General features: G+C 44.1%; 1 protein-coding gene across 1 annotated transcript; it reads left to right on the top strand.

Moving 5' to 3' along the window:
- Positions 1-24,457: 24,457 nt before the first annotated feature.
- gabrr2a (gamma-aminobutyric acid type A receptor subunit rho2a) lies at positions 24,458-55,434 on the top strand. Its single transcript, XM_037125096.1, has 9 exons — positions 24,458-24,763; positions 27,332-27,438; positions 40,713-40,780; positions 42,155-42,378; positions 45,892-45,974; positions 48,814-48,954; positions 49,817-49,969; positions 51,201-51,409; positions 52,068-55,434. Exons 1-9 carry the CDS (start codon positions 24,642-24,644, stop codon positions 52,401-52,403), a joined length of 1,443 nt encoding a protein of 480 aa, XP_036980991.1. The 5' UTR covers positions 24,458-24,641; the 3' UTR covers positions 52,404-55,434.
- The last annotated feature ends 6,847 nt before the right edge of the window (positions 55,435-62,281 follow it).

The raw sequence follows: 62,281 nt of genomic DNA on the forward strand, positions 1-62,281 counted from the left end.
GCCACAGACACAGTTGCATCTTTCTGCAGCTCTATATGCTGTACGGTTTTTTTGCATACAGTCTACAGTCCACACATATAGATTTGGTTTGAAAAGAGTCCAGCTGGTGGTCAGAGTTTATCCATCATTACACTCTTGTGTAATATAAGTACAGTGTAAGACGATGTGTTGATAATCTCTCCACAGATTTTCTGCACAGATTCATATTCTTTTCCATTCAGATCACAAAGCTCCTTAGTTTGCCATTTTTAGCACCTTCCAGCCTCCCGCTGTGCCGGGCCCGGCTCCATCAGGCCCGTCATCTTACCACAGATTAAAAAGGCCTCGCTGTGGTGAAGTCATCAGCGGATGTTCGGAAACGTGGATCAAGACCAACGTACTGTGCGAGGTCCACACATGCAGGGTTTAACTGGCAACATCTCTGAATTCCACATATACCTTTTTTCAGCGTTGACTGACATTGAGGTTGACACAGACATTTATTGTCCACACAGGATTACTGCAAGGGCCACTATCGGGTCTAGATGTTATCGAGTTGAATATGTCCACAGTTGCTGAACAGATGAGAAAAAAAATGGCATGTCAAAGTGTCCTTGAGCAAGATATTGAATCCCAAACTGCTCCTGATGTGCAGTTGGCACCTTGCATGGCAGCCTCTGTCATCACTGTGTTAATGGGTGAATGTGACAAGTGTTGTGAAGCACTTTGAGCCGTCAGTAGACTGAAGAAATGTGAGGCTTCAGGGCTCAAGTTCACAATAATGCAGAAGTAATGTTGCAGAATGGTTGTTTGAATGACATAACCACAATATGAAAGATCACATTTGTGACTCACGTAGTTTAAACTGGCCATAGACCTTTGTAAATACTGATGTCACAGTGTGATGTCTGTAGAAAGCAGAGCGATCTGGTCCATATAAGTTTCACATTCACTGTGTCTTCCAGCATGTGGTGGCTAGTCATGAAATATGAATGTTGAGTTACGGCACCAGCAATTGCTGGAGCCAGTCCCAGCTGTCTGGGCGAGAGCAGGGTGCTCCCCTGGACAAGTCGCCAGCTCATCACAGGATGATGGCCTTCACTGCCTTCACTGCTGGCAGGGGCTGCCATGCCAGGTGTTAATTGCACATCAGGAAGTTGGGGTTCAGGATCTTGCTCAAGGACACTTTGACATGCAGCTTAGCTCAGCCCCAGGGGAGCTGGGATTTGAACCAACAATCACTAGCCAACCTGCTCTACCCGCTGAGCTACAGCCACCCCCTCTGTTTAAAGTACATTTTCTTATTAAGGTTACATAACCTTGACTCTGGGCCAAAAACTTTAGACCCAAACATGCTCTGCTGGGGGGAAGACCTTTGAATGACCAATTCATCCACCCACCCCCACCCCCACCCACAGACTCAGACTTCTCTCACTCTTTGTACTGCTGCGCTTGAGGAAGGCCTCCACAAATGATGATAGAGGGTCACTGCAGTGTGGTACTTAGAAGTGTAGGGCCACTGACCAGGCTGCTGCATTAGACATGTTGGAGTGAGATCAAGCAGCCACAGGACAGAGGTTACTGCTCTGCTCCACCAGTGGAGTGGGAATTGCTGTCAGTATGGATACGAGACAAACAGGGTCAAAAAGACCAACAACTGACGACTGTGAGGAGGCAGACAAAATGAACAATCCGTCTTAATGTGTGGTAGATATGTCAGAAACAGCTGCTCAGTCAGCGCTCAGTTGCCCACCACTCTGCATCTGTCTGTGTGAACAGTGAGGTTCAGCCTCACTCAGCTCCACACCATGGCTCTGCACTTCCCCAGATTTAACCCAAGTCATAGTCTGCAGTGGTTTCATACTGAAAACGTGAAATATATCCTCTAAGCAGTGAGTTGAGTGTGCTGCTGATAAACACTGTTCTCACACAATGTAGTGTGCAAAGCAAATGAAGGAGCTGCGAACAGCTAAAAGAAACTGGCAGTGACGTGCTTCAGGCAGCCCAGCCTACATACAAACAGAAACAGAAAACATGTAAATCTAGAGGGGATGTCCACTGACAGCTACTTGGACAGTAAACCAATAAACAAAAGCCTCTTCTGGGATAATCAAATTGAAATGTGCTCCTACAAGCTCCAGAATGAGCATTTTCACAGTGAGTGTGAGCGCCACCTGGTGCCATTCCCCACCAAAAGGGCGTCGTCACACCTTGACTGGCCGAGAGGGGAACGGCCAAAGCTGCTTCCACTCCTCCATCAGGAGTCAGTCTCCACCCTGCACACAGCGGATCTGAACCCACTGCAGTCAGTCCAGAGAGATTCTGAAAGTCAGCATGTTCATTTCTTTGAAACTGACACCAGAGACAGTAATAATAAAAACAAACAAATAAATGTGACTCATTACTACAACTCTGCACTGACTCTCCCTCAGCACCAGTCAGGACTCTGAGAAGACAGACTTACATTTAGCAGACTTCTGTCCAAAGAGACTAACAGTAATTTACACATTCATACACTGATGGCAGTGGCTGCCATGCAAGATGCCAAGCAGCACATCAGGAGCAGTTTGGGGTTCAGTATCTTTCCCCAAACAGGGGAATCGTTCCTTCTGATAAGGCTGACACTAGCCCTGAGCCATATTTCCTGAGTCAGAATTAACTTGGCCATGAGTGCAAAAACATGTGAGTTTGTGAGGGGTTGTACTGAAATGTTCCCCGTGTTAATGTTTAATGCTGGGCAACCTGCCTGAAGCAATGACCTGAGTACATGCAACCAGATCTCACCGCGTAGTGAAGGCAGGTGAGAGGTGTCGTTTACCTTGATGACATATTTTCACCTATTTGGTCCCTCTGCTTCAAACTGTCAGAATGAGCTCTGTGTGACAGATGTGTGGCGACGGGGTTTTAGAGCCTCTGAGAGCAGCAGAACAGCACTGACTTAAGACTTGAAACTCATCTTTTCTTCCCAGACCATGAGATGAGAAAGGGACTGTGAGAGCCAGTGTTGCTTGTGTCTAATATTCTGTTCCTGTTAGAAAGTGAAAAGGAGAGTTTGAAACAAGTCTCTAGTACAGATAATATACTTTTTACAGTGTAATACCAGTAAAATGTATCAGTGACCGTCCTCCTGATGAACAAAGTCCTGATTGGTAGCTGACTGAAGTTTATTCATCCAAATTTATAGACAACTTGTTCTATAAATAGTTTTAATACTTCCATGATCATAAACGTTGATCTGATGATTAACCAGGGGGACGTCCTGCAAATAGTTTTCTAATAACTCATAAATAAAGACGCTGGATCCACCCACATTAAAGGTTTGGGGTCAGCTCTGCCTCCACCAGGTCTGAGATACAGAACATTCGTCTGGCTGAACAGATACAGACACACATCACGGTGGGCCTGATCATCCCTGGTTCTCACTTCATTTGTATTTCCATCTGCAGCGACAATACACAGCAGAAATGCGGCTGATTGAGACTGTGGGAGTGTTCAGTCTGAAGCATCAGTGGATGAAAGGGATGATGAGAGGTGGGTAGGAAGGTCGTGAGGTTAAAGCATGAGAGGCTCTAGCCTTTGTCTCGTGCATTAGATTCCCTTTTCTGTCCTCAAGATAAATAAGTACCAGGGTCGAATGGTTTAACATAAGGAAGACAACTAAGCCGTTTATCTCAATCAGCTGTCATTTCATTCAACATTCACCATCCAATCACATCAGAGACCCACCCACCCAGTCACTTCAGCTGACAGGAAGGCTACTCCTGAGGCGTGCTTCCTCGTTAACAATGGGAACAATATGGCTTCCATAAAGCACTCTGACAGGTCAGGGCTTTGATTCCATTCCTACAAAATAAAACTCATTCGCACACTTACAGCTGTCACTGTCTTTGTACAAGAAAACAATCTCAGTAGCACCGTTTGTCTTAGGCAGACGATATTCAAACGATGAATTAAATAAAGAAACCAAGAAAACTGTGTGGGAGATAATCTCCTCCTGTCTTTAGAAAAATCTCTTAGCGCACAGGGAGCTGGGGCGTCCTCACACACTCTGTTCTTGTCTTTTTGACCAGATGCACACTGTTGCCATGGTTTTTAGACTGCAGCACTCACCGGTCTGAGGAAACTGACGGGCTGTTTTAACATAGTTTGTTTTCTTTTGTTCCTGCTAAGTGCGACGCTCTCCTTGTGTGTATTCTAAACAAACTTTGGAAAGTAAAATCATCACTTCATGTGACTTTGACTGACAATTACCCAATTAGGGAACAGGTTCCATCTAAGAGCATAAATACTGCCATCAACCCAGCTCAACACTGAGCTACTTTCCTGCAGTTGGTTCATTATTAACCAGCGATATGTACTAACATGTGTGATAACTGTTGAAATTGACATTTTTAACACTGCCTGACTCACGGCTAATCAAAAATGGGCAAAAAGGTGGAGCGCGGGTGGAGCTGACGCTAGCCAAGTTACTTAAACAAGCCCAACTAGCAGGTTTGTGCTTAGCAAAGTTACCCTCACCAGATGCCCATTTCTTTCTGTCATCCTGCCGTCTTTCCCTCCATCCCCTCCCTGTGCGCTGATGAAGCACTGTGACGTCACACTTCTGCTCCTTTTCAGCCGTCAAATCAGAGAGCTGCAGTGGATCTGATCTCCTCTGAGGCTCGTTATGGCAGCGACAGTGGAGATAAATGCAGTTTTTAATCCCAAAAGTATCAAAAACTAAAACTGTGTTCTCTTCGGCTCCTGCTGTTTCCCTCCAGATCCCTCTCCAGCTCCAGCAGCCGTCTGGCGGTCAGCGCTAACAGAGCTGCTGGGTAATTCAAACACCGGCCTCTGTCCCTCCACTCTGTTCTGCTAGTCCACTTAACTGCACACAGAAACATGTGAATTATCCAAAAGGCAAAATCACCACCAATACAGCCTAGAGATCAAGTGACTGAAAAACAGCTGAGGTGAAGCCAAGCAGACAGCTCGTGAGTGCCTGTCACTCAAAGAGGCCACGCCCCCTAATTGTGCATCATCTTAGTGAGCCATATAAAAATGTTCCCTATACACTACTCAAGGGCTTGGACATTAGCTGCAGAGACATACTGTTGTACTGCATGATTATTTCTGCCGTAGGGTTGGGCATTTCAGCGCGGGCTCTTATTGCGATTTTGGAGCCTCAGCTATCCATTCGCAGAACCGCTGCAGTACTGCTACAGAACCGCTGCCGGGCTTCAAATCTCAGACTCCGAGATCGCTGCTTGATTATGATAATTACAATACAGCCATGCTAGCTGCTCTGTGTAATTGTACCGAGGCACAGCGGCGCTTTAACCCACATGTTTAATTTGCACACTGGGCTGCCCTCGTATTAGCAGCGTTAGCTACAAAGGGGCAGATAAGTCAAGCAACAGCTGTGTTCATGTGGCTCCCATCAGGACTCTCTTCTGCCGGGGCTGCAGAGCTGAGAGGAGGAGAGCAACCTTTGTTCCCACGGCCTAAACTCACATCCACCCCCGAGCCCACACTGTAGTAACCTGTTGATGGTCACCACGTATCTCACTTCCTCCCACTCGATTGCATTTGCACATTTGCACGAACTTGCTGCTGCCTCTCAATGCACAACCCAACCAGCTTTATTCCTGTTTGGGCAAAGCAGCATTGAGGCAGGTTGGGTTGTGCATGTAAATACTGTTGAATGTCTTATTTCAGTTTATTAGTTAGTTTAGTCTAACTGACTTGCATGTCTGCGTAACTAACATGCTGTGTTGTGTACCTGACGTGCTGAATGTTTGTGTCTGTGAACAGCTACTCCACATGCCTTCAGAAAGACAAATGAAGTATTTCTTATTTTAACTGAATTGAAAACGTGGCTGAATGTTATAAATAACACCTTAATAAGGAGAATGCTAAACACTGTTTGTCATGCTTCTGCTGTCACCTGGTCAGTAAAGCAATCAGCCTTTGATACATTCTTTGCTTGTATCATGTCGAGCAGTGCTTTTTTTTCATGTCCTATATGTGTCATCGGTCCATGTCCATGAAGGCTCCATTTATCTGGCTATGTGCTAAAAAAAGGCACCAAAGAAGTTTCCTGATTATCTCAAACTATTTCCCCACAGATGCAGGAACACCTTAACGGTCTTATATAGATGTCCCGAGAGGCCGAGCGGATCTATGTTGCTATTCAATCCTCTTATTTTGCAGCAGAGTCACTTCCAAACCTGGAGCCTCTCAGGTTTAGACTGCGTGATTGGTTTCCGTCTTTATTATTGCTCTGCTGCTCCGAGACCGCCGTCTGTCTATTCCAATTTCCACTTTTAACATCCAAACACATGCTCAGTTGGAGAAGAGGAGATTTTTCTTCAGCACGTCACTATCATGTCAACTGCAAGTTTAAGTGAGCCGCAACTCAATATAGTTTGATCCTTTACTTTATATATGAAACAAGTGCTTTTTTATATTTTCACAGTTTTTTTCACTAAACTACTCAGCTGCAAGCAGGAGAAGGTCGGCCATGTTGTTCTTTTAATGCAGCAGGTGTCTGCAGGTCAAACTCTTATACTTCATAATGAAACAGCAGCGCTAACTGGGGAACTGAATCTGTCTGGACAAAGAAATGTGCTTTTTACTTGGCTGAACAAAAACAGAACATTTAAGAGTTTTAGTGAAATTGTACAAAACAGCATAGAGACATTCTGAGGCCCACTGCTTACAACTAGTGGAGATCAGAAGAAGCAGCGGAATAATGTGAATGGAATAAAACTCTGCTGCTGGGACCTGTCTGTCACTGACTGAGGCATCCATCTATCCACAGCCTGAAGACAGTCCAGAGGGCACAGAGAGATGTTTACCTCTCACTTCACCTCCTCACAGTGCGCCATTTAACAAAAGGTGTTTTCTGCCCTTAAACAGAGTTTGCCTGTCTTGCAGTTTCTTCTTTGGGGATTTTAAATAATGTGAAAGGAGGTATCCTTAATGATGAACAAATAGAGCCAACCCAGCTCTGAAGTTCAGTTAAGATCTTTGGAGCTTTAAAACATTTTTTTCAGTTGATTGTCTTGGTTTAATCTGGTCTCAGGGCTGTCATCATCCTGCTTTCCAAAAGCGGTAGGCAGCAGCTGTGATAAACTCGTTGTACACTTCTGCACCAAATACAGCAGAAAGACAATGTATCTGCTGAGCATAGTGGAGCGTTTAGCAGCTAAAGAACTAGAGTTAGAATAGCAGCAACTAATCGTAGTGAGTCTGTCACAACTAATGGAGGTTGTATCTTCTCAATGTGCAATTACAAGAGATAAAGAATGGGAAACATAACGTTCACCATTTGATAAGCGACTTTGAACTACAGTATGTTCAGGTACGGCTGTTCTGGCTTTTTTCGGCTCTCGTTCTTTTGTTAAGTGTTTGAATAGCTTCACAGCCAAATCAATGGAACATTGAAAAGGTCTTCAAAAGAAATTGGGAGTTTTTCTCTGAAAACTGAAGACACAGAGATATGGATGCCAAGGTTGCTGCTCTTTGTCTTGTCCTACACTCTGACCGTAGGCGAAGTATCACACTGTACCGAATCCTGCTGCAGCGCCAAATCTCCCCTTCACTCAGGAGGGGACCTGTGTATGTCTGGCCTCCATCACTGTCAGTACAGCGTTTGTGACGGGATGGCACAAAGGGAGGAGAAGGGGATGTGTTCCCTCAAAGAAACAGTCTAGGGTGTACACCATCCAGTATTTGAAATGACAGTAGATGCAACACACAGAAGACACACTTTAAAATAGATACAATACATGTTTGCACTCTCTGATATATCTTCATATTCCCCTGAAATTAAACCTGATTTACCTCCAGTAAAATGTAGTGATAAACAAAGGGAGGAGGAAGACTATGAATAGGCAATAACTGAACAATATGTAGACACTCAACAAACCAGTGAACAGGGAGAGCCATGTGTGATCTCCTGAGTGCGAGGGAGAGAAATCAGGAGACGGGCTCAGATTATTCCTGATCACTGTTTAATCCATATACAGCACTATGAGTACTGGCGGGCAGGGCGGAGAGGCTGACTCTTGTATACATTTTCATTTCATTCATTGATCACAGGACAGGCTGGTACTGTGCTGCCGAGCTTGCATCATATCATAGGTTCAAATTGTTTTGATATTTCAATTTTGTGAGATAATGAAAGACTTTTTGCTATTTATTGATATGTGACATCAATCAGATGGTATGGCGACATGGTTTGACTCCTAATTCTTCAAATGCAAAGCTTCTAACTATGTACCGACCCCTCTAGTGTCAGTTTTGCACATGAAGGGCTAGGCTCAACATCTATGAAACACCCAGTTAGACTTTCAAAAGAAAGAATGAAATAATTGCAGATGAAGGGTTCACACACTATGACTCACTGTCAGTTTCAAACTTTTCAAAGTCATGGTTTGGTTAAATTTAGGCAGAACCATTAGTTGGTCAGGTTTAGTAAAACCCTCTGGCTCCCCTTTGGCTTAAAATAACAACTTTCATAATGTCATAATGTTAATTACATAAATGATGTAAGGAACGTCAAGTTATGTGAGTGATGTACATAAGTTATGTCATTTAAACATGTACGTTCACTTAATAATGGACAAACAACTCATGTCTACTGTAGAAAGAGTGAAAATGTGAGTCATTGTAGGCCGCAAGTGACACTGTTTCTCAAACCTGACCATCATCTACAAACATGAATTAAAAATGTGCAGGAGTTTTCACTTATACACTTATTTCATAAGTTTACGGCAGAATTTTGGGAGCATGCCCAGATGTTCAATATGTCATGACATGAATTTGAATGAAGGAATCCACAGTTTTTTCTTCAGCGGTTGTGGAAAGATCTGAGAAAATAATCAGCCTGGCACTGCTCGCCCAATCATCACCAGAGGGAATATGGTAATGTCCCATCACTAACACAGTTAGTATCAGAAACCACCCACTAATCCACCTAATCTGCCAAAAAAAAGAAGAGACCAGAATTTTTCTTAAAACCTTGCTGGATATTTCTTTATGCCGTGTTTTATCTAAAAAGCCAATTTCAGTGCAGATGCACCTCAAGATGCTAATGCATAAATCATCGGAGGCAGTTCCACTGTAGAAGACGGAGAATCCAATACTAATACAAATGTTTGCACTATTGCACTCTGTCATGAACAGCATGAATGCAGGTGCAGATCGTATCTTGGCAGATACATGGTGGGTGTACATGGATTCTGCGGTCTGCTACAGGGGCTGGCTCTTAAATAAACTACAACACAAACTGCAGCGAAGTTCTAATTTTACCCGCACTTTCTCCCTGCTGGAAAAAAAAAAAAAAACAACTTTCTACATAAGAGCCAATTCTGGGGCGTGTTGGGAGGAAAAGCAGGAAATCTCTAACCGGAGGGAAGGTGGGTGGAATGAAGAAGGAAATGACAGCCCTTCATCACAACTGTTGGACTTCATTAAAGGTTGCTGACTAATGATGTCTAACACAGTGCTGCTCTAGCTTCCACAGAACTCATCCCAGATACCCAAGAGGAACCCAGAGAGCCGACCTCCAGCTGTGATGTGGAGAGGTTCTGGTCACAGTGCTCTGATCAGCACATGAAAGCAGCCACACGGCCTGTTCACGCTCGGCTGAGTGGTGTTGGGCTGCCGCGTGGACCCTGGAGCACTCACACAGCCTGCTGAGTGTGTTATCATCTCTATGATATGCACTAATGTGGCCAGGTGAAGCAGTGCTCTGACATTTGCTGGCCAGGACAATTCATTATTTTCAAGTACTTATATAGCACTTTTAACCCTAAATCCAAGTTACAAAGTGCTTTACATCACGACAGTATCAACGAACAATGAAAACTGTCCCAGGTTTCTTACTGAAATATTACTGTCTAGGTGACTGTATCTAATGATAACTGTAGTTAGATGTTGTCCTATATATTGCATGAAGTGTATTTGGTAAGATTCTCAGGTTGTGTGTCTCTGTAGGTGTTAAGTGCAGCACAATGTTCAACACTATGTTCAGCATCATGTTGCCCGTGTGTCTGTCTACTGCTGGCTCTAAGAGTTATCGCTGAAAGCTGCTTCCTGCTGCCGCCGATGACAGCGAGCAAAAATGTGAAGTTGAGCTTAACAATAAGCATGAAACTCATAACGAGGCTCAGGTCACACTGTTTTCACACTGTCATTATAACATGATGGAATATGAATAATAGACGCTGTCACCGAAAGAAGACACAGCAGGCAATTTCGCTGTACTGAACTTTTGCCTTTTTGTCCGACTATCTCCAGCGATGTGATTTCAGTATTTCGTTCTGCAGGCTGAAGCCCGGCCAACAGGAGCCGGAATGGATCCGTGCAAACGCCTGCAAAATTTAAAGACTCTACATGTAGACCGAAGCTGCATTAAAAACACATGGTGCACGACTTTGATCTCTTCTTTACCAGAGGATGTCACTGAAAAATGCATATCAGGATTCATAAGACACAGCTATGAACAGATGCTGTTGCTGATATGTATGTGTGATATAACATGCCAATGAACTGTGGATTAAAGTTATTGTAGTGCTAAAGACTCACACTGATCTATGTAGTCCATTGGAGCGCAGACTTATTTCGTGCCAGGCTCAGTGTACCTTATAGATCAAGAAAACATTTTCTACCCTTTTCTGTTGCTCTTCTCAGATTTTGGTGTAATCCTTTGACTTGATATAAATCCTGAAACCCATGAGGGAAAGGGAACATATTAGCATTGAAAGCATCCTTCTCTCGGGCTTTAGGAGGTCTGTTTCCGTTTCATAATTAATAATGTGTTTTATTTTACATAACAGGCGATAAGTAGCTCAACTGCTGAAGATAAAATTACACTAATTAACTCTCTCAGAAGCTCCGTCCGAGTGTCGTTGTGGTCGGCTGTAGTTTCAGAACATGTGGGAGATAAAGTGCGTATTGAATCAGCGTTGGTTTTTTTTACACTAAGTGACTCTTCTCTTGAAAATGGAGCATAATGAAAAGAATTTGACTCTCCGCGGAGAAAGCCTCAGGACACTCATTCCTTGCTGATTGCAGATTTTGCAAGTCTAATGCCACAGTAAGTCACTATGGCAACTAAATATTGTCTCACCCTGAGGTCCTGTTGTTGCATTTCTTCGCTTGACCCCATACATCCTTTGTCTTTTCTGCTACGTGGTCATCTGCAACACGTCTCCCCGTTCTCTTTCGGTAGAATAATGATTGCTGTGTGCATTTGTTAGGATACTTAATAAAGAGGTTATTGGTGCGGGGGGGGGGGCTGCAGGCATGAGGCCTGACAAACACATAAGAGTGGCTGGTGTTCCCAGCTTCCAGTGAGCTGTTCTCCAGCCTGCTGTGTGTAGCACTCCCTCTGTATTTCAAGTACTATTCTCTCCACAGCCTAAAACCCCATACAGGCTGTCAGTCTGCTCTGAAAAAAAAAACCCTTCTTTCTTCAAAGATCTTTGCCAGGCAGAAGGTCTTTGAAGAAGGTCCCTGTATTAAAATTATCAATATTAAAATTTCCACGCAAGCATCGACAGTGTGCGGGAGCCTTTGTCCTACTTCTCTCTTACCTCCACCGCTGTTTTACTCACATGTATTTGTCTCAGTCCTCTCCCCAGACGCGCTTGTTGATATTGGAGAATTCTGCCAAACCCAGGTTATGTTCAAGTTTTTTATTTTTCTTCTTTGGTAAGGTAAGTTGAAGGTTGTTTATTTGTAAGGCATTGTTTAATAGTTCATTGAAGCTCAGGTGGGATGAGTCATCCAGCGATCACGTGTTTGGCTCTTCCTCCACACATGAACAACAGGCGATTAACCCCGGTCGCATTTCCGGTAGACAAGTTTTTTGTTTTTTTTTCCTTTGTGTGTCACGTTCATCATCAACCAACGTGCCACAAAAACAGGGAGCAGCAGAAGGCAGCAGATCATATCCCGCGGCAGAATACTTTCAGAGGATGATAAAATCAATAATATCTAGATTTTTAGATTTTCCATGAAGTGATTCTCTTTCTGATCCCTGCTGAGAGCTGCACGTGCTCAGTCCCACTCAGAACTGTTATGACATTTGATATGCAAAAGGTCAGAGGTCAAATGCACTGTGACATCATGATGTAATGAAGGCGAGAAGAGGCTGTCAGAGTTGGAGTATAAACCTGAGAGATACTGGGCTGTATTATCTTTTAGCTAGCCAGTGTTTCTGTGGGGAGTCACAGTGGTCTCTGTTTCAGCTGCTGGCTGATTCCCCTACTGAGTTTTTCACCACATTCCAGGGACATCACCGACCCTATCATAGACTGCCCGCCTCTCCTGGGCGCACCGCTCTGCCCGGCGTGCCTCAGTTGAGTGACATGTTTAATTTGGACGACCACGGACCATCGTGAGTCACGAGTATCTGTCCACTCTCTCAGATCGGGGGTCTGTTGTGTTTCTCCACTTTGCACAGAGCGCTGCAGCCGAGCTCTCACGCGCTACATAGCTCCAGCTCGTGTCTGACGTGTACTTTCATGCTTTCGATTTGTTTAAGCTCTTGATGTTTAAAAGTGCTTAGTCTTAAACCTTAATACAGCTCTGTAATTTAAAACACTTTGGCCATGAGTTATTTATTGTGCAACGTGCAGAGGTCAGCCTGACTGATGTGTTACATGATGGAGATAAAGGAAAACTTATGAGCCATTTGCATCAAAGGCAAAGCTGATGTGCTTAGTGTGTACTGTAAGACAAGTGCCGCCGCGACTCATCCGAGTACTTGCAAAAGGCAGAATGTCAGCATAAGTTGCAGCTGTTCATGTAACTCCACTTTGACATTATGTTATGCAATTCTAATGTAACTCTCCGTTCACTCAGACTTTAACAGTACATCTGCTGCAGTATGTGAACGCAGATTTAGCTTCTGAATCTGTCTGAGAGCAGTCAAACAGAACTTCCTTTACTAAGAACGAGTGTGTGCGCGTGTGTGTTGACGACCACACTGCACCGAGGGAAGCTGGCTTGTGCCTCATTGCTCCCTCTCTTCCGATGAAACGGCAGGGTGTCAAAATCCACGCAGCGTTGATGTGAAATCAAAACCGGCTCATCATCCTGCACGCTGCGCCGAGGTGCCACACAGTATTTCCAGTCGGTGAGAGGTCGTGAAATGACCACTTAATAGTGACTCAGAGGTCCAGTGTGTAAGAAATACTGACAAATGCTGACGCTTTGGGACTGTGGCTTGGGTCGGGTGCCCATCCCAATGCATCAGTGTTAGACGAGTTTGGAGAGCGACTCAAAAATCAGCCTGTGACTGCAGGGTTGCCCTCTGCAGTCACCCGCAATGGGGCTGTTACACTAAAAAAGTCATGAGTTACACATTACTTCATACTTGCTGGTGTAGTGGCAAATAATCTGGGTCACGATCATGCCTATAAATAGATTTGGGAATGTCCCATGCAGTCCCAAATGATGCTCTAATAATGAGTTTTGAGCCTGATAAAAGACCCATGTTTGATTCACCCTTTATGATAACAATATTCAAATGAATGAGCAACAGGTGCAGCCACAGCTCACCAAAGGTCACAGATAGGGGCCTGGATGAGATATTTTGTAGGCTTTTACATAATACACTCAAAAATGAAAATAGTCAATGACAGTCTTGTGCAATCAAGACGAAGGGGGGTGGTCCAAGAGGGCGTCAGTGACCTTGACCCCAGGTATAAAAGTGGGTGATCCGGGTAGATTTCTCTGTTGCCCCGGGGTACCTCATGGATTTATAACTTCTTCTCTTGGAATAAACACCTTTTTGGACTGAAGACTTGCTGCCTCGCCTCTGATTTGGACTTAGTCTCTGAGCTGGTTCTCCTCTGATTGGGACTTTGAGCGGATTACCAAGGTCACATAGTGGAATAATTTAACGGATACGGAAGGTAGTCTCCCACAACACTGGTTGAGAGGAAAACTTCAACGTTACATATAGACACAGATCAGCTCACATCGCTTCCCTAATATGGACATGCACAGGATCTTCCTTTGATTCTTCCTTACAGCATTGATTTGGTTTTTAAGGTCACCGCTCTATTCAGTTTTCAGTTTCAACATTTATTTCAGCGCTGATGTCAATGTCTGACTTGAGTGTCTGGATTCGTAAAGATGAACAGATCAATGGTTTCATGCCCTGAAAATGGTCGTTTACATTTTCAAATTCTAAAAGGTTATTAGATGATGCTATGAATATTCGTTTAGAAGATGAAGGTTGTTTCACAGCTGACTCCTGGAACGTTTTTACACTGGTCACAAAAACAGAGAAAAAAAAATAAGGATGACAGAATTCATCAAAAAGCAGCTTTTACGATTCAACAATGAACAAGAAAATATAGAAATTCAGTTTGTTACAAGTTCAATTGCTCTAATCTGTCCCGAGGGAACCCTCTTCTCTATCTCCGGTCTCCGAGTCTCCTATGGTATCAGTCAGGTGATTGTCTGTGTGTGTGTGTGATACTTATGATGACTTGTTTCGTGCAATGTCACCACTCAGTTCTGAGAAAACAGCCAAAGTGAATGAACACAGTGAGAGCAGAGACAACACAGAGACGGCTCTGCTCTGCTCTGCTCTGCTCTGCGGCATCTTTTTCTTAATTTGAGCCTACTGGTGGACAAAATGTCTGTGTAAACAATGAGTGACACAGCACATGGTCAATCATGTATGAGTATATTGTAACATGATGTACAAGGTGCTCATTAAGTCAGACTAAGCCCTGAATGTTGGACCCTAACATAAGCTGGACTTTCACATTATATTGTCTTCTTCTGATGTAATCAACTGTAGGTGATGCTCACAGGCTCAGGTAATTCATGAGCAGACAGCATCTGGGAAAGCTATGATTAGTTGCTGTTATTCTAACACACTCATTGATCATTCAGTATATAATTAACATTGTTACTGAATGGAGCGTCATTCAGCTGCACATATTGTGGTCTGCCACACAGATAATTACACGTCCAGTTTGTCATCATGAAAGCTTTCAGGATTGGAGCGAGCAGACTGCTGTGGATCGTATTGAATGCACTTGAAAAAAACAAAACAAAAATGAGAGCGCTGGCAGCACTCTCCCAGACAGAAACAGCGCCGCTGGTAAGCCACGCCGATGGCAAGCCACGCCGATGGCGTCCTCCAACCAATATCAGTTTGATGGTGGGCAACTTGAAAAGGCTCCAAGTGCACATTACCTTGTCCAATCTCCCCACTTCAGCAGCCAGTCCTGAAAATCATGTATGGTCAGGACAACGGGTGCGCACACTACTCTGTACACCAAGTCATCTGTGACTTTCATATAAATCTGTAACAACAACATGTGTGTCCACAACAGAAACCTCAGTTCATGTTCCAGATGTTCACTGCTTCTTACACCAGAGCGCCAGAAAAAGCCCCTGAACGAGTCAGCAAGGGTTTGTTCTGTTTAAATTGGTTGTAATTATCATGTCATTATCATCTAAAGCATGTAACGCTGAAAACACAGTGTTTGACTGCTGGCGACACTGCAAACTGACATTTCGTCAAAAAATGTCGTTGTCATTGTTGTTGTCCGCCATGTTCCACCATGCTTCATCTCAGACGTGTCTGGCCCAGTTGCACACATGGCCAATCACAGCCAGATGTTGTTCTTCCAGCCAAATGAAGGGACGTTAGCACACACTCCTCCCTCCCACCACCACCAGAGTATGGCGCTCTCTGCATACTGTCCCACCCCATTACAGCAACCATGCTTTTATTTTCACTGATGTTGGTTGTGAGGCTCTCTGTACAGTGAGTCCTCAGGCTCCCCAATAAAATCTGTGATTTCTGACCGACTGTAGTTAAAGTCATTTGTATGGCTGGCTGTAGCACAGGAGGTAGTCTATTAATTAGAAGGTCGCTGGTTTGAATCCCTCCCAGCTGCCTGTCGAAGTGTCCTAAAGCAAGATACTGAACCCCAAATTGCTGTGTGTGTGTGAATGGTTGAATTTGACAGGTCTTGTAAGCAGCTTTGAGTGATCAAAAGACTGGAAAAGTGCTATAGAAGTCCATTTACCATATGTTATATGGTTATAATCATGGCTATATGTTTGATTAAAGGGTATCTGAAAATTAAACTAATAAAAAAGAAAAATCAAATCCCGAATCTGAATCAAAACAGTGGCACATCCACGGCTGCCCTCTGAGAACTGATGAGTCAGTCAGAGTCAAAGACTCATTACAAGACTATTACAGAAACAGTATAATACATAGAGGCTTATAAAAATGCTCAGGGATAACATCTCAGTGAGGGATTATATATAAAGGGAACCATAAATATACTTTTATATTAGCTGCAGCATGAGTCAAAGAAATCCCAGGAGATATCTGCTGGCCTGTGCTCGTACACCACGATGCTGTTCAAGAAACGCTCCAGTCACGCCTGATGAACTGGGTTGTGTCGGGGCTGGAGGGCGGTTCAGATTATTTGCATGACATGGACCTTTACAGTGACTCCTGGCTCTCCCACCTTCAGTACACCTGTTGGCTCTTTGACCGACTGTCTGAAGCCGGCCTCACCGTCAGTGTAGCCCAGTGTGAATCTGCTAGATAGACTTGTCTGTGCCCGGCAGTGTGGCTCCTGTCCAGGTCAGGTTATGGCAGTTGATAAGCATCAGCAGCCGACTACCATAAAAAGAACTGGAGTGGTGCTTGGGTTGAGTGGGGAACTATCAAAGCTTTTGCAAAGAATGTTTCCACCATCTTCCAGTCTCACTGAAGTGTGGAAAGCCACTTTGTGAGGAAAGATGAGTGTCAGCGGGCATCTGATCGGGTAAAGTGTTGTGCTGTTCTCCTGCCTGAGCAGCTCTGTGGTTTGACAGAGCCCGACTTTGACTTTAGGCACATTATCGGAACAGTCGATATCATCCCTAATGCGTTGTCACGTGCCCGCTGACTGTTTGCTGAATGACCACTGTACACAGTTTCACGCTGCCTGGACTTGTTCTTGCTTTGATTTGGAATATTGAGTCTTTTTCTTTTCAATTCAATTGTTTCCTCATCAAGCTATTTGTTCGTAAGTTTGCATAGAGCATATTCTCCACTGCTGAGTATTTTTATTTTCCGTGTAGAATTTGAGTCATGCTGCTGTCTGTGAGTGTTGTGTGGGTTTGCTATTGACATCCTCTACTTCTCTCTCTCTCTTTCTCTCTCTCTCTCTCTCTCTCTCTCTCGGGTTGTCAGAGGAAACTGATTACAGTAGCAGCCGGGTCTGGAGCACCTGGGTCCAGTGTTCCGAAAGACAGAACGGTCCGGCCTCTAACCTCTCCGTCTCATCAGCCTCACCAGCCTCACCAGCGCCTGCGCCTCTTTGATTTTGTTTAGCTCACCACACACATCCATACCACTGATGACACACACGCCTCATCTTAACAGTTTATTATTCAGTTTCCTGGGTCTATTATAATAAATTACCTGTTTTCATTTTGGCCTTCCGCGTCCTGTCCTATTCATTTGTCGAGACGCGGAGTCAGGTCATGACCCAGTATAAACAAAGAACTGACCAAGCGTGAACAAACCAGCGGTCTGACATTTGTGTAGTTTCAAGTGCATGCTCATTACTCAGAGAGTTTAGAAAATTCTGCCCTTCAGAGGGTGTGAAAATCTCTGTTTTAGTGACCTGAAATGCTGTTTGCATGTGAGCAAGAGGCCAGAGGAAATGTTTGTTCTGCTAAATGTCAGCAGGTGTGCGGACAAGGCCTCATGTAGAAATGATCTCCACTGAGATCAGAAGTTTTTGGTCAGTCTTCATCTGTTTTGTTTTTTTTTTTTTTTTTTAGTAAAGGTCGGATGATGAGCATGCTGCATGTCAAATACGACTGCATATCCCGCCTCACAAGAACCGTACGTGTTACGGTAAAGAGACCCATGGCAGTACACAGCTTCACAGTAACCATGACAAAACCTATGATCAGTATGAGAATGCCTGCGAGAGCGTCACAAACTATATTAAGCATAAGGTCTCAACCGAATTCTAACAATACTTGACCAGAGTTGGTACATTATTCATCCCATCCAATGGCACTGATGGCGACAGGCCGGACTGTGTAGTGTCTGATGGCGGGGGGGGGTGGGGGGGGTGTCTGCTGATTGACAGGGAAATCCAGGATAAGCTGCGATTCTCTGAGGCTGCACAGTGGGTGCTGGCTGAGTGGGAGATGAAGGGAATTGGATGTTGAGTCACTGATTTTTAGGTGAGTCATCACGTTGGGGTAAGCATCTCTATCCAGTCCTGCAGGTGGAGCTTCTGCTGCACCGTGGGTGGTGTGAGCTTGTGTTGCACTGGCAATATGAAAATATGTAGCTGATTAAATGCGTGCTATATACTATACGTTACGTGCGACGCCAAAGTGTTGCTGAGTGATTCTAACCAGACCTTTGCCCAAACATCAGTCCGCTGATCCCCTCACCACTCACCTCATATCAGAAACTTCATTCATACACTTCCATACATCACTGACAGTGACACTGACCCCTCACCTACTTCTTACTCTAACCTACCTCAAAGCGTTTGAGTTTGTTGTTGCTGACTTCTTCATGAGTCTCGCCTCTTGGTTGCAGCCTGTGACTGGTCAGAGCAGAGATGAATCCCTGCCTGCAGCTGTGTGCACACGATGAGCAGCACAGTGGCTCCCTTTTGACTTGAGCCACTGTGTATCTGCGAGGAGAGGGCCCTAACCCTAACCTCGGGCAATGTGCACTGACGCCACCTATTTGTATCTGTCTCCATTGAACTCGCTGCCTTCAAAACGATCCGTACTTGATCCTTCTTTTTGCTGACCATTCAAAGAGCACAGACTGGAGGTGTATGTGTCTCCAGAGACGTGATATCAGACTCGTTTAAAAGATAAGTCTGGCGTTGTTTGATTTGTTTCCTTAGTGTCAAAACAAAAACATGAATATGTTTTCCATCTGTCATGAGCCCAGTGGTTCAGCTCGCAGATTATTGTTAACTGTACATAAAGAGTGAGCGCAGAGTGTTTTAAATTGCCGTGCTTTCTTATTTATTTCACCACTTACTTATCTACTCGGCTTCATGACGGTTCCCAGACTTATAGATAGGAGTCACAATGGTTTGTTTCAAGGCAGCGAGGAAAGTAATCTGTTGACGTCAAGGATTCATTGTATGAACACTGGATGGAACAAAAGCATCCGTGTTTTTTCATAAACGTGGTGTCAAACTGGAAATCATCTATACATATCGAACTTTTTAAGGAGCTCAGGATTTGATTTGCTCCTGTGGTATTTGCTAAAACATGATCGAAAACCTGATCTGTCGTGGTTGTAGGAACAATGTCCAGTTCCCTTCTGTGAGCTTTCTACCTAGTTCATTTACAGACTCAAGAAAGAAACAGTAAAAGGTGTCAGCAACAGAAGTCTCGTCAACAATCATCTTCCTTCAACTTAGAGCTGAAGGTCTCCTACTAAAGTTGGTTCCTTCTGTTCCATAAGTTTTGCCCTTACAGAGTTAAATTTATCAGTAAATATGTTGCACGATCTCCAGAGGCGATGATGTCATTCCATTTCAAATCATTAATTCTTTAGCAAGTCCAACTTTCCGATCTTCAGGTATACAGTTGAAAACATTTGTACTAGATTCTTTGGAATTATGAAATATTTTAACGAAGTTCATTGCAACCGGGGTAAGATTACGATCAGACAAGCCACTTATCAGGCTGTAACTGTGAGTGATCCCATCTGGTTCATGAGCAATATCAGATCCAACTGTGAACACAAGGTTTTTGAAGTCCTCCTTGCTCATTTATCAACTGATCTAAATCATTTTTATCTGTTACACTTTTCTTTTTAATCTTGTTCCTCTTCAACGTGTCTCCCCTATTTAAATCAAGTCACCCATGATAACCAAATCTTTGCTGTCATTGCACTCTTTCAGGATTTTTGTGAGCTGATCATAAAATGCATCTTTTGTAGAGGGCAGCCTGTGTAGCCATATGATATGATGCTGGGATAAAATGAGTTTGAATACTCAAGAGTGTTCTGAGGTTTGAACACAACATGTTCACATGTTGCACATATATAAGCACGCCCCGCCTCTGAGGCACTCATTACCAGTATTATTAACATTGATGCGTGAAGAGACTATTCTATGTTTATGTCGAGAAAACATTTGATCTGCCAGTTTCAGATCCAGTATGTTAATGAGGCTGCTGAGGTAAAACCCAGAGAGGCTGAGTGACATGTACTGTATTTAACTCTTCTCCGTGCTTAGAACTCAAATTACTCTTTTATTATTGCAGAGTGAGTGAGACAGAAAAAAGGTACCGTCGGGTACCGCTATGGAATTCCAGGTGCGGTCAGAACTGGTATCACTTTGAACGTGAGCAGTACCCAGCCCTACTGACTGAAGTTACACAGTGCAGGGACAAGTGAAAGGTGGTGGAGCGGCTGAGACAGACGCTGTGACACTGTGGCATCAAAATGATTCAGAAGCTGTTATTCTGGTGTCAGAAAGTGTCACAATGCTGCTTCGAAGTGTGGAGTGTGTAGGCTAATTGGCAAAACTGATATAACCGACGCTCACTCTTCATTGAGTCATTCATTAATGTTCTCAGTCCCTCAGGCAGCTCATTTCACACTTCGTCCTCAGCACGAGTGAGGTTTCTTTTTTCAGGATCATCTTAATGATTATATTCCGCATATATGTCATTGTCCAAAAATCAAATGTGCAGACCCAGACCAGCAACGAATGTATCTATTGATGAGAAGCGTCAAACAGAGAGGGAGCAGTCGGAGAGTACTTCCTCCCTCTGTTAAAACTGAGTGAGTGGTAAATGGACTGTGTTTGTGCAGCACTTTTCTGGTCTAACTCAGAGTGCTCAGCGCTGTGACAGGTAAACAGTGTCAGCACCTTCCGAACGCAACTAATCAGTTACGCAGAGCATCGTTACTGTCAGTGTGTGTTATTCATCATTGTTGTGGTTTTTCGTCCGGCGTTTGTTGCTTCTACGTCTGTACTGAGCGTTGTTACACCCGCAAACGTAATAACTGCCCACAAACGTAATAAACCACAAACGTAATACAAATCTGCAGCTTTGAATGTAATAATCCCGCAAATGTAATAAATTTCCCACAAACGTAATAAAATTTGCCTACTGCAAACGTAATACTGAATTTCCTGCAAATGTAATAACTATTACATTTGCAGGAAATTATTACATATGTGGGAAAGTGAAAATCTGTAAATGTAATAACTTCCCACAAATGTAATATGAGACAAAATAATGATCTTTGTGGTTGTTGTTGTTTATTTGTTTACTTATAAACCTGCCAATAGTGACTGAATGTTGACAAGCAACCCGCAGGTCAGGTGGGGCAGGTCAGAAAGTGACAGAGCAGTGTTCTAAGTTATTAATAACACACACACACACACACACACAGGTCATGCTCATAATTTTAAGGGCTATGGCTACAAGCCTATGCTGGTGGCTTATGAGAGCCAATGTTTGAACCATTTACAATGGTAGATTAATTTAAGTTACAGTCATTATTTATTTGCAAGTCTTTAATTGTCAGTGTTCAGACAGTCTTGGTCCATGTTACTATCAAAAAGAACATGGACCAGTCTTAAATCTTGACAAATGTTTTCATTAGGCGTACTTCAAAGAATGGACTATCTATTCAAGTTTTTGGCTTTTGATATCCATCCATCCATCCATTATCTGTACATTATATGTACGCCGCTTAATCCTCTGCAGGGTCGCGGGGGGGCTGGAGCCTATCCCAGCTGACTTAGGGCGAAGGCAGGGGACACCCTGGACAGGTCGCCAGTCTATCACAGGGCTACACATAGAGACAAACAACCAGGCACACTCTCATTCACACCTACGGACAATTTAGAATAATCAATTAACCTCAGTATGTTTTTGGACTGTGGGAGGAAGCCGGAGTACCCGGTGAAAACCTACGCTGCACAGGGAGAACATGCAAACTCCACACAGAAAGATCCCAGGCGTCCTAACCGGGACGCAAACCGCGGATCTTCTAGCTGTGAGGCAGCAGTGCTAACCACTGGGCCACTGTGCAGCCCCGGCCTTTGATATGCAGACATTAAATGGTTCAAACATTGGCTCTCATAAGCCACCAGCATAGGCTTGTAGCCATAGCCCTTAAAATTATGAGCATGACCTGTGTGTGTGTGTGTGTGTGTGTGTGTGTGTGTGTGTGTGTGTGTGTGTGTGTTATTAATAACTTAGAACACTGCTCTGTCACTTTCTGACCTGCCCCACCTGACCTGCGGGTTGCTTGTCAACATTCAGTCACTATTGGCAGGTTTATAAGTAAACAAATAAACAACAACAACCACAAAGATCATTATTTTGTCTCATATTACATTTGTGGGAAGTTATTACATTTACAGATTTTCACTTTCCCACATATGTAATAATTTCCTGCAAATGTAATAGTTATTACATTTGCAGGAAATTCAGTATTACGTTTGCAGTAGGCAAATTTTATTACGTTTGTGGGAAATTTATTACATTTGCGGGATTATTACATTCAAAGCTGCAGATTTGTATTACGTTTGTGGTTTATTACGTTTGTGGGCAGTTATTACGTTTGCGGGTGTAACAAGCGTTGTGTAAGTACTGTGTGTGTCGCAGCCTGGTCTGTGGCATTCTTCACCGCCACAGAGCGCCAACGTTCACTCTGACACGGCGCTGCTGCCATTCATGTTCACGGCCCGATCCTGATGATGTTGGAGATCTGATAAAAGTCAGTCCAACCCGAGTTTTTATTTCTTAACTGACACCCTGAAATAACACCTCTGCCTCATCTGACGCACCTTATTTTTCATGAGATACCTGACAATGGTTCAAAAATATGAGAGGTGTAATCTGAACTGATTGGTAAGATATGAATGAAAGTTTAAAGAGAGTGTCAGTCCGTATATTGACACGTCACAGTCAGCTTTAGAGAAACGCGTCACTGCTGGAGCTCTTCAATCAGGTGTGGGTGGAGGCTCGGACATGTTGAACCACACCAGGGAGGACAGAGGGGCTTCACTGGTGCTCTGTGCCACGGCGGTGTGAGTGTGGTGTGATCAGATAAATCACATTTGGACCTTTACAGCAAAAAAAAAAAAAACTAGGAAGAAAAGAAGACATGACTCACCAAGTCATGTTCTTCCGTGTATATTTTTTGCTGCTCTTGAATGATTCAGTGAACCTTCGTCACAGTTCACAGATAGTTTTTGGATCGGCTCTGTGCTGCACCTGTCAGGTGTCAGACTGTTTGATGGCCATCAGAGAGAAAAGCCTCCCAGCAAAGGCGACTGAGCCCAGCACGGTGCACTCGGTCGGCTTTGCTATGTTTTTAGAAAACTGCCACCCACTTCTCGCTGGTGGACTTTGTGGTGTCCTGTCTGGCTTTCTGCATTTCTCCCGGCTAGAACAAAACTCTTGGCATAGTTGATCCATACCGGCGACTCTGTCATTTTCTGGGCAGCCACGAGAAGGAGAGCTCCTCGTAGGGCCCGATTGGTTTCAGTTTCGCATCTTTTGGCGAGAACTCAAACCGCTTGTCACTGTAAGCAACGACAGCTGCTTGGTCCGGTGTCCACAGAGGCTGTCCCGTTTCCACAGCAGCCTCTTCATCTTGACTCTCTGCACTTGATGTAGAGCCGCGTTTCCTTCAGTTTTTGTTCACATTGTGGAAAAAAACAGGACCGGTCTCCGGTTCAGCTTCGAGGAGACGGTGGACAGACGGAAGAAAGAGAGAGCCATCATGTGCAGTGAGCAGTGTTTGCACTATCTGCCACACTCTGACATTCAGCTGTGACTGCAGGGGAACTTGAACTGAATGGTTATTAACAAACGTGTCACAGATCATTTATTGAGGAGTGACAGTTAGTGAAAGTGTGCTCAAATCAAGCTGACAGTATGAACACTGACGTCATCGTGAGAGAAGTTCATCTGTGCTGCCACTGTGATGAGGCTGCTGTGTGTGGTGCCCCAGGGGCTCCGACAGCAGCGGCGCCATTAAAAACCATGCGGGAACTCATCTTAATACTCCCTCATGGTGAACGGCTGAGCCCCTGGCCCCAGGAACCCTGGCTCCGGCCTTGCACTAAGCGAAAGTGGGGGGGTTGCGTTTAAACTGCTCCGGCATGTCCCTGAGAGGACTGAAACATGATTCCTGTGATGAGGTTTTTATTTACAAGAGGGAGGAATAATCTGCCTCTCTTGTTGTGTCAGGCTGCAAATAATCCCTGTGTGTGTGTGTGTGTGTGTGTGTGTGTGTGTGTGAGAGAGAGAGAGAGAGAGAGAGAGAGAGAGAGAGTGTGTGTGTGTGTGTGTGTGTGTGTGTGTGTTTCCCCCCTCCGAGCATGTAGGCTACAGATGTTCAGTCTCTCTCTCTCTCTCTCTCTCTCTCTCTTTCGTGAGGATAAGCGCACACAGTGTATGGGATCGCACACACACACACACACACACACACACACACACATACACTCCTGCAGCCTCACGCGGGAGAGGGTCTGATGCCATGACCAAGGACGCGTGCAGCCTCCTCTGCTGAGAGCCATGCGCTGCCGGCTGCGCGCTGCTGGAATGAACCGAGCGAGAGGAGCTTTCAAGAGACTCACCTGTAGATCTGCGCCGTCAAGATGCCTTATGTGACCAAACCTCTCGTTCTGCTCTTATGTCTGGTCGTTACCGGTGAGTGCCGTCGGCACGGCCACCGGGTGCGGAGATGGACCGGCACTGTGGAGACCCAGAAGCACGGCACGTAAGTGGCGGAGAGTCGCTCCATGCGGGAGATTGAGTGTTTGTGATTGATTTGTCATCATCTCGTTAGAAAGCAGCAGCAGCAGCAGCAGCAGGCTGCAGGCTGGAGAAAACTGGAGCTCAAGCTCACTTTGTTATCACAAGTATTCGCCAGGGCTGCTTCTCGTGATCGATCAGTCCGTCGGATGGTTTCGCCATCGATCACTGAGGCATCAAACTGTCAAAAAGGGCGCAAAGTGACGTGTTCAGACTGCTCCTTCCGTCCAAAACTCAGAGAATCTGATTATCAGACTTAATGGTGAAATCTTTATTTTTATTATTATTATTATTATTTTTAACGTTTCCCAAAAGAAACGTTGAATTTAAAAAAAAAAACAACAACGAGTGAAGTCAGTCAGAGAGTATAAGATATATCAGCTGATGGTCAGTGGTGCACTGAGGACAGGCTGTGGCTGAGCCTCACACCTTGTCTTGTCTCTCAGTGTCCACGCTCAGGTGTGAACTCTGCTCTGTGTGCGTGTCTGTGGTCAGGAGAGGAGATCTGTGGCTGCGAGGTGTTCCTCTTCTCCATCGGCTGTGATGCAGGAAAGTGAATAGTGAAAGTGGCCATCTGCATGTCAGCACGTTGCAGCAAGAGTAGAGCAGTGGAGATGATGATGGTGAGAAGGCAAAAAATCTGCCTGCTCTGTATCTTAAACAGTGGATGGACTGCAGTTAAATCTGAGAGAAGCGCTCTGCCAAAACAGCGCCCACACACGCGGGTGGAGAGGCTGCCTGCAGGACGGCGACCTGCTCATCAGGAGGAGTGTGGGTTCAGAGGGGGGAGCCGTCCTTATAGAGACAGACAGCATCAGCACCACCTGCCCTACAGCGGCCCCCATCTCCATGTGGCACACAAAGACCTCTAGTGGCCGTGTGCAGTATGGCTGCTGTCTGTCACAGTGTTGGCAGAGAGCCTCAGAACCTCCCAGCGGTGGAGGGCTGGGTGGCTGTCAGAGCGTCACTGTCAGTGTTGCAGAGCGCAGGTGCTGCTCCCTGTGACACTCACCTCCAGTATCTGATAGCCACGCCCACTTTTAGCTGCACGCTCCAGGTTGTTTTTTGCACATCACATTGGCATGAATTGTAAAGGACGTGTGTTGCTTTGTGAAGCACTGAAAATCAATGTGGCCCTGCAGGAGCTGCTCCTTTCTGGAAGACCAGAGTCCTGCTGTGGTGTGTGGTTCCTAAGCACCGATGTACTGAAGGTATCCTTGATAAACAGCAGCTACGATCTTCAGACCAGGGCTGGAAAATTGTTGCTGCTTTTTCTTTTCTGCTCTATCGACGGTGGCATGTCATGGTTTCTCTCTTGTGATAAATGTCCTTATTGTAAGTCGCTTTGGACAAATGCTTCTGCTAAATGTAAATGTAAAGGGTGTAGAGGGTCCGTCTCAGCGTCACATCATGGGCAGACTAAAGGTTCCTAATGGGGGTGGGGGGGAGTGGTGCTGAATCTGGATCAGTTGTTTCCAGATCACAAGCAGACAGACCCAAAGTGAGCACCACCATCAGAGGATCAATACATCCAGCTCAGTTCACCCAGGGACAGAACTGACTGAATTAACAACACAAGAGTCCAATCAGCAGCAGCCCTCTATATATATATATATATATATATATATATATATATAGATATATATATATATATATATATATATATATATAGAGAGAGAGAGAGAGAGAGAGAGAGAGAGAGAGAGAGAGAGCGATTGTAGGGCTCAAGAAAAAGCTTTAAATGTCAGTGTTAGCCGTGTGTGTGCACCAATCACAAGAATACTGACAGCTGAAATACTGCTGATCATTAACTGAGTGATATCTGTTTCAAATTATCATCATGTGAAACACAAACTGCAGTCCAACAAGTGTGTGAGACAAAACGACGAAACTCTGGCTTAGTGTGCAGCAGTGAGTCGTCAGACTTCTTACTACTACAGAATCATCTCCACTGTTAGTCCCTCTCACTGCTCTCAGTTAAATGTTTTGTAAGAGAAATCAGGAAGGTCAGAGTCCAGAGATAGAGCAACATGCAAAACATATCAAAACCCTGAGTGGACACAAGGTCAGGGAGGGCAACACGTCTGTCTCTCCTGTTCTGCTAACTGTTAGAGAAAACATTTATCTGTCTGTCCAGACGGGTGATTTAACACAGCGTGTGCTCTACACACCACATCACCGCGAGACCCACAAAACAGCTCCGACAATTATCACAGCACGACAGTCGATTCAGCCAAGGACACAAATAGAGTTTTAGGAGGAGCGTGTCTCCAGTCACTGTGACTGTGTTGTCGAACAGAGCGTTGATCTCTAAAGCACATTAGCATTTCCTCCATCATGATATGATGATCAGTGTCTGGCTGAGCTCTCAGCTGCTCCTTTAGACGTTCAGGATGCAATGTGAACGGGAGAGACTTTCACTCTGCTGAGGAGAAAAGGATCAAGTCTCAGTTCTTGTCCCCAGCTGTCCCGGCAGATTGAGTCAAGTGCTCAGTGTTCAGCTCCTCTGACAGAGAATCCTCTCTTCCTCCAGCTCCTTGGCGAAGAAGCCTCCAGATGTGACCAAGTCTCGCAAAGTGAAGACAGAGCATCTGCTCAAAGTGGACGACCATGACTTCACCATGAGGCCAGCATTCGGAGGTAGGTGTGGAGTGCTCCCTACATTTTCATGCACCATTTTCCTGTTGTGCATTTATTCATCATCACACACACACACACACACACACACACACACACAGACACTGAAGATGCTGCTAGATTTTTCTCTTTGAAGCGTCTTAGTTGTGATACATGGTCAGAAATGAAAATGGTATCAAAGTTGATTCAACAGGCTTCCTCAGACCTCGTGTATGAATCCAAATCCATCATTCATCAGGAAGTGGTTTTAAAAAGAAAAAAAAAAAAGACAAGAGAAAGACTGGAAGATGATCCTCTCCTGGAATCATCATATAGCATGAAGCGTCTGCCGCCTCCACATGACTCAGGATGTTTCATACACGAGCTGCATGTCTATATCTTTTCAGGTCATGGCTTGGATCTAACGTTCGCGTTGTTCATTGAAGTGCTTAGAAAGTCGCTGAGTGGCTTAGAAGTGCGTCCCTCTTGCACCTCTTTTGAGTTCTCAAATGAAAGCCGTCGGACTCGAGCGCTCTGTCATCGAGACATCTAGAAGCTAAGACAGACCTGCATCTCTGCTCTGAAATGGGATGAACAGACCTCCTGACCCTTCCTCCTCTGAAGCTGTACCTCGTTAGCGGCGCGGGATGAATCTGTCGTTAAGTGATGTCAGTCCTCCCCCTGTTAGTGTGATTGTTCAGAGAAAGGCAGCGCGTGCAGCCGGAGGTCACAGTGGAACTGGGACTAAAAATAGCCGGGTTCTGGCACAAAGTCCCAGCAGAGGATACACGGCTCTAGTTGCATTAGTATAAAGAGTCGGATACAAAGGGCTGCCCCCTCCAGATGTGTTTAAACCCTTCGCTGTTTTTCTATTGAATAATATTTTTGCACCATAACAGATCAGTAGGCTACTGGCTTAGTACTATCTATCTATCTATCTATCTATCTATCTATCTATCTATCCCTCTACATCGGAATGAAAGAGGCAGAGTGAATCCTCCCTTACCTCTGACAGACTGAGAGCGTATAGAGCAACCTGTTGTCGTCCAGAGCAGAGTGAAATGATCCGGTTGCTTCTAAGAAAGAAAACAATTGTGTATCCCGACTTGGCTCTACCTCTTGTAGCTGCCGTCACCTCCCGCACTCACATGATCGGGCAGCTTTTAAATAAGCATGAAGTTGAGATGATCTAAACCTGTTTTTTTTAAATTTGGGTGGTCGAACTGAAACGAACTGTGTTTGTTAAGCCACTAGAAATCTGTCCTTGAAGGAAAACACAGTTTTGGACTGTGATGGAGGTTTGCAGGTTTCTGAACTGAACCTGACTCACCAGACGGTTTAATACACAGGCCGTGTGGAGAGAGGCCGCTGGAAACTCTTTGTTAAAGGGCAAGTGCAAAGATGCTCTGCAGGTGATCGTCTCTCACATTCATCGCAGGCTAAATTACACCGGCGGTTTGTAAAATCAGACTCTCAGTGAAGTCGGTGAAGAGAAGCGTGCAGACATGTTCTCCTGGAGAAAAGCCCTCAGTGCTGTTCTTCACTCTTCTCTTTTGCTATGCTATAGCAGCCACGCTAACCTCTGGAGGAGCCACCATCTTGTTTTCAAACAGCAGTCATTTTTCTCACAGGCCATCTCCTCTGAACTGCGGCGGTGTCTGCCAGAAGTTCCTCAGACGGCTCCAGAAGTTCTTCATTGGTCAAACCGTGGGCCACTGGTGCTCTACAGGAAGCCTGGCCACATCATCAACTAGTGAGCTCAGCTGCCTCAGCAGGTGGAACCCTCGGGCTGGTTCACAACCTGTCTGATGGCTTGGCGCTATCTGCAGTAATGTAGCTGCGTTCTGAAGTTACAGCGATTACTTCTGCTGCCTATGACGTCATCGTGACTGATGCAACCAGAAATAAGATCTACCAGTAAATAAATCCAACAGCAAAGTAAAATCTGAAATGAAAGGCTGTTATCTGATGTTGATCAGTGAGACCGTCGTCGGCACAATGAGTCAGAGCGCCGGGTTAACTGAAGGTGTGAGTTACATCACCCTCCTCATTTTAAATCTTTCAAGCTTGATTCTCGAATGGCTTTATCTCCCTGGCAGCATGAAAGTGCTGGCAATCACGGCAGTCTGCGTCACACACTGTCGGATTGCATGTGGCTAAGTGGAGAATATGAAGCATGGAAGCCCAGAGTGCGTGAATTGTTTTCTATTAGGAGCCTCCAGGAGATAAATAAGGCAACACCTTGGCCGTGGAGGCTGACCTGACAGCGAACTTGATGGCTGGAATGCCTCAGTTTTCAGTGAGTGAGCCCCTTGTTTGTTCCACTTTGTAAACGGTGCTTTAATGAGGATGCACACTGAAAAGGGTAAAGAACACTGAGACAGATTCCTCATGCAGGGTGTCACTGTTCAGACTCCACATGAGCAGTCGCTGCCAAGACATCTGACAGTGGATGATGGATATCTCCATCCTCAGGACAGACAACCCAAAGTCAATTACAGGGTCTCTCAAACCACCTCTAATGTATGTACATAGTTTTGGAACTCACCAGCTTCATATGGATTTCTAAGAAATGGTCCGAAGGTTAAGATATCCTGACTGATCAGGACTGCTGATGTCATCATCAGATTACTGACATACTATAGGACATATAATGATTTTGCTGTTGTAAATATTACTGTTGCTGCTCTAGAAACAGCACACATATATTCAAAATATTCAGTCTATTACCGATCTGAATTGAGTCTTTTTTCAAATAACATGTCTTTTAAAAAGCGATTATTTATTAATGAAAAAGAACCGAGCTGATAAGGAATATCAATCGGATTGGTATTATTGTTAGAATCCTAACGATGAGCACAAACCGTGTCGCCACTACGACAAATCACACGGTTGTGCAGTGCGCATTTAAAAAGATGTAGATGAAGTCAGACGCTGCGTGTCTTCAGTGGACAGAGGGGGAGTGTGGCTAACGTGTGGGGTGTATTATTGCTTTTAATCCGGGGAAAGATAACACATTAAGCTTGTTGATAATCCACTCTGAGGGGAGCGAGGGAGAAAGCCATCGGCCAGATCATTTGATGTATGGGCTCGGAGAGACTCATGTTATGATCTGTTTGCTGTGCACCAAAGCCACTGCGTGCTTTTCACAAAATGCGGTGGCTTAGCAGTGTTGAGGATTTACCAGAGGTCATAGAGTCAGAGGTGGGGTTGTTTCACACCGCCTGTCACTCTAATATATCATCCACCCTCCATTAAAGTTACACTGCTCTGGTCACTGAGCCAGGTCATCTATCTATCTATCTGACATCAGATGGTGGGTCACCTTTGAGCATTTGTGCCTGTGTGTGATTGACATCATCTCCCATGATCCCACAGTCCTGCACAGTCCTGCATGATGATGTTCTGCAGGACTGTGGGATCATCTCCCATGATCCCACAGTCCTGCAGAACATCATCATACTGTTTGTGTGTTTTTTTTCTCTTTCATCTGACCTAAAGCCTGCAGTAATCAATATTTTTATATTACCAAGGATTAGATGAGTCTGACCCTGCTGATGGTGGGCTAGAATAAAGACAGGAGGGTGTGGTGACACAGCAGCAGGCCAATCACAGTGATGCACGGGGGACAGCAGCCCAACGTGCTGGAAATCCACAGGCAGCACAGATTTATTTATTTATTATTTTTTTTCAGTTCAATGCCCGCACGATGGCATCAAGCCGCTGCTATTTCCACCGTCTCACCTCATAAATATTCACTTCATATTGTCGTTGACGTGACTGCGGCATTTGCACCCTAATGAATTTCAAGAAAAAAAAAAACCATACAGTTCTGCCAGAAGAAAGTTGAGGCGGGAGGCTGTGTGACACAGAACTGAACATCTCCTGCGTGCACAGGCACAGCAGTAAGTAATGAGGTGTGTTGAGGCGTTTAGGGTGACTGCGTAGGAGCCGGGTGTCATTTACACGTGATTTAACGTGACCAGTGGGGACCTGTGTGTCAGAGGCTGCAGACCTGTGGATATACAGTATCTGTAGTAGCTACCTCACATGGCTGCAGGGATTTAACAGCACAGTCAACACAATCAAGCGATGATACGTAAAGTTTGAACGCTGCCCACATTTATTCCAGCAGTGAGTTGGGATTTAATGAACTGCAGGAAAAAGCTTTTGATACAATATGAAGCGGCTGAGGACAACAGATACAGATTATATGATTATATCATATTATTCATCAGTCGTCCCGCTTTAATGACATTGCCGTGCTTTAAAAGCTACGAGCGGTTAGAGAGTTTAATTTGAGCGGGTTATTTGCATTTTGAGAATTGCTCTGTTGTCGCCGCACATTTGTTAAGTATTTAGTTTGTTCTTGAGCAAATCAAGCAGCAGCTGAGGGACTTCATGCTTCGTCCACAACGACAGACTAATAAATCAGTTTTGACCGAATGTTTTTTTTAGCGTAGATGAGCCATGTAACACAGAAGTGTTTGTAGCACATGGTTCATTCAGGGACTCTCAGAAATGTGGAAATCCTCATAATTTCTGGCTATGAGTATGCAACACAAAATACATGAGTGAAGGGTTGGTGTTACCAGTGACTCCATGAACAACATATATATCACCGTTCTCAAGGCAATATGACTGTTGCTACGTAACAAGGAAAAGGTGTAGTGGACCTTCAGTATATGTTCACAGTTTAACATCCTGGTTTGGGTTAAACTGACTACGTTCCTATACAAACATACTAGCATTGCGTGCATAACTGTAGTTATGTTATGTACGTCAGGTCATTTAAAATAACTCACCATTTACACTACAGCTGGGCGATAAAATGATCTTGATCATTTTCACTTTCAAAATTTGACAACGATGATAAATTTGTCTTCCTAGAAAACACTGCACCAACAGCCAATCGCACGGCAGAGGAACAAATGCATGTGGTGGTTGATGGGTGTTTCTGGCCCCTCCCACTCCCACCACATTGCTTATGTGAAAATAATCTGACAACCTGAAGTCAGACAAATGACAGACCAGTATTAGGTGCAAAATGTGTCAGCACCCGCCGCCAACCTCTTCCGTCATCTCAAAAGGTGCTGACCTGAACTGAACAGCTACCTGAAAGTTTAAGACTGTGCAATATTCACAGGATAGAGTAGCGTCATCATCCTCAACACTTTTTATTATTTTCGTTAGTCAATGTATAGTTGAGTTTGCTACCTCTAAAATCTTTGAGACATGTTTGAAACAAGCAATTTGGCGTACGTATTCATAATTTTACTTATTCAGTGTCTAACCTAAAGCCATTCGGTTGGTTGGTACTGTTGAATGTTTGTCATCTAATATCTGACAATAAATAATAGTATTTTATAAGCCATAATTAACCCTCTGGTTCGTTTTGAGTTCTGTCCTAAGCAGAATACACTTAAAACTATAAATTCAACATCATTATTATTGTTAAATACATATCGTAATGATTATCGACATCGATCAACATAAAAAACAAAAACATGTTGTGATCACACTTTTGACCATATCTCCCAGCCCTAATTTACACTTGGTTTCACAGTGGAGAGGAAACAATTGTCCCTGACTTCCTCAGTCTTGTTACCTTGCCTTACTTCCTCTTTTAGTGCCGCAATAATTACAACAGCCACAAGGTGACAAGAAACATGAACATGTGTTGTGATAAGCTGCTTCCACGGTCGACCTATGTGGTCATGACAGCTGAGTAAATGGTGCAATTTTAATGGTTACGTATTGAATAAAATGCAGCTCAGACCTATCCTTGGTTTTGAGGTTCTGATACAAACAATACAAGAGTGTTTGAAGAATTCTCACAAACCTATCAACACTTGTGGAGTGGACCACATGACCTCCACAAGAGCTCTGCTCTCTATAAAAGGCAGAAATGTCAACTGCTTAATGTGTTGATATGTGATGACATTTGAACATGTTCTTTGACCATCTCTCAGTACATGGAAGTGAGGCCAGAGGACAGTTGGGCTGATCGTGGAGCCGGCAGTAAACATGACCTTGAGGAATACAAGCTTTGAAAAGAAGGTGAATGTCCTGCAGTACTTCATATGTCTTTATTCATATAGAGACAGTAACCAGCTCTGGGTCTCCTCCAGCGGCTCCCTGTTGCAGACTCATTCTGGGAGCTTTGCCACTGGAGCAATCTCTAATCTTTTAGTCTTGATGAAAAGGTTAAAGGAACACTGAGGCATCATTGATGTGCACAAACACGCATAACAGCTTTTATTTTCCGTTTAGACGCTCTTAAAAAGTCACACTATGAATCCAATGATTGACTACCATCCCCCGCAAATCTTAAAATAACTGACACGGCGTGATATCTTCCAACCATGAGCGCTGTGGCTGCTGCCGCCATAGTTCGGTGTCAGAACTGTGGAGATTCAATTAGAAGATTGTATCAAGCTCTCGACATCAAAGACAGCTGTAACAATCCATTGATTAAGGCTCACTGCTGCTGTATTTAAATGCTGTCACTTTTTCATTGTGTGCACAGTTGAGTGACTGGTGTATTGGCGTGGATGCAGTTTCGTGGCATTAGATGTCATGAACAGCAGGAATGAGTTCAGGCTCGGGGGGGAACACTGTCTGTTTCCTTTTGTGTGGCTAAAGCTTTCAGCGGTGCTCACTGATGGACCGGTCAGTGTAACACCCAGATACCATCTGGAGATCCGGGCTTTTATCTGAGGCGACTGGAGCATAGCTTTAGCGGCTAGCCTCACCCCACAATAATTCAGCCTGCCCGCCGTGTTAGCCTAGCCTAATTCTGCCTAGCTGCATGGCGGGCCCCCGCTTCAGCAGCGATGAGCAGATTAAGCTGGCAGCGATTCCTCCTGCTTACAGCTTAGATTAACACAGGCAGCAATCTGTTACGCCATCAGACAGCTGTTACCCTGCAAATGACACTTTGTCCCAACTGAAGAACAGGCAGAAATGAGTGGAGATCCAAAACTGGCTGTAAAAGTACATCCGGTACTCTGACATTGTGTGAAAAGAAAATCTGGATATTTATAGACGTATTCATATTATTTATAGACTTGGCGTCGCTCTCCTGCATTTTTGCATTGTGACAGTTGGTCCTGATCATTCACTGTGTTTGCACTGAACACATTGTGCATGTTCTCCCTCAGACAACTTACTTTATTATTGAATGTGTTTATTCAGTTTGAGCTGATTTCTGCCAAAACAATCACAACTGTGAAAACAAAAGGCGCAGCTTGATGACGGTGAAGTGTAGCATTGGATTATGGGAAACGTTGTCCTCACTGTTAAACGGCCGCCATCGGCAATAAATATCTATGTTCACGCAGAAGTGTTCACAGACGGGACCATACATCAAAGATTTATTCATGAGGTCACGTTTCCCTCGTCACTGACATCTCGTGTCCTTTGAAAATGACAATATCTTAAAAATAAAAGAATTAAAAACATGTTTATTAAGTTTAGATAAGTTAAGTCAAACTCTGACCTATTCTAGTTCAAAGGTGAGCATTGTGCGCATGACAAAGTTTAAGCGTGGCCAAGCGAAAAACTCCCAAATATCATCCGAAGCCTCGTTTAGAGCTGAGCATTTTCTGATAAAGAAGAAGAAGGCATTTTCAGACGGAGAATTTTTCAAAGAAGCAATGATGATAATTGCTAACACTGTACTTAAAGACGAGAAAAATGGAACCGATCTCAGCTCCACTCTCACCGATGTCCAACTGGGGACATCTACGACGACTAGACGAGTGTCACTTACGTCTGGTAACCTGGCCGAGCAGCTGGACCGGGATCTGGCGAAGTGCAGGTGGTTTAGCATCCAGTGCGACGAGTCCGTGGACAGCAGCAGAACAGCGCAGCTGTTTGTCTTTATAAGGATGGTGTACAACGATGACTCCCGTTGTGAAAATCATAAACAGCAACAGGATATTTAAGGTGCTATCGGAGGAGATGTTGGCGGAATATGGCAACCTGTGCTACACACAGAAATCTGATGGCTGAGCAGAGGACGAGTTTTACTTCCTTTTTTGTCACTTTTGAGTGAAATCAAAGAGTTCATGCAGTCCAAAGCTGAAGACGTCTCGCTGCTAGAGGACACAGAGTGGACACTTGACCTTGCATTTTTGATAGATATTACTGGGAAACGAAACCTTTTGAACTGTGAGCTGCAAGGCAAAGACTGTTGTTGATATGATAAGTGCCTTAAATGCGTTTAAAGCCATGATGAACATTTTCTCTGTGCATTTACAGAGAAGAAAAATGTTGCACTTTCCCTCTGTGCAGTCACACAGACTGCATCTGAGACATTTGACAAAATTGCAGAAAAGTCCTGTCGAGTCATAAACAGATTTGGGCAAGAGTATGAGAACAGGTTTTTTTGACCTTGATCAGCTTGAGCCATGTGTATCATTCATTTCCAATCCTTTCATCAACGTGGACATAACAGACATTGCTGAGCAACTGAGTGCAACGTTCAATTTGGATGCTGGACACGTGGAGATTGAAATCGTAACGTTGCAGAATGACCTCCACCTCAAAGCCTACCAGGCTGCACCAAACTTTTGGCGCCTTGTTGACACAGAAAAGCACAGTGGTGTGTGCACAGCAGCCATGAAGGTTGCCAGCCTGTTTGGTTCAACCCATCTCTGTGAATCAGCATTTCCTGACATGAACTTCACCTGCTGAATGTAACTAATAAAGTAACTTGTAATCCAACTTTGTTACTTTTTAAAACAAGTAATCTGTAAAGTAACTAATTCGCCTGTTTCACGGCCTGCAAGTGTCAAAAAATAAATGAATAAAACACTGCGTTACTACCTGAAACATAGATCCAACAACAAACAAATATTTGCACCACATTGGTTATGGTGGCAACGCTGAGTCAACAATTGAGAACAGACAAGTCACATAAATTCAACACACACCAGCTGCTAACAAGCATGGGCAGCATACTGCACACTGTTGAGAGCAGAGGGACCAGCATGTGTTGAGCCTTTCTGCCCTGCTGCTCACTCCGCCATCTAAGACAGTTTGGAGGTTTCGTGAGAGGATTCCTGCCGGAAAACCTTTTTGGATGGTGGATCATTTCACTTTTCGGTTGCAGTTTTGTTAGACTTAGGCAATACGACTCCTCGGTTAGGTTTTGGGAAAGATGATGTTCTGGGTTAAACTGATAAGTCAGCCCTCACGTTTGGTGTCAGCCGAGACAGAGGCAGCAGTGATCACTAACCCAGCGCGAGCCGACGAGAGCGTGCACCCCTCACGCAGCACTGTGTGTGTGCTGCAGGACGTGAGGCGCTGTGTGCAGCCCACTGATACTCGTATGTGTTGATCTTCACTGTGTCTGCCTCGTGGCGTGTGCAAGTCCTGCACATAATTTACCATCATTTGCACATTCAATTAGGCTACATTTAAAGCCACAATTTAAAACACAAATGTAAACAAAAATAAATTAAAAATCCCTAAATGTAGCCTGACCAGTAAACTGGAGCCTGCCTTTAAACTGGAATCACTGTTAATTGTTTTCTTTACATCAGTTACATGCAGGGAAGAAGGCTTATCGTCTCTTATGACCAGGTAAGAACACACGGAAGTCTTGAGTTGTCACATTTATGCATCCAACTTTATCACTGATAAGGCGTTTAGACAGTGATAAGCGCTGCCAACATGCTGCTGCTGGCTCTAATAAGGCGAGGCTAAGTGGCAGGGCTGTCAGCGTCTATGAGCCGTGAACAAACACCGTTTATAGCGATGCAGAGGTGTTAATGGCATCCTTGTGTGATTGGCTGCTGGAGACAGAGATGTGTCAGCTGCGTGTGTGAGAATACAGATGGCAAATGGACATCAGTTGGAACATTTTTTTCATCAACGACTTGCAAACGCCGAAAGCCCTAATAGATAACACAAACACACTGCTGCACACAGCCAGTGAAACAACCGTACATTAACAGTTACCGCCGTCTGGAGATTTGACATACAAGTAATCAACATTCGCCACCATCTGTTCGAGGTCTGTCTTCTGTCTAATCACTGTTCCTGGCAGCGGTGGTCAGTTTATTCCGATATGTCACCTCATCTTCTGATCTGTGGTGAATGAGCCCCTGATGTCTGTTCTCCATTGACATTACGATGTGTTGGGACGCTGCACATCAATACGGAGCGCTGAGACACGGTGAGGACAAGCCTGTCGGACTGTACAGTTTCATTCTGATGAGTTCCTCCAGACTGTTCTGGTGTTCAGCTCCTCTGGATGTAACACGTGCTTGGTCACTCCTGTCCTGTAGAAAATAGGATTTGTCCCCCTTGATGTATCACTGTAACATAACTATGTCACTTCAATAACATTGATAAGACTCAATAAAACTCCTGGTGCCTCTGTAGGTGTCTGCAGCAGCTCATGATGCAGGTTCAGTCTTTGTGTGGAGTCTCAGTCCGTCCCTGATGACTCACCTCCAGTAAGTGGTTCAAACAAAGGATGTGTTAGACATACAAGCCAATGAAACGCAGGTAACAGCTGTTTACATTTAGATTCAGACTTGGACCTGGTTTTAGGTCCGGCTTCCTGAGGGATATTTAGAAAGATGCCGGTGCATCAGGCCAGACACCCTGGGGTGGTTGACTTATTGCCAAATCATTTCAGGATATTTAAGAATTCATATTGATTCAGTTTGTCCCAATATCTGACGTTTGCCATGTCGTCAACAACACATGAATGAGAAGCTGTGCATGCACACCAGTCGTGACTGATGTTGTTGTTCCTCATGTTCAGGAAACACAAAGGCCACGAGAAGGTCACATAATCACATCATGTGGGATTCGTCATCACATTACTGATCCTCCGTGCAGAAGAAGGCCCATCACCTTAACATCACACTCATCTCAGTCTGGTATTTCATAATCTGATCTTCATCTGTAAATATTTCATGAGCCAAAAAAATTATTCAAAGTCTTTGAGTGCTCACTAAGCCTTCGGCATGTCTGCATAGAATGAGTGAAGCACCACGGATCTGTGTGACAGCTGATGGCTCTGCATTAACAGAATCTAAGCTGCATCACAGCTTCCCCTCAGTGGTGTCCCACAATAGTTTGTCTTGTCCCCAATTGACTCCACAGGGGACGTCAGTGTGGATATGTTGTGGCACACAGGATTTGGGCCCTCTCTAAAACTGCTGGCTGTAGTGTTTCGTGTGTGTGTCTATGTGTGTGTGTGTTTCTTTACCTACAGTGTAACTGTAATATCAGTAGCACACATCTGGATCTGGACAGGAGTTACTCTGCATCCAACAAAACTGAGCCTGTAAACATCTGGACAGCAGCATTTTCATTTTCCTCTCAGGGTGTAGATTAGCACATGCCATCAATATGTGCACATTATCAGATTCATGAGTCCAGTTTGGGTTAGGCTTATCTAATATGAGGTTTTCACGGATCTAGTAATTAATGCTAGTATGTGATTCTGATGCAGCGGTGAAATGATGTACAGTATTCACAAAGCCAGCGGTTTGATTCAATGCGGCGAACTGTCCGCAGTCAGTGTCCCCACGTGGAGCTCTGTTTAAGTGTTATGTATGCAGTCTGGAGTGCAGTCATGGTGTACAGTGTGAACAGCAGAGGGACGAGCACACAGCCCTGGGGGGCTCCGCTGTTGAGCACTAACATAGAGATGTGAATGCCATCTGAACTCTCTGTGGTCTGCTTGTGAGGAAGTCACAGAGTGATGTACTGAAGCCCAGAGTGTTCAGTTAATATTTAACAATATTAATCATGTTGATGGAAGAATCTGGACATTTGGATTCAGTCCAACAGCTGGACAGTGACAGTGAGCCTGCAATCACTTCAGCACCACAGACCAACAAACCAGCTGCTCGATACTCTGACCAGGTAGACCCTGGTGAGTAAGTTGGTTTCAACAAACCGGTGAAACATGAGGACGTTTCAAGTGTGACACACTTGATGCCATTGTCCCAGTAAGTGAAGAATAATCCCAAACACGGAGATCCCTCCACAGGCCCTCATTTGAAAAGCTTTGGTGACTCTAATCTAGCATTTAGTGTCTCTGCTAATCTCTTTGGATTACAGACTGTATAGATAAGTGATGCAAAGTGGTTCAAATCGCCTGTAAATCTTGCCTCCACTTCAGCTCAATGCCTGTGAGCATTGTGTGTATGGGTCACATGTAATGCTGTTATCCTTATGGAGAGGTCAGAGTTCACACAGATATGAAAAAGAGATATGAAGCATTTGCAAGAGTGACAGTGTACTAGTGTACAGTAACACTGAATGAGATGGGGTCAGCAGAACACCTCATACAGGTAAAGCTCCTGTACAGTGACTGCATGAGATAATCCAGCAGCAACTCATGGGACAAGAACATTTCTTTTAAAAAGCCAAAAGCTGTAATTGCAAATCTTTGCAACAGGCGCTGTTAATATTTCCTCTCTTCCATGAACAGAATACAGATGTGCTTGTGTTCCACTTCCTGTGGTGTCACGTGTTGCCATCCCTCGTTCGTACACTGCTTAAGTGAGGCGGCTGTTAATTCCTGGATTCCAGGAAGTTAAATCACATTTAGAAAGTCGGTCAGAAGTCGCCACAAGTTCACACGGAGCTTAAGAAAGTTTTATTCCAAACTGACCGTAAAAGCTGTGTAAATGTTGGTGATGCTGGTGGGAGTGAAGATGGTCTCTGACCCAGTTCACGATTCAAGCTCGGCATTTTTTACTTCTGTTGTGATGGTGCACGATTCTCAGGATGCCTTGCTTCAATATCTTCAATATCCCTCTAATGTGTATGTGTATCGCTTTTATGTAAGTTTTTCCTAAATCATAGAAGATTATTAATATTTGTTCACATGCAAAGTGTGGCTTCTAAATCATATAGGCCTGTGGTTTTTAAACATGGGTTGCAGTTTGCTGACTTTAAAATTGCATTTTGTGTGTTTGGTTGATTTTTTTTTTGTGAGTCTGATGTTGGGTGATGTTGTTGATTTTCTTTTTATTAATAGTTTGTTAAATACAATGTAACTATGGACGTTACAATAGCTCGGTAACAGGTAGAGCTGCCTGAACCTCCTTGTTGTGCATCCCAATGTAAACACACTGATACACCTGTTAGTGTGTTTGTTTCTACAGTGACTGATTGAGACTGAGCAGAGGAAGGAAGCCAACTGGTGGCATGCAGATCGTTCTCTCGTGAATCAGCTGGACAACACCTGCCTGCTGCTTCATAACTACAGTCTGCTTCACACTATATGCTCATGCTCATCATATACTTCTGTTTGGCAGGTCCTGCAATTCCTGTCGGCGTGGATGTTCAGGTGGAGAGCTTGGACAGCATCTCCGAGGTTGATATGGTAAGTAAACCCGTGGTTGTCCTCACTTTATACAGTGTGACAGATTCTCACTGATGCAGTCAGACAGCAGGGTCCAGCCTGAGGAGGTCTGTGTGCTGCTTGATAAGGAAGAACTGACGTAGCTGCTGCACTCTGTACAGTTTAGAGCCTGTGAATCGTTTCTGAATAAAACTCCTTTGAAGTGCACACACACGTATGTATTGTTAAACAACATGTTCTCAAGTCAAAAACAGACGCTTGGTCAGTGGCCTTCAGATTCAAACGGTGACACACATGTGCAGCGTCCCGTCAGACGTTCTAATAAAGCTCGCTGACTGACACCTCACTCATTGTGACATCAGGACTTTTAGACAGTTATTATCATTATGAAACTGTTGTGGTTCGGTGAGGTTTAGGCATGATGAGATGCTTTACTTGGAGAATAAGCTGGGTTTGTTGTTTCTAGAGGAAATTATTGAAGAGATTCAACAAGAGAGGCTGGTAATGATCAGAATCCAACATCATGTTAGTTTCTGACAGAATGCCTGTCAGATGAATGTTGAATGGTATTTGTACGCGTGTCCCAATGGTCGAGGCCAACAGATACGAACTGAGGTGATTTTTTTTGGAATGATTCAATCTTCCAATTTAGTGTAAAACAGTTTGCTCAATAATCATGTCGATATGCAGACATTCAGACAGATATGAGCTGGAGTTGTAACAGCAGCCAACGTCAGCAGTGAACGGTTCTCCGATGGCTTTGAGCCTGCAGATGTGCGGAGATGTGAAACTCTGAATAGCTAATTAAATGTTGACTGCTGAGGACCAACAGCAGTGAACAGTGGCCAGGTTTCCTCTTCTTTTTTGGATGGTCTTCACAGACACCAGATGTCCCCCGCTGTCTCAGCTCCTGTCAGTCATGTTCCTCCCCGTGTGAGTGCAGCCTTACTGTGACTTACAGTAGCTACGAAGCTACATTTGGCTTCTCAGCTTGTTTCGTAACCTGTTAGCTCTGGATTGGTTTGTAGCACTGCTCAATGTTGATAGACAGTCCTGAGATTCTCTACAACATTATATAAACATTTATGCAGTTGCTCAAACTTTTTCTTGTACTGCTGTGAAACTACGTTTTAGCAGAGCATGTGGCATTTCTGGGGTTTTATCACAAAAGTTAAGCAAAAGCGTCAGATACACCTGCAGATATGATTGTGGTTTCTTGTACATGGTCCCGTTCCACTTGATGAGGTCTTCAACATGAGATGAGGCTTTATTGATCCCAGAGGGGAAAGATTTTCTTCCGCTGGTCACTGGTCGTCTTCCAACATGGCTCTGTGTTGTTTGGTAGTGGATCTCTAGCACGCTGTGTCTCATACGCCCGTCCTTTGATTCCACCAGGACTTCACCATGACTCTGTACCTGAGGCACTACTGGAAGGACGAGCGCCTGTCGTTCACCAGCAGCACCAACAAGAGCATGACGTTCGATGGCCGCCTGGTGAAGAAGATCTGGGTCCCTGATGTCTTCTTTGTGCACTCTAAGAGGTCCTTCATCCACGACACCACCACAGACAACATCATGCTGCGCGTCTTTCCTGATGGACACGTTCTCTACAGCTTGAGGTTTGCTGCTACTCTGGTCATGCTTCATGCAGGTTTCGATCTGCCTCCCAGTATCTCTGCTGTGGACTTTTTAAATGAAGGTCACACACTGCAGGTGGGAACACCTTTTGTCCATGCACTGGTCAGTTTTGTTATTGCGCCCCCATAACAAGTCTTCTCTGTCTCTTAGTCAGAAATCTGCGCTTCAGTGGTGTTTACATACACCATATGTTCATAGCCTGATTTATTTAACACAAACAAATGGATTTTTATGTATGTTGACAGTATTATCATCCAAAATTCCATCTGTGCAAACCCATGAGCAGGAGAGGCACGAGCGTCATATTAAACATCAGTAATCAGAGTAAGTTTCTCCACTGGCCAAAACCACATCCAAATTCTTCTTCTCTGTGTATAAGACTTCAGTTGAGATTGAGATCTGAAACTTCCTGTGTCATCTCAAGCCATTATTCACACAGTATCTGTCAGTTTCCCCTCAGACAAACCAATCCAACAGAAACTAATCTCAGTGTTCGACTCCAAAATCATCTGATCTCCACACAGGAATGACTTTGTTTAAATCTCAGTGAGACGTCAGAGCCAGTGGTGAACAACTTGAAATAAATGCTGTTAAAGGGCCGCTCCGCCACTCTTACTTGTGTGTTCACAGGTCTTGGTGTGTACTACTGCATATGTGAAACCGTGTATGATATTTATGTCTTACACACGGTAGACTGGTTTGCAGTGTGGTAATCTGTGATGGGTAGTATTGGAGAGATGAGGCTTAAACTAAATCTGTCTACTGTAAATCCACCATAAATTGGACTACATGTGACACGATGGCAGTTTATATCATATCAGCCAGGACTTTTCATTTTGAAGCCTTTTCATCTCCTAGTGTTGAATGATGAGGAGGGTCAGCCAGCCTGAAAGAGCTGCTAACCCGAGAGGAATGTAATTAACCTGAGCTTGATTCCACGTGTCTCTGTAAAATGCCACATCAGACACTTTCTCTAGAATATGAATTTTTATACCAATTCTATATATAGCGCACTGCTCACTGATACGTGCTGTTCAAAATGGACGGCCGCAGGGCTGCTTGCAGCTTTTGAAAAGAGCTCAATCAAAGAAAATTATAGCAATTCCACTGTGCTTCCTTTGGTGCTCAGCAGCACACCCGCCGCATCGCTTAGCAGCACTTGAGTGTGCGCATTGTTTGGGTTCAGGTGTTCAGGTAGTGTGAGGCCTGCACAGGTCCAGTGTTAGACCTCCTGAGCCGCTCACACCCTCAACAAGTCCACACAGATGGTATCAAACCCTTTAAAACAGACTTCATTGTGTTTCAAGTGTTCCTGTGCAGGTGAAAGATCCTGAAAGCTAAAAAAAAAAGTCTATACCAACAGGAGCTCCCCTCTCCCACAGAAAGCACCTGATAGGTGGTCTCTGTGACTTTGTGACATCACACTACACAGTCACAGTTTTGAATGACAGAGTGCATACTGGCTCCAGGAACATGCTGCTGAATTTTAATTGACATACTGTTTAAATGAATCCATTTATTCTGCTGTCTTTCTGACAGTGTCATCATCTCCCCTTGAAATCCTCCTCCTTCTCATAGATCTTTCCCCCCCTACACCCTCCTGCTCCTGTTTCTGGCGTAGGATATCATTAATCTCTAAATTGCTAATTTCCCTGATCCAAGTGAGCCTACAGGTTGGTATGTACGGAGCGGAGGTGCTTATTAAAGTGCTGTTAGGCTGTGATATGACTGATGAAATCTAAAAGATATCCGTGAATGTTCATGCCAGAGCTATGGAGCGGTGCAGATTCAGAGCTGAACTACAAGCAAAACTTCAAACACTGCCAGAAGACTTCTCTATTCTCCTTAATGTGTCCCCTGCTGCACTGTGCTAACGTCGAGACCTCTTGACAAGATGGCAAATAAGAAAGTCATGAAAGCAGAATCCGAGCCAAGCAAGTGTGCGAGCGAATGAGTCGATGAGTAAACACGGTGATGGTGCTGCTGCAGACTGAACGGGAGCAGAGCACGCTGATGTGTTACCCACACTAATGACAGCCACTCAGGCCTCAGTGATGGCCAGCAGGCTCCAAGTGTTGCACTGTATTCTGTGTTTAGTTCCCTTGAGCACCAGCTGAACAGCTGAATAAAGAAAGGGAGACTTTTGAAACCAGAGCGGGATTAAGATGCCAGGGAGCCCCAGGACAAGAATAAGATGCACATCCCCCATTAATCCACATTCAGTAATCCTCCCACTGAAACACAGACCACACAAACAATAATGGTAGGGTTAGAAATAGGTTGTATAAAATAATAATAATAATAATAATAATAATAATAATAATAATAATAATAATAATAATAATAATGCTACTAGAACACAGCTGAATCTCAGAGCAAATATGTGTTCACAATGAATTGTGGGTAATGTAGGTGCCAGATTTTGACAAGGAAGAGGAATATGTGTAAATAGAATAAAGACGATCTGTCTCTTTGCTGTTTCTGCTGCATTGATTTTAATCCTGAGTGCCGAGTCTGTCTCTGATATCAACAACCGCTCAAACGACAGCGCGGTCTGAAGTGGCTCGTATTGATGAACCTGCGGAGGCATTTTACGGACTCTGCATTTCCCCTCACCTCAGAGATTTCCAGCCCGTTTCAGCTCATTGTTTTGGTTTGACGCCCTGCCGCAGCTTCGTTGTTCCTCTTCAGTCTCACAGCAGCAGCAGCAGGAAGCTGTCTGCAGTGAAAATCCTGCTGGTACACTACCTGCTCCTCGCCAAACAGCAACCGGACCGGCTGCTGAACGCAGCGGAGCAGCTGAAGAGACGGTTCTGACTCGCTGATACACAGAGACCTCTCTACACGTGCACCTACTGATAATAAAAAGGATAATAAGAACTTGTATTTATGTATTTTTATAGCAGCTATCACGTGACCCCGTGACTCTTTACACAGACTCTCAAAACTGAATAACTCTGGACCGCCTCATCTGTACCGACATTCTCCTCCAGTGCTGCAGTGTCTTGGTGAGGCACTGGATGGCCGGCTGCTCTTCTCGAGGGAAAGTATCAGATAATCATCTCTATGTGTGCGATGTTCCTGCTCTCAGTCTAACAACAGGGTCTTTGGTCTGAAGTAAACACTGGTGTGTGTCAAACTCTTTCTCTGAGATGAAATGACAACATTTTTCCTTCAGAAAGTTATTCCCAGTATATTATTTGTTTTCCTGGTCCAAACTGGCAGGCAGTTATTATATATTCTGACAGATGACGGAATGATTGAAGAGATGAACAACAACAACATGCATGCGTCAGGCTCTGTTTCTGCATTTCTCACCATGGATGTTTCCAGGAACATAAGTGTGTGTACTCAGCTGTAATGTGAGAGTTTGGACGACCTGCTACCGGGGGGAGGCACCTGACATCCCGCGTCACATGGAGTGGCGTGCACCTGAGTGCCCGAGGTGATTCAGAGTGATATTAATAAAGAAATGTTGTTTCTGTGTTGGACAGAGTGACAGTGACAGCAGCCTGCAACATGGACTTCAGCCGTTTTCCTCTGGATTCTCAGACCTGCTCGCTGGAGCTGGAGAGCTGTGAGTACACATTTCATCCATTGTGGTTAAAATGGTAAAGTGGTCGTGTTCCCATGTTTTCTCCCTCAGAAATCAAGACCCTAATCTGTTATTCTGGAACATGGTGTTCAGAGATGGTTTCAGTTTTTAGAGGAACTAGAACTGTTTATCCGAAAAATAATGAGAGCGATTTATTGTAAACTTCAAACAGCAGAAGAAGAAAAAGTTGCAGTCGCGAGCTAAGAACACGACAAGGCGTCATCATGACGGGCTTGTTCTCAGAGGGGTGTCGCACAGGGTGACCTGACAGTCTGCTGTACTGTTATAAAGTTGCAATGTGTCTCTCTAATGGGGGTTATCAGAGGTGAAGAGACACATGCTGGCACCTAATTGTGATTCACATTGAATGAGATATATACAGTACAACCACGTCCCTGTGGAGGGAGCCTAAACACTAAGCTGCACCAGCATCAAAGCTGCTGAGAAATAAATGGGTTATAATCATCCTAGTTCAGAAGAAACCTACTTTGAACCTTGTGTTTCTGAGCACAGTCTACTCTCTATAACATCTGTAAACATCTGTAAACAAGTGTGTTCTGAGGATGCTGGTTGCCTTGAGACGTGTTTGAGGAGACTTTGAGAATAATGTGTATCAGAGTGAAGAAGATCCCTCAGTTCACTAAAAAAAAACAACATAGGAATGATCATGCTGTCTCTAATTAATGAGTAACTACACAGACACAGTACTACACAGTATTACCAGTTACTAGTTACAACATTAAAGGGTAATTCCAGTGTATCACAACTTGGCTCAGGTATGTGTAGTTTTGGGCCGTCAGGCTCATCTGTAGCAGTAACACTGTGCTCATCAAGGTATTCACCGAGATCAGAGAGAGTCTAGACATCACTGAGCTGTGAAACACGACAGTCAGACAGGCTGTCGACCTATCACAGAGGAAAAATGAAGATAACCCATAATGGTCCAAGTTGTTTGAATCTGAAGTTATCCTTGTATCTCTTTTTGATTTATCCTTAAGTCACCCACTCACGTTGATCAAGGCTTCAGTGTCGAGGCAGGTGGACAGGAGGAGCAGCAGACTGAACTGTCAACCTTGCTCCACCTCATATGCTGTCGTGTTTATTCGGATTAACAAAAGACTGTTGAAACAAGCAGACGTAGGTCTCAGTAGTATGCCAGCGCAGGAGCGCCGTGGTGTAGTGCTTCCAGGTAAAGACTGAGGCCAACAGAAGGAAAGAAGGCAGGGCATACCTGAAGAGAGGCAGGCAGAGAGGTGCTGCAGTGTCTGCCTTTTGAATTTCGTTATTTGTGAGACATCAAAGATTCTCAGGAAAGATCCAGCACACCCCAGGGGCCAGTTCACCAAGAGTCCCCACACATTTAAGATTAAACACACACTCTGATGTTTTCAGACTCAACGGTGAAGATGTTGTGAAGCCGCTTGCAGCTTTGCAACATCAACAGTTAGCTGGGAAGACATTTGGGGATTTTAAGGTTGCTGTTGGGCACACTTCAAAAATTACAGATTGTAAGGATAAAAGCTATTCACAGCCTCTTCCGGCTCACAGCGGGGCTTTATGGCTTTCTCAAGCAGAAGAAAGCGGCGGCAGGAAGTTTACCAGAATTGCGTTTGTATTAATCACCGCTGTGGTCATACGTCTCCTTGCTGTTACACCATTAAGCCTATCTGACAGCCTCAGTTTATTACATCCCCCCTCATGTGCAATAATGGACTCGTGAATGTCCTTTGTTGTCATGGGAAACACATCCGCATCAGCGTGACTCAATCTCGACAAACTACCACCACTGCCTCGTGACAGGCTGACAGCTAACCAGTTACACACAAAGAACAAGTTCATGGTGGAGCTAAACATCTATTATACGTAGATACTTTGGTGATTTATTGAATAAATGGGTATGTCTAGAACAAGTAGACCTTTGTTCTACATCGGTGCTACATCTGCAACAGGGAGGTAGACGAGGTGGAGCTTAATGAGAATAAAACTTTCCCTCATCTGTGAGTAGTCACGAATGGGTTCACAGCTTTTCTGCAAAGGTAACTAGTGTCTGTGTGCTTGAATTCAGGTCAGTCACTACCTTCAGCCCTCAGAGACTCTGCTGCTCTCTCTCTTCCTCGTCCCGTCTCCTCTCTGTAACGTTACGCTCGTGACGTCAGAGTACATCTCCCCTCCAGCTTTATTTAGAAACGGCGTGTGGGACACGGAACGCAGTCTCCGTTTTCATATTAGGCAAAGCTAGCGGGCAAATATGAAACAGAGGAATCCTTCATACAGAAAACAGAAAACAGCCACCCGCTCTCCCTCCTTCCGTCTGATCACGGCTCAGTGTAAGATAATAAAGACTGTGACGGAAAGTTATGAAAAGCAAACCGTGTTCCCATCAGCTTTAGCTGTACATTGTCTATAGCTCTAATGAGCAAAGCAGACATTAATTGTGCAGTTATGTATAAAATGTGAGCTGGTGTCTGTTTAGCATGACGATCACAATATGAGTGTGAGTGTCAACAGTTGTCACTGTTGGTGCTCTCACACTGTATCTCACGCATGTTATTGTGCTGCTAGCTTCACGCTGCAGACTGTTGATTCATGCCTCAGGCTGCTGCCCTGTTGTCGGCCATCAAAAGCTGTTCTCGGATGAATAAATAACAAGTGTGGAAAATATGTGAGCAGAGTGCAGTGAAAAAATAATGCACTTCTGCTTATCCAGGTCAGTTTCATGAACATTTCAATGTACGTTTCCCAAAGCCATGATCTGTAGCCAGGATTATTCTAGTACGACGTCAATAGTGATTCACAAAGGATGTCTGACTGTTTCCTGCAGATGCCTACACAGATGAGGACCTGATGCTGTATTGGAAGAGCGGTGATGAGTCCCTGAGCACTGATGATCGCATCTCCCTGTCGCAGTTCCTCATCCAGAAGTTCCACACGACGTCTCGCCTGGCCTTCTACAGCAGCACAGGTACACACACACGCACACACACACCAGAGAAATGTTATATTTATGTAATATTTTAACTCCCCTGCTGTCAAGGCTCTAAGGAGGATTTGAGCTCCTTTTTGTATGCGAGCATTAAACAAAGTGTTCAATCACCTTCTCTGTTCCACACATTCTTATTCCTTTTCAAACCATAACCAACTGAGCCCTGGGTGACATCACTGTAGTCACTTCAGCTTCCTTGTTATACTACCTGTTTCATTCTCCATATGGAACACCTGTAAATATCTGTAAATATTTGAGGCATTTTAAATTCAAGCCAAGCTGACTGTGGCGACGGCTGGGGTGCACGGTGGAGCGAGACACTCTGGCACAAGACACAGAGGGTAAAGGGGAACAGGTGGACACAATCAGGAATCAGGGGAGGCAATCACACGGATGACACATGAGGAAGGGCGAGTGACCCGAAACGAGAGGAAAAACAGGAAGCCACGAAACAAAAACCCAGAACGAGACAACCCAGCAACACTTACGTACACGTCTGTTTGCGCACTTCTCTGGACATATGAGAGTAAACTGTGCTTGAAAACACAAGTATTTTTAATGTGTATTCAGGACAAATAAGAATAGATGATTAATATGGAATAAATACAGACTGATGTTACTTTGACATGAGAGATTTCGGTCAGAATCCTTTAAGGACTCTATGTGTTTGTCATCAAATGCGTTGATGTGTCATCGGATTTGTTTACTGCTCTAATTGTGAGGAATATTAGTACTCCTAACCTTCATGAGAGTGTTGATGTTTTGTGTCAGTGTTTTTTTTTCCTTGATGAATCTTTCAGTGCTTCACACCGTCTGAGTGGGTCTCTTGCTGTGTTCGCAGGCTGGTACAACCGTCTCTACATCAACTTCACGTTGCGACGCCACATCTTCTTCTTCCTGCTGCAAACATACTTTCCCGCCACACTCATGGTGATGTTGTCATGGGTGTCGTTCTGGATCGACCGCCGGGCTGTGCCGGCCAGAGTCTCCCTGGGTAAGAAACATGTCCTTTGAAGAGATTGTGCATGCCCGAGGAAAATCTGTGTGTGTGTGTGAAATGATGAAAGCTGGCTGTGACATGGCTCCACCAACTGGGAGCACGCACATGCCTGTGTGAACACACAAACCTCCCACGCTCCACTCTGGCTTTTCTTTTGAATTATTTTCTGTATCGGGGCTGTCGCTGTGCTGTCGTAAAGGCGTCACTGAGATCCTTTTATGGCTCATCTCATCGCTCTTATTAACTGCAGCTGTTAGGATGGGATGTTAAAAAGATTTTCACATCTCAACTGCAATTTGTTTCTTTTGGTGCATATACTTAAGAGTCTGTAATCTGACTGCAGCATGCACTCACTCCAACATTTTAAAGCCTGGTTATTGTGATGCTCTTCTTATCCCTCCTCTTTCAAAATAAAGCTTGTCAGGTATAGGCGTCAGAACTTCTTCAGGGAAAAGATCGCGGTTTGGGTTTGGATCGGAACGTTACTTCCGCAGCAGACACAGTTTCCTTGTGATCACTGAATTCCAACAGACCTTGAAAGAAAGTCGTTCAAGTGCTTAGAATATATACGTTCAAACATACGTTTCAGGACAGATGGACCCCTCCACCTGGTGATGAAAGTTATGTAATATGATTGAAAGCTTCAGAAAAAGAAAAAAAAAAAAAAACACTAAATGGACCTTGAGTTTGAAAAAGCAGCTTCTTTCCTCTGTGAGACTCCTCACCTCCCCCCGAGCACTCCACCGTGAAGAATAGTTCAGGTTTTATGACTTATCCATCACAGTCGAACTGGAATCTGACCTGCTGACAGGCATTAAGAATTATATTAATTGTAACGAAACAGTCGATCTTGTCACTGTTTGTCTCGTTTGCCTCTGTCGGTCACACAGAGGCGTCACGAGTACATTAACACTGTTCGATCACTGGGTCAGTTTCTTGTAATGTGAGTATTTCTGTCACCTCTGACACCTTCTCACCTGTGAATCTTCAGCACGCTGCTGACTGGGAGCTTCGCAGGATTGTATATTATTGCAGCACTACAGGACTGCATTGCATCATGTTGTATAAATGGTCAAGTCATTGCTTTCATTAGCTATCTTTAACTCGCTCAAAACTGGGTCACCCTCCTGACCCAACCGCCTATAGTGTGTTTCCAATTGTGAAGGAAGAATAGACCAACAACACGTGATCAGTCTGTTGTTTGCTGTCTATCAACTGTTTTCAGGCATCACCACAGTGCTGACCATGTCCACCATCATCACCGGAGTGAACGCGTCCATGCCGCGGGTGTCCTACATCAAGGCGGTGGACATCTACCTCTGGGTCAGCTTCGTCTTTGTCTTCTTGTCCGTGTTGGAGTACGCGGCCGTCAACTATCTGTCCACTGTCCAGGACCGCCGAGAGCGCAAGATGAGAGAGAGGGCACGATCTCAGGTTTGTTTCCACCTCATGCTGTTTGGTGCTGTGAGAAAGACCCCAGACTTGGCATGAAATATTAATGCGAGAGGCACTGCTCTCTGTGCTCATGGGTCGGCGCAGTCCCCCCCAGAGAATCCAGACTCCAAAAGCTCCGGCACTCTCGCTGACTTTCTGCAATTTCTCTTACGGGAGCATCTGTCAGGCCTGTCAGGAAACAGGGGAAAAACAAGAGCAGCGCTGAAAAGAGAGCAGCGTATCAAACGGTTAACTGCATGGGTCGGGAAAGTTAGGAAAGTTTAACATGTCACCGCTGAAAGATGTTCTACAGTCCTGTTTGAAACAGAAGTAGAATAACTTGATGTGCTTTCAGATCAGTGAAGGATCTCACCCCATTCACTGCTTGGATCCAAACAAACAAGATGGGAGAAAGAAAAGAACCTAGCACAAAGATCAACCTGTTACACCACCTTCACTTACTGAACCTTTAAACCATCAAGCATTTTATTCAGCCTTTAGAAAGTTTGTTATACCTGACAGGGCTGCAAGGGGTCAAGTTAATCAGATTATAATCCTGATAATCTTTCTTAGATCTCTCTTATCCCATATAAATCCAAACATATTAATGATTATATTTCATGGTTTTTTTGTTTGTTTGGTTTTTTTACCCCATCAGTCCCTGCCCTGCACCTGCGGCATCTCCCAGACGCGAACCATGACCATGTTAGACGGTACCTACAGCGAGGCCGACACCAACAGCCTGGCCGGCTACACCGAGGAGCCCATGGTGCCAGAGGAGGAGCAGGAGGAGCTGCACGAGGTGTCGGAGAAACCCGAACACATGGTGGTCCACCTGTCGGTGAGCAGCGAGTCCACCACCACCAAGAAGAAGAAGAGCCTGCGCACCCTGAACATCATCCAGAACACGCACGCCATTGACAAATACTCCCGGATGATTTTCCCGGGCTCCTACATCTTCTTCAACCTTATCTACTGGTCCGTCTACTGCTGAAAGACGCTCGGGCAGGACCGGAGAGATCGACGTGCAGACAGTCCGACTGCTGCTCCATACAGGACACCTCTGTTGGGCCTGTTGTACCGTACAGTACGCCAGGTGACCATAGACCATTAGGTTTAAGGCCTTGGACAGCATTAAGACTTTGGGATTGTTCCGAGCAGTCGTTTTTTCGTGTTTCTTTGGTCATGCAGCAACTTGAATGTTCATTAACTCTGTAAACTAAAACAAAGACAGCACTCACCGGATGGTGTTTCTAAACTACGGATGTGAATTCTCTCAGTCAGCTGTCAGCTTCTGTTAAACAGCTCTGTGTTCTCATTACTTCGCTGTTCCTGTGATAAGCAGCTGTTTGTTGGGAACATAAGTACACTTTTGTATCACACTCAGAGCAGTTATGGATAGGGACAAGCTGCGTTCTGCTCATGTTCATGCTGACGGGGCCACATATTTATATTCATTTGTAATGATCATCAAGCTGAAGCGTGATTCTATAGCTTTCAGGCCGATTGTCTATCAGTCATGACTTCTAAACAGTGACAGCAGCTTTCTAATATGGCAGACTAACAAACTTTGACCACATTTTAGAGCTTTTTGTCTTTAAAAATGTAATATAACTTAATGTTGAGGAGTAAATGTGACCAAGAGTGTACAGCCATGTTAGAACTTTTTTATTTAGTGGTACACTGAGCTAAATCCTAATTGCAGCACGCTAACACACTCATGTTTAACATGCTGATAATGTTAAGCAGGTGTTGTTTGTCATGCTCATGCTCGGCATGCAAGCATTTGCCAGTTCAGTGGAGACTGGTGGGTGGCATCAGTTGGCACTGCCTGGTGATAAACCATCACGCTGAAAAACAAAACTTTCACCTGATGACTGCACGAGGGAAAAACTTAGCAAAGTGGCGACAATTGATTCTTTGGAGAAGAAGTCTGTACCAAAGCTCACAGCAATTCATTCAATAGCACCAGATGAAAAGATAGGTGGTTAACAAAGTCTTTACAGGTCATCATCCTCTGGAGACCTTGAATGTCTGTACCAACTTTCATGGTAAACAATTCCCCATTTTTCAAGATATTTCATAAAAAACTTTCCACTTCACGATGGTGCTAGAGGTCGATCACGCTGAGGATCATTAAAGTCAGCAGGATTCATCCTCTGGGGAAGGTAAATGAAAATCTGTCTAATACTTGCCAAGATATGTGCATCTGTACCAAAGGAAGTTTCCCTGAACCAGCCCCACAGCCACACTGTTAGCATGGATACCAACTGTGTGCTCGTGATAACTCGAGTGTGTCTTTATCTGAACACAACAGGCAGCCTCTGTGCCTGCTGTGTCGGGGGGGGATTTCATCACTGACTCCTTTCTCTCACACTTGACATATTAGTCTGGTTTACATCCAAATGTGGCGCAAATTTCCAGAAAATCGGCAAAGACAATGCAAATCATTGCATTGTTTGTAAAGAAAAGAAAAAAAAAGAAAAAGAAAATAAGAGTTTGGTGCATCAACAAAAACAGCCAAGTTCTGCTGAGGCACTGTTGGAGGAGAAAAAGTCTGAACAACATGAAAATGAAAGGTGACTGAACGAGAGCAGGTCAGACCACTAACAACATGGAAAGATGGCGTTTGTGTTTGTTTCCTGTATGTCTCGGCGCAGATCTGATGTTTCTGCTGCTGATATTCTTCATCTCTTTACTGCAGCAGAAGCTTCAGTGGAAGTATAAGTCTCATGATTCATGCATCTCATAATTTATTTATTTCTGTTTCTGTCGCATTTTGTTTTTACCGACGCTTCAACTTTTCCACCTCAATTGAAACAGGTTGTTTTTTTTTTTTCTTTGCAGTATCTGGATTTACATTTCAGCATTTCCGCTCAAATGTTTTGCTCAGACGAAGTCGGTGATGGGAGCACGCACTCGCCAAGCCAACAGAGCAAAGTGACGACATAAAACAGTTAACTTGAGGATTAAATCAAGCGAGCGATAATTAAGGCAACGGTTTGAAGTCGGATATCTATCTGCAGAACCACGACGTTGCTTGATCTCTTGCGGAAATTAAGCAATGATCTCGAGATAACAGACCAAAAAAAAAGAAATATGAGCAGCCATGACCGATCTTGACTGCTGTGGTGTTGACATGACACTCTGATGTGTTGCGACTACAATGAGTTCTTGAGAAAATGGCTCATAGTGTTAATAATTATCTCGAATCAAGCTGGATTACAGTGCTTCACATAGGCTGAAAGAAATAGATGCAAAATGACGGTAATAGAATTCACGAGAAGAACAAAATCTGAAATAATAAACAGTACACAACAAATGAAACTCAGTGAAATAAACAGGCTCTGTTTCCAACAGCAATATGTCTTTACATGACGTTTATGAGCATTACAGATGACTGTAGTCATGCTTTATAAGTCGTAGTATCTCAGAGGTTTGTTGGCCAGTGGAACATCTAGAGCTGAATGAAGACGATGATGATGATGATGAACGGAGCCATCACTCAGCTTGATTCCAGACAGATTGATTTCTCTTGTCTTTCAAATAAAGGATAAAGTAAATCTGGAACACTGGAATCAGTTTATTTCATTCCATGTTGCTCTCACTGGGCAGGACATTAAGTTTCCTTGAACCTCTGTAAAAAAAATGACTGCAGGGTATTATGTTTATTGCATTTCTCATAGTCTGCAAAACTTTCACCCTTCAAGTTGTTTATTATTCACTTTGATCTTAAGCAGTTACTCTTACGCACAGAAACCCACGTAACTGCCATGGCTGCTTCAAAAGCTTCTGACTGTAGTCGGGATAATTTGGGAACATGACGACACAATGAACACGATGACTGAAACCATTTGACCCCAGTCTTTTCTATTAATGCTGTTTGCATATGAATTATTGGCCAGGTGTGGCTGTAGCTCGGCAGGTAGAGCAGGTCGGCTACTGATCAGAAGGTCACTGGTTCAAATTCCAGCTCCAGGCTGAGCTGAGCTGCATGTCGAAGTGTCCTTGAGCAAGATACTGGACCCCAAATTGCTCCTGGTGGTGCAGTTGCCACCTTGCATGGCAGCCTCTGCCATCAGTGAGGGTCCTGCGATGAGCTGGCAACTTGTCCAGGGAGCACCCTGCCCTCGCCCAGAGACAGCTGGGATTGGCTCCAGCAAAAACCCCTGTGACCCCTTGAAAAAGGGATAAAGCGGTTACAGACGATGACTCAAAGTGAATCAAATAGGTAACACAGCAACACACTCTGGTTGTACTTCTGTGAATTCCTACGAGCGTGTGCATTCAGAAGTGAAAATGTTCTGTCGTGAGCAGGTGTCTCTGCCCTCCTCGGGGTTGGCTCACGTTGCCAATTGACTTATTATTGCATCATTTCTAGAGAAAGGCTGGAAAGGGCTCTTACTATTTGGGGGCTGATAGCGCTGCTTTGGCTACGACTAATGGAAAATGCAAAGGCAACAAACTCAGCATTGTTCTATGTATAGTTATAAATACTCATGTATGTACTATCATGGACAGAAAGTCCTAGCAAAAAAGGTTCCAAAGAGAAACTGTCCACTATTTATCCATCCATCCATCCATCCAGCGACATCAGATTGTGCATCACATGTGAGGGTCTGACGGGAGGACAACAGGCTCATCCTGTCCATGTGTATCAACCAGCAGAAGGAAGAGTTAGGTAACAGTATTTACCTTTTGCTGTTTGAAGCACATTCAGGATTTGTTGTGTACTAAAATATATATTTTCAGCCATACTAAATAAACATCTGACCACAAGCAGTGACTGAATACGCAGTCAGTTTATTCCCTTTGACAATGCACTGCCATCAATATTAAGATCCCTCACAACAGCCTGTTTGATGAAGGCAGATCAAACAATCTGAAAACAAAGTCGATCAGCACCAAGGACAGATAGCAGCCACTACCAGTGTCATGTTTTCTGAAACGCCATGGTTTTTTAAAAATGTTGTGTTTACTTTAATGTTGTCGTGTCAAGAATATTGTGTGTCTCATTAATTTCTATTCATCAATCAATCAGCAGCTGGCAGGGTAAAGTTAGGGCCATCAGGCTGGTGGTAGACTCAAGGCCACCGAAGGTCTCAATTAAATCCATGAGAGTAAGTAAAGTAAGAAAAGGACCGGTGCTACAGACTGTCAGATTATTCCTGTAAATTGTAAGGATTGATGTGCACAGTTCTTTCTGACATCTTCAAGATATATACATGCTGTATATACTTAATGTGTGCATTTTATTACAGTGACATTTGAAACATACTGGTCATGCTAAAGAAGATACTGTTAAAAATGTCACGTCTTTAGAAGCTTTTTTGAAAAAATAAAAAAATCAATTGATTTTGTATATTAGTGTAGCCATTTATGGATCAACTCAACTGTAATATGTTTGCTTTTCACAGTGAGGCTTTATTGATGTGTACTGTCAGAGAATAACAATGTCTAAAACTGTTTTGGAAGCAGACATGAAGAAACACGAGGCTGAGATGTTGTTGAACTGTTTTGTAGGCTGATCACTGTACGCACTAAGGGTTGTTACTGACATTAAAGAATGTTTCAATGTATTTATCAGGACATATTCAATGTGATTTAATTTTGATGAACTAAGTATGCGTTTGATATGCATTTAAAACTCATTTTGTGGTCCACGGGGTACCAAACTGAAACAACACTTACAATGGCAGCAGGGATTCCTCCGAGGGCAATGTTAGCTATACATCAGAAGTCAGAGGTTGATGGTTCTGAGTTGGTATACACACAACATGCTAGCCTGCAGCAAACAGATGTGTGTATGGCAGATATCTGAACTTCACAAACACCTACAGCAGCTGCTTTAACACTTAAAGAGAGGTGAGGAGTGGGCTCCGTCTACATGCTCCCAGAGACTGGGTGGTTCCTTGAAATCGGTGCCCTTTAAGTCCCCCAGACTCCCTTCAAGGTTTTTCAATTTAAATAAAACCACCAAAACCCCTTTTTTTAATCCCATTAATTCATGAATTCATTTGCGTAACAATGTACTACAAAATAAATTAAAACATGAATTGTATTTCTTAGAAAAATGGGTTTCTTTACAATACAAGAGTTTTCAAATGTCCCAATTGAGCATCATCACTTTTGCATTGATTACAGAAATAAATGATAATACCACATATTTGGTGTTTCTGCAGTCCTGTGTCTGCTTACCTTTAATTTGAAATATATTTTTTTGTGTTGCAGTATTTACAAGTCCCCTTGTTTGTGTTCAGCCCAGTAACAGTGACAGGCAGCAGACTTTGGATGTTCTCCCCAGCAGGCTACACGCCGTTCTGTATGTTGGTGGGAACCAAGAACCGACCTGCTCCAGCATGATATCCCCATCGAAGAGCAAAGGTCCGGCAGCTATATGAGAACATCTGAACCCTGTGGTGGACAACCTCTAAGCAACACACCCAGAAGTCTCTGTAATGCACTCAGGCCAGTCCATCAACTTTACCCTCAGCTTCTTTAGCAAGGCAGTGTTTGTCTTGGAGGTGTGTTTGGGGTCGTTTTCATGTTGGAATACTGCCCTCACGGTTCCCTCAATGAACTGTAGCTGGCAGCACTATTTTCCAAAGACAACCTCTGGATATGACACTGACCACGTGCACTCAACTTCTTCGGTCGACCATGGCGAGGCCTCTTCTGAGTGGAACCTGTCCTGTTAAACCGCTGTATGGTCTTGGCCACTGTGCTGCAGCTCAGTTTCAGGGTGTTGGCAGTCTTCTTATAACCTAGGCCATCTTTATGTGGAGCCACAATTCTTTTTTTCAGATCCTCACAGAGTTCATTGCCATGAGGTGCCATGTTTAACTTCCAGTGATCAGCATGAGAGAGTGTGAGAGCGATAACACCAAATTTAACACACCTGCTCCCCATTCACACCTGAAACCATGTAACACTAACGGGGCACAAGAGACCAGGGAGGGAAAATGGCTAACTGGGCCCAATTTGGACATTTTTACTTAAGGGTGCACTCACTTTTGTTGGTGGTTCAGACCTTAATGGCTGTGTGTTGAGTTATTTTGAAGGGCCAGTACACATGTTTATATATACATATACATATGTATATTTAAAAGAATCTGTTCATGTTGTCATGGTGTTTTTGATTAATTTGTCTTCATGTGATCATTCTTTAGTTATTGAAAAAATATAAAGCCTATTCTGTTGATGAACACTTTATCAGTTTTAATTAACCTCATCTCAACTAAATTGAACTGGTATATGAGTTATAATAGAATGTGCCAGTGGTTTAGAGTAAACAAATCAATGACACATTGAAATACTGATTGTCCCTTCAACCGTGTTATCATACTCAACCCTATCACTGTGTTCAACCCTGTTACATGATAGCTCTTTATGGATACACTGACAACAAAGATAAAAAAAGGAATCAATTGCTCTTCAGCAGTGTTGTGTAGAGTAACCACCATAACATCAAATATTTACCAATTTCTTCTAATGCTTGTATATATTCTAAAATCCTATTTCTAATTAGAATTGGTGATTTGAAACAAGAGACAACTGATAAGAAAGTAAAATAATTTCCTACATTACGTTACAGATCATATTTAAACAGGCTAGAGGTTGTCAATGACAGGGTTGAACTCCAATGAAGAGAGAGAGAAAAGTCTGATATTGACAGAGATTTCTACCCTGTGTTGTGAAATGATTTTTTCTTGAATGTTAAACAACCTCTTTATTAGATGACGTGATCAGAAATATAATTCTTTGAGGTATTTCTTTAGCCCAGAAAGCAGCGGTCTCAGAGAATCACCTGACTTCCATCGGGCACAAATCAACTGAGTGCAAATGAAAATGACAACTACATCATGGTTTCAGCACGTTTCCCAACACAAACACTACATGAAGTGAAAATTGACGAAAAGCTACAAAGAAAATTGTTCCATGTGCGTGTCGCCATCCTGCTGTGATGTCATCTGTGTTTATGCCGGTGAAGTGGAACTCAGGGGATCCTGTCCGAGTTCCTGACTTGGAATACACACTGGGATGACTGATGGAACGGTCAAGGGCGTGTGAACGGATAATGAAGTACAGCCTTTGTTATTAGGATCCGTAGTGCCTAATGAAAGACTCACAAGCTTGATCCAACACACCTTAAAGACTGATCTGAGTTGTTACTGACAGCTAAATGGATTTCTGATGGTGACCGCAGGGAGAATTTACAGAACTATGAGAGACAAAAAGTTGCGGGATTGTTCAATATGTGTAGCAGCGTCAGGCTCCAGAGCCACTGAGGCAGCACAATGCCACCCTGACACAAAAAGTGTGATGCTGCTTCACGTTAGGACACCGCTGAGCCTCTGACAGCTCCCCAAATGTGGAACTGCAGAGAGACAAAACCTGTTGCTTATGAATATTTATCACCCGCATACACATGCCCTGGAAATAGAAGTGCTTGTGGACGAGCTGAATGTCAAAAGGAGGAGCTGTGATAATATCAGCCGGCTTCCAGTGTAACCAAGAACATCTAGTGTGAAGTCAGGGGAAATTCATCTCTTATCTGTCGAGGTAACGTGTTGTAGGAATCATCCCGATAAAATCTAGAGCAGAGCTCATGACAGTGTGGACAGTAGAATAGATGATGGAACAGGGGATGACTGAGGGTGTGGTGCACCTCGTGAGACACGCCATGGTAGTGACCTGTCCACTACCATGGCGTGTCTCCGGGTTCACAGTCAGATCCAGTCAGGAAATCTTCCCCGGCTCTGCCCTCTCATCCAGATGTGGTCACTTCTGGTTCAAAAACCTCAGGATGGTGACGGTCACAAGCTGCTGCTTATTAGGTTCAAGGTTGATTTATTGGTCTCCATACAAACCAGGTTTCAAGACAAAACCTATTTTAAGTTCCTTTACGCAACATAGAAGAATCAATATGACTCAAAACTTTTTTACAGAGTTGAGAGTTGTTGATGAGCTGAGGAGTGAAGCTGCTGTGCAGTCTGCTGGTACAGCAGCAGATACTTCTGTATCTGTTGTCAGATGGCAGCAGGGTGAATAGACTATGTCTGGGTGGATGTTGTCTTTTAGTATCTTTGGAGTCTGTGCAGACATTTCACCTCACTGATGTCACTGATGCTCTGTATATGGTACCAGTGATGTTCTGGTGGTTTGGATCAGCCGCTGTACTGTCCTGGGCCGTGATGAACCAGGTCAACCGTGCAAATTACAGCTTGAGAAAGATATCATATATCATATATTCTGCATTTCTATGTTCTTTGGTGAGTTTGCTGCCAAATTTGCAGTGAACTAGGACTTTCAGGTAGCTCCAATCCAGAATGTAATCTGATGTGTTTCGCGAGCTAGAATGATTTTTTTTTTTTATTGTGGCCGTAGGATGAGGCCAAATCAATTTAATTACACCCTCTGAAACATCGATAACAAGCCTGTTTACATATTTTCCTTGTTGGCAACCCATTCTGTGAAAACACCAAAAACAACTATGTGTTAGTCTGTGTCTGTGTGTCGTCCAACCTGAACGAGTAAATCTAATAGCAACAACATAATTATATGTTTTAGTTCAGTCATTGTGTAGTTGTTGGGGTGAAGCTCCTTTTCAACGGTGGATCCACATGTGGCACTGCAGGTAGTGTGTGTGTGTGTGTGTGTGTGTGTGTGTGTGTGTGTGTGTGTGTTTGGTTTCAACCTTGATATCTGTTCATTAAAGATCAAACCAGACTCCAGACTCGACCTATAACTGCTGAGAATGAGCCCTTGAAAAGATGTTGGACTGGGTTGTGTCTCTGCAGCGCTGAAGGGTTAATTGTGTCTCCTGCTGAATCTCTGACTGCTCACTGGACTCATTAGGAATCGCCTGAAGGAGCAGAGCGCATCCACGCACACACAAAATAATGTTAATGCAAGAAATGGTCCTGAAAATTATGTTTAAGCAGCAAATGGACGGATTAAAATAAATGTATGAAAGGACTACTAAGGTTGTCAGGGGTGTAGTTTCTACCCGGGGAGACTTATCACCCACACAGTCCTTCTGTCCTGTTTCTGTCCTGCTTCTGTCCTCCACACTGTCACAAATCAATTTAGCCACAAAAATCTGTCCAAGGAGCGTCTTAATCTGGATGAGACAGAGAGAGGGGAGATCATAAAACATGAAAAATCTGAGACGCCTTCCTTATCAGTAACATTTATAATCAACAGATAATGTCATGAGCCCTGACCTCACATGGCCTCAGTCCTTGAAAAACAACTGCCCTCAGCACAGAGTGATTCACCATGAAACAATGACCTGCTGCTGCAAGTGACCACAGGAAGTCACAGACACAGTGACCGCATCACTTCGATCTGTCCTCACCGGGCTAACTGCCCAGGCTGTGATCTTGAGTTATTCAGAATCAGAATTCCTTTCGTTAACTATTTTCTTAATTATTAATCCGCTCAAGGTGAGGAAACAGTGTCAATAGCAGCAGCTAACATTAAAGTCCAGTGTGTCAGATTTAGGGGGTTGAGGGCTGTGGGATGAGGGGTGTTCACCACTAGACGCCACTAAATCCTCCACACTGGACCTTCAGCTGGCTAATCAGAATTTCTTTATCAGAGTTTTTCCAAGGAGAAAGATACAAAACTCAGCGAGGAGCTAACGGGCATGTTCCTCCGTGGCTGCCCCTCACAGCTAACACCGGCTCCTCAGCCTGATGCTGATCAGAGCTTCACAACCACACCGAGCTACCTGCGTAGCTACGTAACGTGTGCATGCTGAGCTGACTAAATCGAGGAGGTTTGTCTCAGTCCGTGTACTCTGCATTCGCTGCAGGAGCTGCAAACTCTGCAGCGCTGTTGCTGCTTCAGCTAACAGTAGCCAACTGA

Source organism: Acanthopagrus latus, chromosome 16 (assembly GCF_904848185.1).
Source record: "Acanthopagrus latus isolate v.2019 chromosome 16, fAcaLat1.1, whole genome shotgun sequence".
NCBI classification, from domain to species: Eukaryota; Metazoa; Chordata; class Actinopteri; order Spariformes; family Sparidae; genus Acanthopagrus; species Acanthopagrus latus.

Coding starts and splice junctions, on each gene's coding strand:
- gabrr2a (XM_037125096.1), top strand. CDS start 24,642: ATGCCTTATGTGACCAAACCTCTCGTTCTGCTCTTATGTCTGGTCGTT. Junction 27,439..40,712: donor CATGAGGCCAGCATTCGGAG/GTAGGTGTGGAG, acceptor TCTGTTTGGCAG/GTCCTGCAATTCCTGTCGGC. Junction 51,410..52,067: donor GAGAGAGGGCACGATCTCAG/GTTTGTTTCCAC, acceptor TTACCCCATCAG/TCCCTGCCCTGCACCTGCGG.